Source organism: Dromiciops gliroides, chromosome 2, assembly GCF_019393635.1.
Source record: "Dromiciops gliroides isolate mDroGli1 chromosome 2, mDroGli1.pri, whole genome shotgun sequence".
Taxonomy (NCBI): domain Eukaryota; kingdom Metazoa; phylum Chordata; class Mammalia; order Microbiotheria; family Microbiotheriidae; genus Dromiciops; species Dromiciops gliroides.
In genome coordinates, this window is record NC_057862.1 from 415901649 (window position 1) to 415973737 (window position 72089).

At 37.7% G+C, this 72089-nt stretch overlaps 1 protein-coding gene across 3 annotated transcripts; it reads left to right on the plus strand.

The window, feature by feature from the left end:
• The first annotated feature begins 12812 nt into the window (after positions 1–12812).
• On the plus strand, positions 12813–41627 carry ZNF507 (zinc finger protein 507). Of its 3 annotated transcripts, none has more exons than XM_043987349.1 (8): positions 12813–13017; positions 13747–13831; positions 17734–17850; positions 20574–22711; positions 24663–24780; positions 29880–29994; positions 37417–37551; positions 37678–41627. In XM_043987349.1, the coding sequence occupies exons 4-8, from the start codon at positions 20579–20581 to the stop codon at positions 38045–38047; spliced, it is 2871 nt and encodes a 956-aa protein (XP_043843284.1). In that variant the 5' UTR covers positions 12813–13017; positions 13747–13831; positions 17734–17850; positions 20574–20578; the 3' UTR covers positions 38048–41627. The 3 variants fall into 3 exon arrangements, with proteins under 3 accessions (XP_043843284.1, XP_043843287.1, XP_043843286.1); XM_043987352.1 differs by having other exon boundaries at positions 13747–13792; XM_043987351.1 differs by lacking the exon at positions 13747–13831.
• Positions 41628–72089: the final 30462 nt, after the last annotated feature.

A 72089-nucleotide genomic window follows, 5' to 3' on the forward strand; every position in this document is an offset into this window, starting at 1 on the left:
GGCAGGGCAGTAAGGCTTAAGTGACTTGCCCAGGGTCACACAGCTAGTAAGTGTCAAGTGTTTGAGGCTGGATTTGAACTCAGGTCCTCCTGAATCCAGGGCCAGTGCTTTTATCCACTGTGCCACCTAGCTTCCCCCCCAATTACATTTTAATCTATTTGGGGCTATACTCAAGAGTGTTACAGATTCTGTGGTCCATGGGCCCCATGTTTGATTCTTCTGTTCTAAAGTACCTTCCAATTTGGAGGTTCTGTTATTTTAAGGCAGGTTTTCAATTTCCATTAGTTTCTATACAATCTTCTTCTTCTTCTTCTTCTTTTTTTTTGGTGAGGCAATTGGGGTTAAGTGACTTGCCCAGGGTCACACAACTAGTAAATGTCAAGTGTCTGAGGCCAGATTTGGACTCAGATCCTCCTGAATCCAGGGCTGGTGTTTTATCCACTAATTTTTTTTATTTTTTACAGGGCAATGAGGGTTAAGTGACTTGCCCAGGGTCACACAACTAGTAAATGTCAAGTGTCTGAAGTCAAATTTGAACTCAGGTCCTCCTGAATCCAGGGTCAGTGCTTTACCCACTGTGCCACCTAGCTGCCCTCTTTTCCTCATTATTAAAGGATAAATAACATTGGACTTAAAATCAGAAGAAGACCTGGGTTCAAGTCCCAGTTCCAATATTTAGTAATTGGTACAACTCTGAGGATGTCACTAGATCCTTCTGCATGTCAGTTTCCTTATGTGTTAGTGGGAATAATACTTGCACTATCTACTTCAAAGGATTGTTGCAAGGAAAATGCACTGTAAGGCTTAAAACATTAGAGAAATGTGAATTATTTTTGATAAGAGACTAACCCAGCTTTTCTTCTTCCAAAACACGTAATGTTACCTGTCACCCAATGGTTACTAATATAGCATATAGCTATTGTCTACATAGGCTGAACCGCACCACTCTCATGTCTCCATGACTTCTCAGTAGATGAAGTGGCAAAAGGCTGTCAGACTTAGCTAGGGAATGTTGGAGGGCTTTAAATCATATTTTCATCTCTCTGGTAGAGAAGAGACTGATTTTATTGACAAAGACGACTGAAAATTGCTCAGAGTATTCAAATAATAAGTCTGCCTCAAAGCAGAGAGACAGTCTGGCTGAGGCAAACTCATTGCTCCACTGAATAACTCCACTGGGTCATGCTTAGCCTCTACAATCACTCTGTGGTATTTCCAAACCCAGACTCAATGGAGCCTTCTGTCATCCTCAAAAACCAGCCCCTCTCTACGTAGCCTCTATCCTACTTGTATATTTCCTGGATCCAAATCATAAATCAAAATAAATTCTGAGAATCTCTGGCAGAAATAAGTTTCTTAGATAATTCAGTGCCAAAGGGGTCTAATCTAGGATAGTGTCTCAATTCAAATTTCCAACCTGCCTGTTCTATTGTCAGGGTGGGGTAGGACTGCAGATTTCATACAAACCACTAGATGTCACCAATACTTACTACTGTACATACTTAATGACAGCAGAAGTCCACTGTATGGAATAAGCCCTCAGAAAGAATTCTGGACAATTTTTTTATCCAGCCCACCATAATACAACCTTAAGTTTGACTTCATGGGAAATTCTGTGCCTCAAGGACTATGCTCATCAAATCACTTTTTTAAACACACAATGGTTCCTGCAACTATTGGGGAAAATGGCCACAAAACCAGTAGATACAACTAGTTAAGGAAAACCCTACCCTCAAAAAAACACAAGCTGTTAACCTTGAGCTTCACCTGGTTCTCCATTTTGTCCCAACACTCAACTGGTCATTGTGTGTAGCTTCATAGTTCCTAGCTCACTTTAGTCCTTGCTAAAAATAAATTAATTAAGGGGAGATGACAGTAACACTAGGGATTTTCAATAGCAGTATGCTGCTGAAATAATGTAGGTCTTATGGCTTTTAGCATTGACTGAATGACAGACAGCTAATTTATGGTGATTCTGGAGACCCACACTATAATTATGAGGTATTTCTAGGTGAATATTCAGGATTCAAAGCCTAAGAAACCCACAGCCAAGGTTAATTTATTACTGACAGCTGTATATATAATAATATATCATGTCTGTTAATCTTACATTTCTTGACTACTTACATCAAGCAATCTCTTCATTCATTAATAAAATCAAGGCTTGCCATTCATCTTAATGACTGAAACATGTTTTGAACCTGGAGGACACCTATAATTATATTTCACACTTCCATAATACCACACAGTGAAGATGTAAAAAGAGATGACTTGAGCTTCCAATATCATAAGCAGGGCACAAATGTCAAAGAGAGCAAGCAGCAAACAAAGTCACAGGACTAGTAAGGTCAAGGGGGAAAAATCTGAGCTTCTCTTGTAACCTCCACACTTAACATTTTCTTCCTTTTCACCACCTTCCCTTTTGAAAGTGCTATTATTTTTTTAAATTACTTTTAAAATTCCTTGATTTCTAAAAGCTGTGGTTTTTAGCAGTTTCTAACAATCATAATTTTTTCATTACCATCTCTGAAGAATTAAAATTACTAATAACCCAAAGAGCAATGAAAAGATACACAATGAACATTCACATCCTATAGCTTATTACCAACCATGACTTTCCTGTGACGAGGGACATAATACATGCTTTATGGAAGATATAAAAGACTGAAAAAAAGAAATGGGAAGGTTACCTAGCAAGAATAACACAGCATACTAAGCAGTATATTAGTAACCTAGAGAAAGTTTTTTTTTTTTAAAGGGAGAGGGGGGAGGGCAGGGAGGACAATTCTGACTGAAACTTTTCTCTCTCCAAGGTCACCAATGATCTTAAATGCCAAGCCCAATAACATCTAACAGTGTTGATCACTCTCTCCTCCTAGATGCTCTCACTTCTTTGTGTTTTCATGACTCTGCCCTTTCTTGGTTCTCCTCATAGCTATCTTTCTCTTTCTCAATCCCCTTTGCTCATCTTCCATCTCATGCCCCCTAACTGTGAGTATGCCCCCAAGACTCTGTCCTGGGCCCTCTTCTATTATCTTTTTTTTTTTTTTGCAGGGCAATGGGGGTTAAGTGACTTGCCCAGGGTCACACAGCTAGTAAGTGTCAAGTGTCTGAGGCCGGATTTGAACTCAGGTACTTCTGAATCCAGGGCCGGTGCTTTATCCACTGCGCCACCTAGCCGCCCCCCTATTATCTCTTTATGTTCTTTCATTGGGTGACTTCATCAGGTCTTATGGGTTTAATTACCATCTCCACACAAATAACCATAAGATCTAAATATCCAGCCTTAGTTTCTCTCCTGAGCTCCAACTGGAGATCTCTAATTGCCTATTAAATAGATAACCCATAAGCCTCTCACTCTCAAACAGAACTAAACTTGTCTTTTCCCCAAAACCAAACTCCTTTACGATCTTCCCTCTTAATGTTAAGGACACCACTATCTTTCCAATTTGCAATCTTGGCAGCATCCTTAACTTCTTAATCTCTCTCACCTCACATATCCAATCAGTTGCCAAATCTTATTGCTTCTATATCCGCAATTTCTCTTGCATTCCATACAAGGTCATCTCCTTTCTAGGATTAGGAACCACAAAAGATTCCTAATTGGTCTTTCTGCATCTCTAATCTATCTTGCATGTAGCTATCAAAGGGACATTGTTAAAGTACATGTCTGACCATGAAAATCCTCTACTCAATAAAGTCCAGATGCTCCCTATTACCTCTAAGAACAAATATAAAACAATAACTCAAAGGAAAGTCAAAGACAAATTACAAAATAAGAGGAAAATAAAATAATAACTAGAGTTATGTAATGCTTTATGATTTACAAAGCTCTTTACAAATATTATCTTATTTTTATGCTCACAAGAACCCTGGAAGATAAGTGCTATTATTATCTCAATTTTATACATGAGGAAATTGAAGCAGATGAAGGTCAGGTGACTTTCCCAGAATCTCACAACTAGTAAATATCTGAAGCCATATTTGAGCTCAAGGCTTTCTGCTTCCAGGTCTACTCTGCCACATAGCTGCTTCTATAAATAGAATTGAAAATGAAAGCACAATTGAATTGGTAAATAAAATTAGTTTTTTTCCAAAGGCCAATAAAATTGGGGAACCATTAGAACTTTAATTTTTAAAAGGAGAGAAAAAATACACATCACTAAAATTGGAAATGGAAGAAGAAAGATTGCAGCAAACACCAAAGAAATAATATTAAGGAATAATAGTAATAATAACTTTCATTTATATTGTGCTTTAAGGTTTTCAAACATCATTATATGCATTTTCTCATTTGAATATTACATACAACTGTTTTTGAAAATCAAAAAATTTAAAATTATTGATAATTATCTACAAAAGATATAAATTTTGAAAGTGATATAATGGGAAATTCAAACAAATAAATCACTCTGAAAAAATCTGTCCCCAACAAAGTCATAAAATAATTCTCTAAAAATTAAAAAAAATCTTCATACTACATAAATTATCCATAAATAAAGAAAAATTTTAAATTACCCAATATCCTTTATGAGTCAAATATTATGATTTTTAACATAGGTAAGGATAGCACTAAAAAGAAAAGTATAAAACAATTTCCCTAACATCATGCAATAATATTAAATAAAATAGCAGTAAATAGAATGCAGAAAAACTTTTCATCAAAACTAGGCAGAGTTTTATGAGGCATGCAAGGCTAGTTCAATATTAAGAAAAACCATTATCTTTGACTCCTCTCTCTTGAGTGCTGTAATTCCAATTAAGCGCCAATTCTTGTAGATTCTATCTCCATAATATCTGTAGCATGTGTCCCATGTCTACCACCCCACTTCAGGTTCTCATTACCTCTTGCCTGAACTATTGCATTAGCCCCCTAATTGTTTTCTCTGCCTTAAGTCTATCCCTTCTCTAATTCATCCTCCATATAACCTGCCACAGTGATTTTTCTAAAGTCTGAGTATGTCACTTCCCTACTCAATAAACTCCAATGGCTCCCTATTGCCTTTAGTTTTGGGGGTTTTGTTTGTTTGTTTGTTTTTAGTGAGGCAATTGGGGTTAAGTGACTTGCCCAGGGTCACACAGCTAGTAAGTGTTAAGTGTCTGAGGCCGTATTTGAACTCAGGTACTCCTAACTCCAGGGCCGGTGCTCTATCCACTGTGCCACCTAGCTGCCCCTATTGCCTTTAGTTTTAAAGCTGTTTAGAACCTGGCCCCAGCCTACTTTTCCAATTGTATTACATTATTCCCTTGTATACACTCTGTAGTTCAGCCAAATTGTCCTTCTTGCTGATCCTTACATTGGATAAACTCTCCACTTTAATACTCCATCTCCCTTCCTGAGCACCTTTGCACTAACTGTCCTTCAAGCTCTTCCACACTTTAGAATCCCTTTCCTTTAAAACTCTGTTCCTTCCACCAACTTCCAATTCCCTACCCTCTCAAAAAAGTTAACTTGTATTTATTTTGCATATAATTATATGTACATTATCTTTCCCAATAAAATGTAAGATCCTTGAGTGGAGGAGCTATTTCATTTTTATATTTGAACCCCTATTGCCTAGAACAGTGCCTGACACAGTAAGCATAATAACACATAGTAAGCATAGTAAATGCTTGTTGATTGATCACAACATATCAGTGGATGAAAAAAATTTTTGAGAAAACATGGAAAAGAATCAAACAGAATTTAAAAAGTGAAAAGCAGTTGTGATTGGTATTAATGGGGAAAATACTCACAGGGTTGACATCACATCCATTAAAAAAATATGAAACATTCAATTACTAGTTTAAAAACAACACTTGTATTCCCACCTGGAGAAGGTGCTCATTATTTATCCCTTAAAATAATTCTAATTTAATGTCAAGATAAAGTATTTGTCTTTATCATATGCATGGCAGCTAAGTAATTTACTTCCATACATTTTACCTATTTAAATGCCTCACTCCTATGTAAATAAGTATCACCTAGATTGTTTCTTTCCAACTTTATTGGTAAAATTTTTGCTTGCAAAAGTGTAAAAAAAAAAAAACTAATTTAAACTGTAAAATACTGTCACTTGTCAGACTCCCTCATTCCCATATAAGATGTATAGCCAGGATATTTGCAAGCCAAGTGAAACTTTTTCCTTCGTCAACTTATTAATTACTCCAAAAAAAGAATAATATGTTAAGATAGAGATTTGGTAATCTACAATATCTTTCATCTAGACAGAGTATCAGATTCTGCTGTACACAGGTTCGATAACAGAATAAGCAAGTTTCATATCTTTAAAACAAATCCCTTGAGATGATGGGTTAATTAAATAATGATAAATATAGTTCCAAGGTAGGTGAAAGGTGATTAAAGGAGGTTAAGTGAGAAACCCATAAGCTACTGGAACTGAATTTCAAGGTTTGCATGTACTCTCCAACTTAAAATTCTTGTTTCCTAGTTTATTGAAAAGAGCAAAAGACCTGCACTCAAATTCAACCTCTACTATTTACTACTTGTATAAGCTTAGGCAAATCACTTGACTTTGCTGAACCTTAAACATCTATTTCCCAGAAGATCTTTCTGTTCACATTCATCTCCATTGTTTCTCTACCCCATAAGAAAACGAACAGATTCAGCAAATAAAAAACTTGATCATCTTGTGCTGACATTCCCATTTCTGAAGGAGAAAAAATAAAACTGGGATTTGAATCCATTGGGCCTTTGAAATTGTTGACCTGGATTGTCAAGCAAGTTAGTGCCTGTTCAATAAATGTTTGTTAAATGAATGAATCCCTATCCTACCTTCTCTGTCTTTGGAAATTATTCTTGTTAATAGTGTCCCATTTTATAGTGTTTTAAGCAAACAACCTAATAAATAAAAGTATTGCTTCATCTTTCATTACTGCTTCCCTCTATTTGCAAGTTTTTTCCTATTCATTTTATCTCTTGCTTTGACATTGGAAATGTCCGCCCCTCCTTTAAAGTTCCAGTTAACTTTAAAGATTGATCTTTCAATACTAGTTACATAATTGCAATATTCTTTGTTTTTAATGTATTCCTTTAATTCAGCATTCAAATTAACATAGCTTTAGAGGCAGCTAGGTGGTACAGTATATTTGTTTAGAATTTTATTTTCCAAATTACATGTAAAAACAAATTTTGACATCAATTTTTTTTTTTGGTGAGGCAATTGGGGTTAAGTGACTTGCCCAGGGTCATGCAGCTTGTAAGTGTAAAGTGTCTGAGGCCCAATTTGAACTCAGGTCCTCCTGCCTCCAGGGCCGGTGCTCTATCCACTTCGCCACCTAGCTGCCCCGACATCAGTTTTTTAAAACTTTGTATTCCAACTTCTCTTCCTCCCTCCCTTCCCACCCCCCACCCCCAAGAACTCAAGCAATTCAATATAAGTTATACATGAGTAATCATGGAAAACATCTCCACATTAGCCAGGTTGAGAGAATAAACAGACAAAAACAAAACTTCAGATTGAGGATCAAAAATAATTATGCTTCAATCTGTTTTCAGATACCATCAGTTCTTTCTCTGTAGATGGATTGCAATTTTCATAAGTCCTTCAGAGTTATTTTAGATCATTGCATTGCTGAAAATAATCACGTCCTTCCCAGCAGATCATCTTACACTATTGCTGTTCTTTTGTATACAGTACATTTCACTCTGCTTCATTTCATGTAGATCTTTACAGGTTTTTCTGATAGCATCCTGTTCATCATAACCTTTATATAGTACCTCAAACTTGACAAAGAATTTTCTTCACAATAGCCCAAAGTGGGTACCATACATTTTGCCATTATAATAAATCATCATAACTATTTTCCTCTATCCTATTCCCTTCCCATGGTATTTACTCTATTTTCTATCTTCTTTTACCCTATTCCTCCTCAAAAGTGGTTTGCTTCTGACTGCCCCCTCTCCCACTCTTCCCTCCCTTCTTTTACCCTTATCATCGTGGGTTAGGTAGGTGGCACAGTGGACAAAGAACCAGCCCTGGACTCAGGAGGCTCTAAGCCCAAATCCAGCCCCAGACATAAACCACCCCACCCTGCCTGCCCCACAAAAAACAAAGAAAAACAAAAAATAAATGCTTTACAGTGTAAGGGCCAAAATTTGATATACAGAGTGTTAATTGGGTTACTCGCCAGAATATTGGGGTCTTAGAAATATGAGGGAACTTTAGATTCACCCTCCCTTCTGAACTGCCCTTTTTAGATATTTCTCCCAGGCCAATAAGAAAGGAGCCTTACAGCTTTAATTCATAGAAGAATCAGATTTTATTACTTGGGAATTAATTAAACAACAAAGGTGAACTAGTAAAAATCAAAGATAAGGAAATAGGAAAAAAGAAATACAGATAAATACTCTTAACTCTAAACTTAGCCTATGCAATCCCCAGATCGTTTCCAATTAAGCTAATTCAAAGGAATTTAGGGTTCTCTGTGTTCACTCACCAAAACCTGGAAAGTCTACAGTTGCTCATGCCACTGGAAAGGCAGAAGCCAGAGAGAGAGAGAAAAACAGAAGCCAGAGAGAGAGAGAAAGGCCTAGATTCATCTATCTATCAAAGGGAAAGCGCACCTTTTGCTCCGCTTTCCACCAGAGTCTTCACAAAAGAGAGCGAGAGCACCAGCCTCACCCCCTCTTCCTCCCACAAGTCAACGTCACTTCCTGAAGCCAAAGAAAAGCCACATGTCTTGCCCTCAGGCACCTTCTACTCATGGCAGAGCTTTCCTACAGTAAGTCTCTAGCAGGGGGCATCATTCCAATCATTACAACAGATATCCCTTCATATTCAGTTCAAACCTGTTTCCTCTAAGTATATTCCTTTCAGCTGCCCTAATACTGAGAAAGTTTTTATGAGTTAGAAGTATTATCTTCCAATGGAGGAATGTAAACAGTTTAATCTTTTAATATCTCTCATGATTTCTTTTTCTTGTTTACCTTTTTATGCTTCTCTAGGGTCTTGCATTTGAAAGTCAAATTTTCTATTCAGTTCAGGTCTTTACATCACAAATGCCTGAAAATCCTCTTTTTCATTGGAGTCCCATTTTTCCCCCTGAAAGATTAGAGTTTTGCTGGGTAGGTGATTTTTGGCTGTAGTCTCAATTTCTTTGCCCTCTGGAATATCATAGTCCATGACCTCTGCTCCTTTAATGTAGATGCTGCTAGAACTTATTTTATCCTTACCATAGCTCCACAGTATTTGAATTCCTTTTTTCTAGCTGCTTGCAATATTTTCTCCTTGACCTGGGAGCTCTGGAATTTGGCTATAATTTTCCTGGAGGTTTTCCTTTTGGAATTTCTTTCAGAAGGTGATCAGTGGATTCTTTCAATTTCTATTTTACATTCTGCTTCTAGAATATAAGGGCAATTTTTCCTGACAATTTATTGGAAGATGATGTCTAAACTCTGGTGGTACAGTATATAGAGTAGTGGCCCTGGAGTTAGAAGGACCCAAGTTCAAAATGGATCTTAGATACTTAGTAACTGTTTAATACTGGAAAAGTTAAGAGAGACAAAGAGAGAGACAGAGACAGAGAGACAGAGACAGAAATCCCATATAGAATGACAGCCATTATTTTAAAAAAAATTTTTTTTCAAAGCCTCAACTAAGTCTGCTACAAATCAGTAATGAACATAATATCAGAGGAGGGAAAGAAACCTGGACATGCACAGTATTATTTTTTTTTAACAATTAAAAATTTTTTATTTACTTTTTTTTTTGTGGGTCAGTGAGGGTTAAGTGACTTGCCCAGGGTCACACAGCTAGTAAGTGTCAAGTGTCTGAGGTTGGATTTGAACTCAGGTCCTCCTGAATCCAGGGCCAGTGCTTTATCTACTTACTGTACCACGTAGCTGCCCCCATGTACAGTATTATTATGCTTTGTATATTTTTTATTTGACTAAACTCACGGCTCTTCAGGAACTTCCTTCACTTTAAAAAAGGTGCTTTCCTCCCCAAGATGCCATCCTTTCTCCTTTTCTCAGTTTACCTTGACTTCTTTTTCTTTCTACCTTGGTTCTTCTTTTCTTTTTTTGCTCAGGTAACTTACTCTTTCACTGACAATTCCTCCACTTGTTCTCTGGTTCTGTGATTTTCTTCTTTTGTTTTTCTGGTTGTTTTAAAAATTATATAAAGCCTGCTCTAAGAACAGCCTTATTTAGCTTCATGGTGTTGCTTATTCTGATTACAAGTTCAATCCAGTTGTTGAAGGTTTTACATCAACTTAAGCACCTCCCCAAATTCATCAGACTTGATTTGTTATGAAAGAAATGCTTAAAGAGGCCTCCCAGTATGACCAGAAAAGGGTCAGAAATACTTATAGCATCCTTACAGATCTCTGTGTCCTGATTTCAGAGAAAGACCCCTGGTAGTTATAAGCACACAATGAGGGCCCTTGGAAGCCACAGGAAGCAGCAGTGACCACAATTTGAGTAATTGGAAGGGACTAAATGATGATCTAGTGCTAACTCTAATAGAAGGGGGGAAAAGTGTCCCTTCAGAATCTTGATGTCTTCAAAGGACATTAAAGGAGTCAAATAAAAGGGAGAGGGAGAGGAAAAGGGAAAGGGAAAGGAAGAGGGACAGGGAGAGGGAATTAAACACTTCTTTGTCTATTTTTGATGAGAGAGGTTCAATTGTTGCCTACTCCCTCCACCTGTTCCTCCATTTTTATCTACTGCTTTCACACAGTCCAGTTACAAGAAAAAGCAAAGTCAAACTTCCTTCTCTTTCTCCTCTTAATAGCCAATACCTACCTCATTTGCTCAGTTTTTCTTATTTGACTCATTTAGTGTCCTGGGAATACACTCCCACCTCAACCTCCTACATGGCCGTGCTCCTCGACTAAAAAGTTTTGGACCAATGCTGTCAGGAGCTATTCAAATCATAACCAACTGAAAAGAAACAATGTCCAGTTGTGACCCAAAGGCATATGATGAAAAGATCATATTTTTCCAGTGGGAAGGAAACTCAGAGGCCATCTAGTCCAAGCCCTTCACTTTACAGATGAGAAAACTGAAGCTCAGGGAGGCTAAATGACTTGCCCAAGGTTATACCAGTAAGTAATCATCCTAGGCAGGATTTGAATGGAATAATGGCAGCTCCCCAATTATACTACTCCATAGACTCATAAACAGTTTAAATTCTGGCCCTGGAGAGAACACCCAGTACTTAACCATAGACCCCCAGGTGAAGTAGTCCCTGAACTAAGGCCTCCTTCCTCTATATCCAGAGCATGGCCACTTTTCATGTTATTATCAAGTTATTAATCATTTGAACCTCAGTTGTTCCATAAGGAAGGTGGGCATAGTACCATCTCTCTTTTACAGATTACAAAAAAACAAAAACCAATAATTGAGAATCAAAAACTATCCAGTAACTAGTTTAAGGTGACATGTATAGCAATTGAATGCACCAGCATGGTCAGGAGGAATCTTAGGGGATGATATTCTAATCCTGCGTAGCCTTGAAACATCAGCTCTTTAAAAAAGCATTTATTGAGACTTTGCTGGATGATAAGAGGAAGTGCCCAATTAATCATAGAGTGTAAAAGCAAAAGGACCGGGGACTGTTTTCTTTTTGTGTTGTATCCCCAGTGACCCCTGCACTGCCTGGTCCATAGAAGAATGTTTAATACATGTTTGTTGACTGACTGACTATAGTTATAAGCAATAAAAAGAACATTGAATTTGGAATTAAAGGATATTAATTTGGATTTGGATTCCACTACTACCTGCGTGAATTTGGATGTCATTGAACATCTGTGAGACTATGTGATCTCTAAAGTACCTTCGAGTTTTTTTGTTTTTTGTTTTTAGTGGGGCAATTGGGGTTAAGTGACTTGCCCAGGGTCACACAGCTAGTAAGTGTTAAGTGTCTGAGGCCGGATTTGAACTCTGGTACTCCTGACTCCAGGGCCAGTGCTCTATCCACCGTGCCAACTAGCGGCCCCCCCCCCCCCCCCGTTCCTCTTCTTTTAAAAAGTAAATTGAGGGGCAACTAGGTGGCGCAGTGGATAAAGCATCGGCCCTGGATTCAGGAAGGACCTGAGTTCAAATCCAATCTCGGATACTTGTCACTTACTAGCTGTGTGACCCTGGGCAAGTCACTTAACCCTCATTCCCCCCCCCAAAAAAAAAAAGAAAAGGAAAGGAAATTGAGACTTTGAAAGTTAATGTGACCAGTCTTTCCCAAAGCCACAGCGCCAGAATTTGTGAAACCAGGTTCTGGAAGCAGTCCTCCTTGTACTTTGTACCCAAAGACTCCTCTCAACTCTAAATTCTATGCTCCAAGGAGATGAGGGGAAACACAAGGGAAACAACAGAAGATGCTCTCCTCTCTCGGGAAGAACATGAACGGAACACATAAAGTGCAGCCGTATGTAAATCATGACACCCCGGGCCGAGGTCGCTACACGCTACCACGGGGTCCTTCAGTAGGTTCTGAGCAGGGCATCCCGGGGTTGCCAAAGGAGGTTGTGTTGTGATGGCCGGGATGTGGGCCCGCCTGGAGACCTCACAGGGAGAGTCAAGATTGCCTCCTTACTGGATTTGGGAAACGGGAGAGAGATGAGAGAAGATGGCAGTTACCAGCAGCGCGAACCTGAGCCTGGGCTCCCAGCTCGGCTCCCCCACCTCCCCAAGAGGAGGAGGAGCAGAAGAAATCGCGCTCCGGATCCCCGCCCCGACCTCCTGCAGGCCCCGCCCAGCCCTTTCCTCAACATCCCTCCTTCACCGCTCCCCCGCCCGAACCGCGAAGAGCACACCCTCAGGTCACCTGATTCGGCCCGCTGATCACGTGATCTCATCTCCATCACCGCCATTTTGAAGCTCGAGTTGGGGAGGGGGAGAAAGTAGTAGGGGGGAGGTTAAAAAATTTAAAAAAAATTTTTTTTTATTAAGAAAAGGGAGGGAGCGACGTGGAAGGAGGGGAGCGTGTGTTTGGGGAGAAAGCTCTCGAGCGGCCGGGACGGAAGGACCCGCTGGGGAAGGGGCAACTGCCACTGCCGAAGCCGCCGGACTTGCAGGTATCACGACCCACTTACCGCACCACCACCCCCTGGCCCCATTCAGTCCAGTCCTCCGCTGCTGACCGCCCAGGCCCCCAGACCCGCCCTGGCTCGTCCGCGCCCGCCCGGGGCTGCCCGGCATCCTCCCCTCCTCCAACGCCTCAGGCCTCCGGATGTGCCTCCGGCGCGCACCCCGCGGGGACCCCGGGCCTCGCGCCAGACGCCTCCGGGATCCCGCCGCACGAGCCGGCGACCGTGCCGCGCCCCCCGCCCCCGTCCGCGTGCTCCCTACAGTGTGCCGCCTCCCCCACTACACACGCAGACACCGCGTGCCGTCCCCAGGGTGCCGCCATCCCCCACCCCCGCGTGCCGCCCCCTCTCCCCGTCTCTTCCTCAGCTCCGCAGATGCAGCGGCGCGGTCTGCGAGAGGAGAGGCGGACGCTCCGCCCCTCTTCCAGGCAGCTGCGGAAAACTCTTGAGCCTCGGCCCGTAAAGGGTAACTAACGGTAATCTTTTTGGCCCGTGAGTTTGGGAAGGCTGAGGTGATTGGGTGTCGCCTCCCGTTGTGGAAAACTCCTCCACAAATGCAGATCGGCACCGCATAGGCTTGGGTCCCGGCGCGCTGGAAAAGGTTTTGGAGACCTGCCCGCGGTCTCCAGCCAGTGTGTGTTGGAGGCAGGAGTTGAACCCGGGTCTCCCTGACCCCAGAGCAGTGTCTTAAGCTCTCCTGTTCTACTCCCATTACAGGTGGAGGAAACTGAGGCCGAGAGGGGTGAAGACAGTTATTACTCAGGTTCGTGCTACTTTCTAGCCGAAGTTTGACCTAAGGCAGGTGGGTTTTGGTTTTTGTGGTGTTTTTTTGGTGAGGCAATTGGGGTTAAGTGACTTGCCCAGGGTCACACAACTAGTAAGTGTCAAGTGTCTGAGGCTGGATTTGAACTCAGGTCCTCCTGACTCCAGGGCCGCGCTCTATCCACTGTGCCACCTAGCTGACCCGTAAGGCAGGTGTTTTTAACCGTTTTGTGTCATGGACCCCTTGGACAATCTCTTGAAGCCTGTGGAGGATTACAGCGTAGTACAGTTATTACATCACTTGCACCGTGCCTATAGCATGGCCACTTTTTATATTCAGTTACTAACCATTTGACCTTCACAGTTAAACTGTAAGGGGGACCCATGTCACCCCCATTTTACTGATGACAGAATCAAGGACCTCAAAACGTTCAGTAGCTGTTCCAAAGAGACATGAACCGAAACTGAGCAACATTATCTAATGCCACGAAATCTGCTGTTCTACCCACCTTAAAAAGGGAAATTACCTTTCCCATACTGTTTTACCTACTCTTGTGACTTCTTGAGCTCAGTTCTTTTCTTTTTACACCATTTCCCTCAGAGACATTCCAGCCACTAACTAGCTCTTTTTTGTTTGTTTGTTTTGTGAGGCAATGAGGGTTAAGTGACTTGCCCAGGATCACACAGCTAGTAAGTGTCAAGTGTCTGAGGTTGGAATTGAACTCAGGTCCTCCTGAATCCAGGGTGGGTGTTTTATCCATTGTGGCACCTAGCTGCCCCCACTAATTAACTCTTAATAAATGCCTGTTGAATTGCCTAGTTGCTCATTCTATAATCCTTTATTAAACTATTGTGAAGAACAAAGTTTGGTTTCTTATTACTGAATCTGTGTTTGTTGTTTGAAAAACTATGACTAAAATCAAGGGGTCTGCTTCTAGGTTTTATAGCTTCGTTGAGTACTAGAGCTAGAAGGTACTTGAGAAATGGACTAGACCAATTCCCTTATTTTGTAGATTGGGGAAAGTGCCTAGATCCGTTTTACACCTTAGATGAAATGAGTTTCCCCAAGTCTCTAGGCCTCTTCTAGTCACTTTGGTTTGGGGCCCTTCCCAGCCCTGAAGCGAGTCTGAATGTATAAAAGGGAGGTGTGGATGACTCATACTGATTGAGTTCTTTTTCACCCTTCTGGGCCGTCTTTTTCATCTGTGTTTTGGAGGATATCAAGCTGTTGATCTGTCCACCAATTAATAGATATGTCTCTATCCTTATTTTGGGCTTTGGTGCCTATCTATCTCTTTTACAGGATGCTCCCACTAATTTAGAACAGAAAATCTATCCAGAAGGCTTACTTCCTCAGTTCACCTGAAGGTTAATGTTAACCTTCAAAGAGTTCAGAAAATTCACTTTCCTCTCCGCCTGTGAACTGTTTACTTAACAGGAAGGGAGGGGGTAGTTGCTAACTAGGTAAAACATTCAAGTGTTCTATTCTAATTTTTTTCTCTCTAGTTACAATTAAAGAGAAGGGTTTCTTCTTTTTCTTTTTTAAAACATGTAAGAGGCCAGGACAGAATCTATAGCATTGAAGAACAGATATTATTTCACAAATATATACGGCAGACCACTTGTATCACATTTCTTTTAGTTGTTTTTGACTTGTAGGTAAAGAACAGTTGTGAGGTTCATGGTATCACCTTTGGATTTAGATAGATTTTTTTCTTTGAAATTCACAGAGAAACTCATGAGTTTTTCCATTTTTAAATCTTTTAGAAAGTATGTTCAACCAGTCAGATTAAAAAATAGTAGATAACATTTTACAAACAAAAAAAGCTATGAAATAAGGTACAAAGTGCATATTTACTTCAGCATGTAAATGGAGAGGTTTATAGCGGTTTGGGGGCTTTTTTGCTTTGTTTTTTACTGATTTACTTTTTTTAAAATCTTGGCATATTTATATTTATGGTAAAAGTTTATATCATATAATTTGATTATGTGTTCCATATAGTGTCCTGAACTCTAAATAGTTTGGAGATAAGTGCCATATGCATATTTTTGTTGAGGCTTAATATTTGATTCATCTTGGAAAAGAAATGTTTATTTTCAGTCATGGCCATGACTTTGAAGGTTCATACTTGAAAATATTAGTTTCAACATGTATTTGCTTTGAAAGATCAAACTTCTTACTTTTCTTTTCAGTTAAAGAATCTGTATTACTATGTGGATTTCAAGGTTGTTCACTTTAAATGTTTATTATTCTGACAGCAAAACAGGAGATAACATCCATGGAGGTTTTGTTGTAAAGGATCTCATTGTCTCATTGGTTAGTTAAGTTAGAACTGGACTTTGATTACAGAAGTCTTATGAAACTGAATTTGGGACCTCCCTTGAAAGTTAAAAGTGCATGAACTTACTCTAATTCAAACAAGCTTGATTATAGTTGATAATAGAAATATTAGTGTGATTGACATACAAATAGATCTGGCTTTTTAATAACATCCTGTTATGTGATTGTCACCTTTGACAGTAAGCAAACACAATGTGCTAGCCACTGTACTAGGCACTAGAGATACAAAGACAAAATGTCTCTCTATTCAAGATGCTTACTTTTTTATCCATTAAGGTAGATAATGTGTAAATAAATTCAAGGTAAATTTTTTTTGGTGGGGAGGGCACTTAGCAGCTCTGGGACCAGAAAAGGCTTCATAGGGAAGTTTGTTGCTTGTGAAGTTTTGAAGAAATCAGAGGCATATCTTTTAGTATATTAAACTGTATCTCCATGCATCTACACAGAAAAGTATGCCCTTTTTTCAAGTCATTCAATAACATAAGTTGTTTGCCATTATTTTTTGGTGGATGCTATAACACTGTAAGAAAATTAAGTGCTAATATAAACTAGAGAGTAAATTGTAAGAAAATTATGATAATTGGAATAGATTGGTTTTCACTTAGCTTGAGAAAGACTTTAATTATAAGCCCATGACCTTTATGGAAAATTAAGAATTTTGGTTAGGAAAATTGTATAACACGCATGGTTACTTTGAGATTCACATTTTTAGTAACTTTATATGTTTTGAGTAAAGATTTTGTTTATATTTTCATAGTTCAATATATATTCATTGAGTACCTATTATAAATTGCTAAGAACTGTTAGGTACCTTGCTATGTGCTACAATATAAAGAATTTTACTTCTTAGCCTGATATTTAAATCCCTCTTCAGTCTGGCCCCAACCTACATTTACAGCCTTATCTACCATACCTCCCAAATATCCACCCAATTCTCCACCTAAACTATATGGACCCTTTGCTGTTCTCCAAACACATTATATTTATCATCACCTTTGTAGGATTACCTATATGGTATCACTACTAGCCAACATCTTTATTCTACCTATTCAGGTCCCATCTCTGTGTAACTTAAATCTGACCTTTCAGAAGGTATCAGCCCAGACCAAAGTGATCTCCTTCCTCTGAACTCCAATATTTGTGAACTGCCTTGTGCCTCTTGTATTATTGTCTTATGTTGGTTGTTTAACCCTTCCTGTAGACTAATTACTAGCTCTTTTGAGGGCAAGGACTGTATCATATACTACTTTTTGTATCCCTTGCAAGTCCTAACGCAGTGTGTTACACAAATCAGGTACTCGATAAATATTGGATGACTGGTTGACTTTTTGCATTCCTTTTTATCAAATTCTACTCATCCTTCAGAGGTCAGCCTGTAACTTACCTTCTCTCAGAGGCATTTTGTTGTGTCTTCTAAGAGTAAGCTTATCTACCTTTGAAATTGTTTGGCATTTATAGTCTGTATAATTTGTCTGATATTTTCATATACCACCTTGTCTATGTAGAGAGATTTTCATGTATAAATAAATGTATGTACTATTTCTTGCCATAACTCAGAATTGAGTGTCTAAACCTGCTTATTCTATCCCCTTATTTTTCAGGTCTATTATTGTCCTTCCCTCGACTTGTAAAGATCCACAGATCCAGTGCCTGAGGTATACCCACGTTAGCCAAGTGAAGTGACATAACTTGGAAAATTCAAAAGAGTGGGCCTTAAGGTACTGTCACTCCTTTTTTCCTTCCTCTCCTCTTCCCCTCCCCTCTCCCTTCTTTTATATGAGCTGCTGGTCCAGCATACTTTAATTATAAAAATATTTTTATTTATGTGTTTTTACTTAACAAGTTGTAGTACCCAGAATTACTCTCATCATCACCCTACAAAGTTCAGACTCCAAAAACAGTTAAACAAAACTGCGTATTAGAGTAATTACCATGGAGAGTACATTTCCACTATTGTAGTTTACTGATTGTTAAAAAAAAGTATCCAGCCTTTTGCTTTTTTCCCCAGTGACTTTTGTTTTAATGGGATTTGACTTTTTAAAAACTTTGTGTGAATCCAAACTGGTTATTCTGGTGTTTCTTGTTATACTTTACATTGTCATGCCCATTTTATGTCTGTCATTCCTGTACCCAAATCATATATAGACTTAAAGTTGATATTCACATCTGAACACAACTGCTCTAAAATTCCATTAACTCTTAATTCCCATTTCTACTTATACTACACCAGATTTAATAACCCAGTTGTTTTGTAATGTTTTTCTCTATATATCTTTTTCTTGACATAAGATGAATTTCCACATCTTTGCCCTTTTACTTCCCTAAGAACATACAAAGAAACTGGGAACAATTTACTTTGCTCTGTCTCCCTTCTATTATATCATTAAGTAGAGGAAGGATAATATGAGTCACCTTTGTAACCTTGTGGGCGGGTAGTGTGCATTAAGCTAATTCTTAGTCGTTTGCCTGCATGTTGTAAATCAACTTGGAGAGATATAACTTTTCATGGTATCTACTCTGCTGTGATCATTAAAATCTATTAGAATCTCAAGGGTTAGGGGCAGCTAGGTGGCGCAGTGGATAAAGCACCGGCCCTGGATTCAGGAGGACCTGAGTTCAAATCCGGCCTCAGACACTTGACAGTTACTAGCTGTGTGACCCTGGGCAAGCCACTTAACCCCAATTGCCTCACCAAAAAAAAAAAAAAAGTTAGAATCTCAAGGGCTTCAAAGTTCCAAAGAGTTAAACTCATTTTCTGATTAATTTTTTGATTTTGTTTTTGTGGGGCAATGGGAGTTAAGTGACTTGCCCAGGGTCACACAGCTAGTAAGTGTCAAGTGTCTGAGGCCAGATTTGAACTCAGGTACTCCTGAATCCAGGGCCAGTGCTTTATCCACTGTGCCACCTAGCTCGCCCCCCCTTAATTTTTTATTTATAACTGGATTCATAGAAATAAGGGTAAAACATGAGCATGGCAAAAGAAATGAAGAACATGATTTCTGCCTTAGAGAAGGTTTAAAATATAGTGGGAGAAATAAGATGGTAAACTCAACTTAGCAAACATTAATTACCTACTATGTGCAAGGCACTATACTAGACATTGGGGATATGTAGACAAAAACTGCCTCTGTAAGGAGCTTAACGGTCTTCTGAAATTGTATACAGACTACTATAACATGAAGTAGGATGTGATCATGTATGAGAGATGTATGAGAAAAGTATGAATAATGTGCTGTCACATGGGAAACTAGCTCTCTACCAATCTATAGAACTGTCTAGACTTGAATGGCTTGGAAAAGCAATAAACAGTTTCCAGTTTGAGGGAGATTTGGGTTGTTTTTTTGGTTTTGCTTTTTTTCATTCCTGACTTTGGACCTGTAGGCTTGGGGCAAGGCTCAAGTAAAGGTATAACCATTTGAGGAAATAGAGTCTATACTGTTTTTAATAATCAAGTCCATAAGAATTTCTGAACTGGTGAGGTGACTACTTTGTCCACAGTACGTTGTAAAGTGCAGGTTATAGACCACGGTTAATTACTACTTAGTCCCATATACATGTGTAGACCTGTAGTGCGAGTAGGAAATGATGCTTTTTTCCCCTCACCTCTTTCAGAGGAAGCAAAACCCATGTGTATTCACACAAACCCATTCAACAGTTCACCATTAAACTGACCTCTGAAAAAAACCGCAGCAATGTTTGTGGTTTATCCTTGGGTTATTTCAAAGGAAGTAAAAGAAGGAACTAGACCCATTGGTTTTTCATTAGTTTCATTTGTATAGTAAAAATACAGTGGTTTATAATAGAGTATATTGCTGTGCTTTTTGATTCCAAAAATAATTTTATATGAGGAAACTAACAAAAATTTGTGCTAAAAGTTTCTGTATTTTTCTTAGAAAGCCGGATCGACATGTCTATAATAAGTAGTTTGAGAACTATCTGTTGTCAGTCCTATTTATAGTGCTTTTTCAAAGTGTTCTCAGGTGGACTGATAATACAGGGATTCCACATGCTTATCTTTATAGCAGTGTTTCATTTTTTTGATCCAGGTCAGGGCTTCTTCTTTTGGGAGCTATGAAAATGGGGCAAACTGTGAGTGAAAAATGAGCAGAAATTAGTGGTCCATTGAGGAGTAGGGGGATAAAGACAGCAGGAAACCTATGGAATCACATTATTGAGAAGGTAAGGTGTAGAGGTTAAAGCTAATTTAGAATAAAGAGCTAGAAGGCCTTATTTTTGAGTGTACCTATAAAATTGAGAACTATATAAAGTAGCTAGGGCAGTAGCCAGATACATGGTGTGATAGTTAAAGTGTGGGCACCATAACTTTAAATAGTTTAACAGTTCTGGTCTCTTGTTCTTGTTAAATATTTTTAATAAAAATGTAAAACATAATTTTTTTGGTAACCTGGCATTTTATTCTATTGTACATTGTTACCCTTAGATATCATGGAAGATACAAGCAGTGTTGCAGTATTGGTACCAGGTCTGGGTGAACAAGAAGCTGTGTTGATTTCTGAAACTGTCATCAGTCCGTCATTGGAAATAAGTGATGAACAGAGAAAATACAAAACAGATCCACTTATTGATGTTATCCAGAAATTGAGCAAGATTGTAGAAAGTGAAAAGTCACAAAGATGCCTTTTAATTGGGAAAAAACGCTCTCATCCAAATGCTTCAGTGCTCTCTCTTGAAACACAGGACCTTTGTGAAATTCCAGCCAAAACAATTGAACTACCTGCTACTGGCACCAAAAGGACCGAGGAGTTGCAAGCAGATTATTATATTACTGACTATTTTCCACAGAATAATAGAAAGACTATGTGTTACCAGTGCAGTCTTTGTAAGTTCCTGTCTTCTTCTTTATCTGTGTTAAAAGAGCATATCAAACAACATGGTCAGCAGAATGAAGTGATATTAATGTGCTCTGAGTGCCATTTTCTATCTAAGAGCCAAGAAGAACTTGAAGCTCACATTTTAAATTACCATGGAAATGATGCCAAAACTCCTATTGAATCTAAAGTTCAGCAGTGCACTGGGCTCTCCAACCCCTCACTTCAGGGAACAATAGAAGGGAATCTCAAAACAGTTGCAGACCTCACTGTGAACTTGGACAATAATGATATGCAGGCTATCCGAGCTGCTTCTGTGGCAGAAATGGGAAGGAGAAAATGGTACACATGTGAGCAGTATGGCATGTACCGATGCTTGATTTGTAGTTATACTTGTGGTCAGCAGAGAATGTTGAAAACACATGCTTGGAAGCATGCAGGGGAAGTGGATTGTTCCTATCCAATTTTTGAAGAGGAAAATGAGACTCTGGGCTTGTCAGACTCCTCAGCTGCCACAGCTCAAGGGGTTGAAACAGTAGTTCTTGCTCTGGAGGATGATGATCTGGGTATTCATAGTGGGCAGTCTGTTCAGGTGCAAATCTGTAGTTCAGAACAGCTGTCATGCAGATCTATTGAACAAAACAGAGAAGTAAGTGAAAGTCTAAGACAGTCTGCTACCCTTGACTCTAATGGAGAAGAAATGTTGGAGGTGATGTCTGATACAGAGGACAGTCTGATGGCTGATAGCCTACTTTCATCAGCACAGAAAATCATTAACTGCAGCCCAAATAAAAAAGGTCATGTTAATGTAATAGTGGAACGTTTGCCTAGTGCTGAAGAAACAGTACTACAAAAATCTTTCCTGATGAATACCGACATGGAAGAGGAAAAAAACCTGATCTCCACAAAAACCCAGATTGTGCGTGAAGAAGCAGATGAAGTTTATCATACTGATAAAAGCACTGTTGAGATTGAAGAGGTGATCATAGGATGGGGCAGTCCTGAGAAGAAAGACAATGAGATTATCTCAAATCAAGTTCTGGCTGCTGATGAGAATGCCCCTCCAGGCCGGAGAAGGACAAATTCTGAGTCCCTAAGGCTGCACTCTTTAGCAGCAGAAGCTCTGGTCACAATGCCTATAAGGGCTGCAGAATTAACACGAGCCAGTCTTGGGCACTATGGGGATGTAAACCTTTTAGATCCAGATACTGGGCAAAGACAAGTTGAAAGTACTATAGCAGCATATTCTAAATTGATGTCTCCACTTAACTCTTCAGAAGTGTTAACTAGCTTTAACCAAAGTGACTCTACATTGGTAGAACTTACAGAGGACAAACAGGAATTATCAGAAGTTCCTGTTAAAATGGGTATCAGCATGTCCCTACTCACTGTAATTGAAAAATTGAGGGAAAGGACAGACCAGAATGCTTCAGATGATGACATTTTGAAAGAACTACAGGACAATGCTCAGTGTCAGCCTACTGGTGATGCAAGTTTGCCGGGAAGCAGCTTGGTAGAATTTATCCCCAATGCTGATCGACCATACCGTTGCCGGTTATGTCACTATACTAGTGGTAACAAGGGCTACATTAAACAGCACTTGCGAGTTCACCGGCAGAGACAGCCTTACCAGTGTCCTATTTGTGAGCACATAGCGGACAACAGCAAGGATCTAGAGAGCCACATGATCAACCACTGTAAAAGCAGGATGTACCAATGCAAACAGTGTGAAGAATCTTTTCATTATAAGGTAAACCTTTCTCCATGTGAAGTCACTTCATAAAATCAGAATGTCAGCACTAGAAAGGACCATAGAACTCATATAGCCCAGCCCCTTAATTTTATAGATAGAAAAAGAAACAGCCTGTACAGATTAAGGAGCTTTTTGTCCAAGGTCACATCACTGTTTAGTAGCAAGACTGAGACTAGAACCCAGGGTTTCTGACTACCAGTACAGCATTCTTTCCAGAAGCTTCTTTCTTGACAGCTTCGGCATGTTACTTATTTTGATAGGGGCAAATCTTAAAATGTCCAACTGCACATCATACAGCAAGGATGACAATAAATAGCTTGATGATAAGCTAACATTGGATCCCATGGGACCATCCATCGATATTCAAGACTAGGAACTAGTAATGCATTAACTGTTACTGCAAATGCAATAGAATGTGAGCAGGATACATAAACTCTCTGCTCTCTAGTTTTTCCATCCCTAAAATTGGATTGTTTCCCCCTAGTTTGAGCAAACATTTGTTTTCTGTCTGCAACGTATTTCACCTAAGAATGTGATTTCCAAAAGCACTTGCAATTTCTCCTGTTAGGCTTCACTTCTTTTTAGGAACAGGATTTGGGGAGAGGAGGGAAGAACATTATAAAATCTATTACATTATAAGCTAGTATTGAAGTAGAATTATTGTCAATTTACCAATGAATATGAACTTTAGTTCCTACGTGGTCAAAATGTACTTACTGTCAAGTTAGATCTCAGAGGTCTAATGGCTGTTTCTCAGCTTCTTCCTTGAGTTTTAACTTACTTGGCCATTACAGAGTGAAAGAAAGGTGTAGGTTAGAAAACTTCTAGAGGGTTAGATTTGGAGCCAAGGACCTACATTTGAATTTCAAGTCTGATATCATCCCTGTGATCTGGGACCAATCATTTCATGGTTTGGAACTAGAAATAGACCACTCTGAAAATTCAGTATAACTTCTGAAGGGATAGTTACAATACAAACTTCCTAGCCCATTTGCCTTAGAATGGACCTGTAACCCACACTGGTGAGAAGGCAAATGATGATATTTAAAATAAAAGCTAGGTCAAGGGTAAAATTTTTAAGGCAATGATTTTCCTCAAGTTTGTGAAGGACCTTTGGACAGGCAACTCATTCAAATAATTAGATTCTTAGAACAGGTCTGTATTTCATTTCTTTTGTTTGTTCCGTTTAGTCATTATGTCGGTTTTGTTCCACATCTTATGGGACAGCAAAATAAAAGATTCAAATTTATACTTTTTTCAAAAAAAATTTGAGGGGGAAAAAATCTATCTTCTTAAATCTTCCTTGGATGTCTCTTGAGGACATGAAAGCTTGTGCCAGCAGGGAAGAAGGATTCAAGACTGGGCTGGTGACAGACTGCATGTCTGTCAGCCTAGGACCAACCAAGCTAACTTTAGAGAGATTCATCACCAGAAGGTTGGCTCTTGGGATGAATATTTCAGCCAGGGCAGCTCATTTAAAATATGGAGGGGTTGTGATCTGTCTTGATAGAGAAAGGTACTTGTACCAGGGATCTCTAAAAATACCAAGAAAAAAGTTAGGTACAGTCAAAAATGTCTAGCTAATTTTCATTGTGAGAGCATTATTCTTATTCAGAAAGTTATAACATGGAAGGAAACTAGAGGGGTTTCTTCCTTGTGAAAATCTAGTGATTTCATATCTGATTACATGTGTATATGTGTATTTATAATTCACTATATACATATACAAGAGATAGTGGTAGTGTTCTTTAAAGACATCAAAAAAAGAAAATAACTTTTTTTCTTGTGGTTTCTTCAGTTATTTTTCCCTGAATCTCATTTCCTGACTGATATAAGAATTGTATTTTATAAGGATATTTGATTGAAAAGTGTTTAAGTGTTTTGTTTCTCAAATGTGTCTGTATGGTGGTTGTTTTTTTAAAGTAACATGCTTATCTCAACTTTCCAGAGCCAGCTGAGGAACCATGAGAGAGAACGACATAGTGTTCCAGATAACTTGTCAAAAGCAAATCCAAATGAACCAATAGTTTCAAATGAGGCAGCTGAAGGAAAATGTGTTCGGGAAGGTACTCAATTTTTTTTTTCCATGTGTTGCATATAAAATTACATCTTTTACTGGTGTGTGGAAGAAAATGGCCTATTAGGTAGATTTCTCCAAAGGAAAACCATGGGCCTCTGGCCTTTGGCCATGAGGAAGTGCTAGTAGAGTCTTATGTGTAGGTAGGTTGTATAATATAAGTGTGACTGCTAGAACAATCAGTGCTTTGGCATTGAGTATGCTTCTTCTCAATTTAGATCCTGTGCACAAAGCAAACTCAGAAAGGTGACTGGCTTCAAAATGCCTCCTTTCCATAAGACACACTTTCCTTATGCATCACATTCCGCACTGTAAATTCAGTAATAGGAAGCCTGAATTTTTTTCTGTACCTTTTTTTTTTAATGTCAGCATGATGCCAAGTACCCCTGTTGGGAAGATTACATTGCAGATGGTGGTCCCACACCTCAAGCTTTAGCAGCATCTTCCTGCTGTGCTCTTACTCAAACTATAAACCCTAGTATAACTGCCAGGTTTCATATGTATTGTTTGTAGAAAATCAAGTTAGAAATTTCTAGCTGTATTGTAATAGTTACTAATGGGCTGTGTTTTTGTTAATATCCTATGTTAGAAGTAAAAAACCTAATTAGGATTCCATAAAAAGGCAGGCACCATACCATACCCAAGAACATTAGAATAAACTCTAATAAGCAGGGCTGCTTCTCATCAGATCATTTTAATTGATATACTCTAAATGTGTCTAGCAGCATGGTAGATAGGGTTTATGTGAGATAAAACATATTAGGGCAAACTCCTTTTTTTTAACTTCCTAAGAATTGAAGTTAAAAAACACTACTTCCAAGTAAAATGTGCTACAATAATGTTCCATTAAATTATACCCTAGAATGCATAATAGTTGTTTCAAAAACATTTTAGAATCAAATTGTGACACCACTGTAGCACCAAAATCCTCTTGTCAAACAGATGTCATCCCTATAAAACCCAACCAAAACAAAAGAGTTTATGATAGAGCATCTGTTTCTGCGATAGATGTCTGAGATAAAACAGTTCTGTTTCTTGTTTATGAAATAGCCCTAAATGCCTCGTCTTGTTTTAATTCATCATGTTTGCACATCCCCTTTCAAGCAAACATTATGCCGTTGGATATTACTGGGCTCTAAATGCCTAATGAAAGAATAAAGTAGGCTACCACACTACCGCACCGCCTGTTGTCAAAACTAAACTTAGGATGTTATAGTTTCCAAAACTGTATTGAAAAGGTAAAACACAAATGCAAGCTCAATGTCTAATTAATTGTTTCTAGACTTCTATTTTGTTATTTTGAAAACTTCTCCAGTGTCCCATTTCTCTGTATCTTCCTTGTTGAACATGCCATTATGTTTTGTTTTGCCTAACAGTAGTTTTATATTTCACTGCACTCTCCATTTTCCTACTCAGCTAATTCAGTTTGCTTTTTTTTAAAACTTGCTTGTTTTGTAGTTACTGAGTTGACAGACATTCTCGTGTGTGTGTGTGTGTGTGTGTGTGTGTGTGTGTGTGTGTGTTGGTAATTAAGTTGTCCGTGAATTTTTGTCACATTTTAATGAAATTTAGGGAGGAAAAAATATGTACATTTCTCTGTACATGAACTTCTTGCTGCCTAATATGACAAGATAAAAATATAATTGATAGCCTTCTGCCGAAAAAAGCACAGAGGGCTGCAGATAGCAAATGTTGCCTGTATTTATGTGTTTAAATAATCCTAAAGTAACCATATAAGTAAAGGAAACAGCTTTTTTTTTTTTTTGCAAATGTAACATCTTTTTGTTCAAAGAACAAATACTGGGCAGAGATTATTTTTCTAAAACTAGTCTGGGTATACTACTACTACTGGGCAAGCATTTAACTAATTAATGCTCTAGGCACTTCTATAACTCTTAAGTTGATTTGCTGAGAAGGTATCAACCTAGATTAGTAGAAGGAGTTTTCTCACGTGGCAGTTCCCCAATATTAATAAAATCCCAGGTCCAGGCCCTATCCATGCATGCTGGATATTACCCAGCCAGTACAAATATACATCATGCCCTCATTCTTTTTGGTTTTTGCAGGGCAATGAGAGTTAAGTGACTTGCCCAGGGTCACACAGCTAGTGTCAAGCTTCTTAGGTCAAATTTGAACTCAGGTCCTCCGGGGCCGGTGCTTTATCCACTGCACCACCTAACTGCCCCCATGCCCTCATTCTGAAAGTGAAGACCGTGTGGCAGAGGAACCAGAAAATGACAGGGTTTCGCTCAGTTATTTTCATTGGAAATAATTATTTGAATGGCGTGGGATTTCTTATTCTTTGCTATGGTGGCTTTTTTTTCCTTCTGGGGTGTCATTTTATTGTTATAACTCGGCAGCATTTTATGTAGGAAAATCATCAGTCACATTTTTTCCCCTTGACTGTGTTTAGAACAGTGCCGTTCTTAACCATGTCCAAGTTTGTAACCTACCAATTAATAGCACATCTAGATAGAGTATAATTATGATTAGTGTATATATTAATGTTACAGGATTTTATCAGGACATTCTGCTCAGCTTGGTAGTAATTATTAGTAAAAGAAAACTTCAGATTTTGAAAGCTTAATTTTAACTTGTATTTGTTCCTTTGAAATTTCAGCGTGGGTTTTCTTTTGTGTTATTTTATTTTTATAAGTCATGCAGTAGTCTTTTCCCTAAGCCTTTTCTCTTTAAAATGTTGCACAGTAACGTACCTTTCTCTGCTTTGCCACTGTGCTTCAGGACTCAGATTGGTTCTGGAATCAAAACACTCAGTCCTCTGTATAGGCTGTTCTCTACATTGTAGTTGCCAACAGAAATGCTAATTGTGTTGGGAAAGCTTTATCCTATGTGTAGGGAACTAAAATGAGACCAAGTTATTCAGTTGGGCCCTGGCATGCTTTCTTTTGGTAAAGAACTTTTACTGCCATTGGCTAAACCTGATTTTAAGTAGCTAGGCACTAAGCTATCTGCTTTAGTGTATGAGTTTTATTCATGACACATTTTTTCTTGACCTGTTTACTGAATTTCACAGGGCTGTACATTTTCATTAAATGTGATTTTTTTTAACCCATGTAATCAATTCTATTTATAAAGTTCATAACTAAATTGTACAGTTTATAAAGTTCCTTTAATCCATTAATTAATAAGTATATAGAATAAGACCTTGTATTAAATTAGACTTGATCGCTTTTTTTTAAATTTTTTTGTGGGGCAATGAGGGTCAAGTGACTTGCCCAGGGTCACACAGCTAGTAAGTGTCAAGTGTCTGAGGCCGGATTTGAACTCAGGTCCTCCTGACTCCAGGGTCGGTGCTCTAACCACTGCACCACCTAGCTGCCGCCCCCCCCCCCCCCCTTTGTATTAAATTAGGAAAATATGTTCTGTACAAAGGAAATCCACCGGGCTTACACCCATGTACATAATTTCACTAAAGAGGTCTTTTAAGCCTTTTACATAGAGTTTGTCACAAATCCTTTGTAGCCACATTTCATGAAACTACAAGTCTTGGGTTTTATCCTGCCTATGTAAGCCAGTCGTTTCCTTCAGGCTCTTACTTTGAGTTTCCTCTGTAAAATTTTAGAAAGTGCCCCATGATCATTATGACAGCTTGAGTTAAGCACATAGGCATAGAGAAATCTGTCTAACATTTCTGAGGTTCAGAGAATTATATTTCAGCCTTTGTTCACTGGTTGTTTTTAGTACAAGAGGATAGGTAACCTGACTTTGGAATTTGTTTGAATATTCATTCTAAAATTGAAGCTAAGAAAGAGTATAGAGCTAAAGGTATGAATTTTCATTTAATATATTCGTAAAGGATAGCAGGACATAATGGGCAAGTTATGTGACTGTTGATAAGTCCTTTCATCTCTCAACACTACCAGGCATATAAGACTATATCAGAGACAAGCTGCTTATCTATATTGATGGAACCACACCAAGGGTTTCCTACACTGTTGAAATCACAGACTCAGTTCAGTCAGTCAACAAATATTTATTAGATGCCAGGCACTACAAAGGGCTACATATATACAGAAAGGCAAAAGCCTGGTCCCTGTCATCAAGGAGCTCACAGTCTATGGGGGGAGACAACATGCAAGTAACTATGGACATTCAAGATATGTGATGGGCAGATGGGAGGCAGTTTAAGAGAGAAAGCATTGGCAGTGGTGAAGATCAAGAAAGATTTCCTGCAGAAGGCTAAATTTGATCTAAATCTTGAAGGAAACCTGAGAAACAGGAGTCATCAGTGAAAGCTAGTTCTGGGCAGTCCCTGCAAAGACAGGGAAACAAGATTGGGTGATGTGCTCAAGAAGCTTCAAGCAGGCCAATGTAGCTGGCTCATGGAAAGCAAGAAATTGGGTGATGTGCAGGAAGGCTGGAAGGGTAGAAAGGAGCCAGGTTGTAAAGGATTTTAAATGCTAAATGTGGAATCACTAGAGCCTGTTGAATGAAGGTTGAGGGGAGTGACATGGTCAGACTCCCACTTTAGGAAAATCATATTGGCAGCTGAGTGGAGAACGGTGTGGAGGAGGAGGACCAATTGGAAAGCAATTCAGTAGTCCAGGCTTGAGGTAATGAGGCCTGGTGCTAAAGAGGCAGCAGTGTTAGTGAACAGAAGACAGCATGTATAAGAGATGTAGTGAAGGAAAAAACTACAAGACTTAACAATGGATTGATTGTGTGGGGTAGGTGAGGAATCAAAGATGACATCAAGGTTTCAAGTTCGAATGACTGGCAAAGATGGTGTTTCACATGACATTAACAGGAAAATTAGGAAGAAAGGATTTGAGGGGAAAGATAATTATATTGACTTTGCAATGCTTGTGGGACATCCAGTTCAAGATATCCAAAAGGCAATTGTTGTTAGGAGACTGGAGCTCAGGGAGAGATTAGGGCTGCAATCTGGGAATCATCCGCGTAGAGGTGATGATTGAGCCCATGGAAGATTATGAGATTACCAAGCAAGATAGTAAGTACAGAGGGAGAAGAGGGGAAAATCCATTTATACCGTCATAGTAGAAATGAAATGTTGTAACTTGTTTTTTTCAAAGAAATGGTTATAAATGTCTGAAATACTCCATCTAGGTAATAGATCTTCAATCCAGAGATTATATAAATGTGATGTGTGTGATTACACAAGTACAACTTATGTTGGTGTCCGGAATCACAGGCGAATCCATAGCTCTGATAAGCCGTACAGGTAAGTGTGAATAATCCTAGAGTTTTAGTGCATATGACATATTTTATGTGATAACAGTAAAGAAAGAATCAGTTGTGAGAATAAGCAGAAATTCACAAGTGCACACCACACTGCAGGGTTCTATACTTTCATCTTTAGCCTCCTTCTTCTGACTTTTTTCACCTTTTCATTAAAGATCTCAAATCCATTTGGGAAAATTAATAACCAAAAGGAGACTCCCAAAGATGTTTAGTAGTCTTACTTGGGGAATATAAACTTTAAGCTTGGATCTTAAAGCTATATATATTTTGTGTGATTTAATTATAATTTACCTCATTTGTTGGGCTCTTGTATATTGTAATTTACATAAAATTTATCAGCAATTTTCATTTGAGGGAATAATTATTTCACTTATTCTAATTCACCCTAATCACCCAAATTCTAGTCAATATAGAAAATATGCCTAAATCAGAAAACCTTTGACCTCCTTTTGAAAGAATAGACTGTATACCTAATTAAAGCAAGTCATTTAGTGTAAGCAAAGTCATCCAATTTGTAATATCACATATAAAGGCACTTTATTAGTTCCAAAAAGCTGAAACTTTAGAGATCATAATTTGTTGCTTTATAAAGCCTTGAAGTTTAGAGGGTTTTTTTTTTAATTATGTATTGTTTAATAGCAAAGGTGCTGGAATTTGATAGAGAATGATTTAAAGGCCCTCCAGTATATCCAGATGTGACAGAGCCATGATAACAAGAGCAACAAGGGTCTCATTGAAATCTCTTTTCTTTCAGTACAGGGTTGTATGTAGTATATATTTCTTTAACCCTGGTTTTGGTTTTGGTTTTGTAAATTCTTACTATCTATACTCACAGGTTCTATATTTGTGCCACTTTCCAAGAATATACATCCTATGAGTGTGGAGAAATTACTTCTAAGAATATGTAATCCTAAAAGCTCTTGATATATTGTCATGTCTTCAGTTGCCTTTATTTAGTTTTTTAATATATTTTGTTTTAAAGATTTGTTTGATTCGCCCAAGCAAATTTAATTGTAGTTACTATGCAATTGAATAATCATTAAGAGTATTGAGATATTTTGAAGATGTTCTTTCAGGTCACAGAATCCCTTTTGAATATGTGAATTAGTTTCAAAAGTAGTGGCATCTCCACTTGCAGAACATAAACTCCCCGAGAGCAGAGATTGTTTGATTTTTGTCTTTGTATCCCTTCTCTTAGTACGGTGTTGGATCTTTTAATGTTCTGTAGATTGCATGCAATTTTTCATTTCCATGGGCAGCATAAATGCTTCCTTGAGCAATCTACCAAAGGAAAATGCTTTTTTCAGACATATATATATTTTTTTAATTCTTGGAATTATAATAGGACTGAAAGAAATTCTTCTGTTTCTTATTATATCTTCCTTTCAAGCAAGGTCAACAGAACATCACAGCCTTCAAAAAGTAGCCTTCTCCAATATCCTGTGTCATTCCCTTCCATTCTTTAATCAGTTAATATCATAAAGTTCCCAAATATAACTTTTAAAAGTTAGTCTTCAGTGTTATAACCTTGAATAAGCTTTACAATTATACTTTTTTAGCTTCCTTATCTTCATACTAAGTAATATCAGTTTTTTTCAAACTCTTCACATGGATCTTCTTTTCCCAGCCTTTTACTATGTGAGTTTCCTCTTAGCACTGCCCCCTCTATACATTCTTCATTTGCGGAGCTCAAGACTAGACACAGCTCACAGGATAGTTTTATCAGTTTCCAAAATAGCAAAAGTTTTAAAGGATTGCGACATGACTTCCTCTTTAGCCTTTAACTGATGTCAGGATTTTGAATTGTAGTCTCAAAGGTGACTTTGGAAGTCTCAGACTGATACAGAACTTTTGGACTTACTGAACAGTAATGCCAGCCCAGGGTGTGGTAGCATCGGAACTAGCCTTTTCCCCTGGGTCCCGGACCTATCTGGCTACCTGTTTGTTGTTTACTAAAACTAACTTTGTGCTTTTTCATCTATTTGTTGATTTTTAGTTGATGCAGTCCGACATCAACACATAAATCTTAGAATAAAAATTAGGACACATCAGGAATCCAGCTTTTAAGCAGTTAAGATTGCTTACGTGGTTCTTTTTTTTTCAGTGAAATAAGTGATCTTTATCAGAACAAAGCCATATGAGGCTTCAACCTCAGAAGCACCACACTGAATTACTAGTGGAATAAGTGCATAATGGTAAAAATCCTGGCAGTGCTCTTTCAAGTGGTATCTTAGTGGAGGTTTTGTGAAGAAGCAGGCAGACATTAAGGACAAATCAATCAGGACAATATTTATTTAGCACCTGCTCTGTGCCAGACTGTATGATGCTCTGCAGATATTAGTACAAAGAATGAAACAATCCCTATTCACAGTGACTTTACAGAGAAATTGAGATTGCTAAAGCCTGTTGTTACTTAAAGTGAAAGTAGGAAATAACCTGACAGACATAGACTTGCTTGTTCTAGAAGTCCCCATTGTCTTCCTTTCATTCTCCATACCTTCTCTCTCCTGTTAGGTTTGTATTCAGTTTGATACTTTGACTAAAGGTAACTTGCCCCAAAGGGTAAAAGAGGGAATAGTGAATGGATTTAAGACAGATTTACATGTAAACTTTTCACTTTAAAGCAAAGTATCTACAAGTTATCACGTTTTATCTAAAAATTAAAAGCCATATTGGTAAATTATTAACTTTATCAGTTTGTATCTATGATTGGACTTTAGGTGTAGTGTGCCTTCGTATCTTGGTATCTTAAAGGTGCAGCATACCTTCAAAATTGCCTTTTTCTCTAAAAGGTATGATACTAGGAGTTTTATAGAACAGTTCCAATAATATTTATCTCTGTTTCTACTACACTTAAAGGAAGTAAGGAACTTCTGTGTATTAAAGGAAGTTTATTATAAAAAGTATCCCTATCCATAAAGATAAGTCATTTCCTAGTGAGGAGGGTGAGTGGAATGTGAGGATATAAAAGCCTTTATCTTCACAGGTTGTTTACATGGGAGAGTAATAGATGCTAGGTCAACTTCCTATCCCCCAGTTATCTCCCTTTGAATTGCTTAGAATCAGAATATCTTTGAGAACAAATTCATTTAAAGTAAATTTTAGCTTTCAGAATTCTTTAAAGTGATAAGTGGTCTCATCTGACTAATGTAAAACTTTTAAGTAAAAAGTATGGACCTGGAACACAATTTATTGATCTTGTAGATAATCATTTTGGTTAGAATTTGTCTACTTATTTCACTTAAACTCAAACCCTGATAAGCTTCTTGGAGGTAGGGACTGTGTTTCATTTTCTTCAAATTTGTATCCCTCGCAATTAGTGCAGTGTCTGGCCCATAGGAAGCACTTACTACATATATGATCTCTCCTTATCTGATCCTGGTTTTGTATTCACAAGTCTATGTGGCACAGAGTGATGATGAGATCTGTGAACTGCCAGTATAACTCCTGTAAAAGGTACAATCCAAGAGTGCCCCGGTTGTTGTAGGACCTTATGTGGCGGGAACAATAAAGTCCATAGAGTGGATGTTGAATCCAAGAAGCATTTAAGGGCTTACTATGTGAAGGCCTGGTTGGTGGTGCTGGATGCTAGAAGAGGTAGAAGGATAAAAAATGATACAGCCTGCCTCCAAGGAATTTATAATCTGGTTAGAGAGTAAACAAGTTCATACTGAATTTGAGAATACAGGAGCTAGAGAACTAAGGAAATTAAGTTCTCTGGGCATAAGGATTAAGCTTAGTATATCAGCTTTAAAATAAGATTGATGACCAAATTTAAATAGAAAAAAAATTAAGATCGGCTTTTAAGGCTTATGTTGGTATTTAATTTTTTTCCCCACTTTATACTATTTGCATCTTATAAGGAATTAGGCATGCTATACACAGTACAAAACTTTTAGTTTTATAGCTAGGATTCTCACTTCCCAAGCAAAAAAAAAGCCTTTAATTATAGTTGTATTTTTTAAATGTTATGTTAATAATACAAATGTGGTAGTGTCTCAATAGATTTCTCAGCTTATAGGGTAATTCCTAAAATGTGGGTATTGTTAGATTTCAAAGGCTCACGGATTTAAAGATAGAAAGGGACTTTTGTGTGATCACCTTGTCCAACCTTCTTATTTTACACTGGAGGTAATAGACCCTCAGAGGTTAAATGATTTGAACTCAAGTTCTCTGAGTAGAAATCCAGTACTTTTTCCACTGTAACAGCTTCAAGGTAGTTAAATAAATGAATATTGGGAGAGAGTATTATGAGTGATGAAGTATTTTAAATGAGTACCTTAAACTTTTCCTTTTAAAAATATGTTGTGGGGGGCAGCTAGGTGGCGTAGTGGCTAGAGCACCGGCCCTGGAGTCAGGAGGACCTGAGTTCAAATCTGGCCTCAGACACTTACTTACTAGCTGTGTGACCCTGGGCAAGTCACTTAACCCCAATTACCTCACTTAAAAAAAAAATATGTTGTGGTTTCTAAAATGTGACCTCCTTTATTAGTACATAAGACCTAAAGCAATACAAAGTTAAAAAGTTGGCTTCTTTCTCCAAAAGGCAACTCATGAGTCTGTTGTGGATACACTCCTGGGTGTATCCACCATTTTCTCCACACCTACCTATACCCCTTACTGATTTGTCACCTTCCAGAAGAGTGGTTTAGGGGGCAGCTAGGTGACACAGTCCTAGATTCAGGAGGACCTGAGTTCAAATATGGCGTCAGACACTTGACCTTTAACTAGCTGTGTGACCCTGGGCAAGTCACTTAACCCTCATTGCCCTCCCCCCAAAAAAAAAAATTAAAAGAGTGGTTTGTCCTTTTTAGGATAAACCCTTTGCTCCATTTTAATAGTTCAGTGGGCATGTTGGGGTATTTGTATGTATGTGTGTATGTACACACACAAACTTCTGTTACACTCTAAAGAAAGGTTTTGTAAATGAATGGACATTATTGAATGCACATAAAGAATATTTCTTAAATACATTTACATTACATACTAATTTTATACCTCTTATAACTCTAACATTTTGTTTTGAAAAATAGAAGGTTTCTTAACATGTAATTCCTCTAAGAATATAACCCATGGTCACAGAATGTCAAAGATTGGAAGTAACTTTAGAGATAGATAATCAATAGCCCAACACCCTCAATTTACTTAGAAGGAAACTGAGGCCCAGAGAGAGATTGTGATGTGCCTGAAATGACAGAGAATTATTAAGAGAAATGAAGCTAGAATCCCAGTTTCTAGATAGGGATGTTTATACCACATTACCATAGAGCTAGTCCATGGTGCTAAGACCTAGGCCTCCTAACTCCACTACAGTGCTCTGCTGTCCAGCTTCTATAGGAACAGTTCTCCATGGAATGGAATTTCTCAGATAGGAACAGAAGACTGTCAGTATCTGGTGATTCGTCCTGTTATTCATCCTTTTATTAATGATGTCCTGCTGCCGTCACCAGTTGGCCTCTAGGGGCATGCCGGCTAACTCTTCTCTCAAGCCTGCTTTCTGTATGCTCTTAGATAGAAGTTTATCTGGAATAGGCATTTAATAAATAACAGTTGTATGAAGCAATGAATAAAGAAATAATTTTAATTTTAATTCTGAACTTAAAGTAAAAATTTCAGAAAGAGTTCCTTCACCTAATAATTACAAAATAGTTTTTGGTGGTAAAGGGGCATTTTACAATGTACCTTTTATCTTATTTGAGCAGTATATACTACTGTGATCCTACCATAATGCAATGAAATGCACTTTATGCAACAACATAGTGGCCTGCAGATTTATTGACTATGATGTCTCTCTGTAGATTACTGTATCTAAAAGTAAAATGGTCTGCAACTAACAGAAATAAAAGATGATTACAGGTTCATGAGCCAAAGATAATTTTGGTGGCCAAGAATTCAGAATATTAGTTTTACGCATTTTACTTTATTATTAAGGCTTATGAGAACTTAAGGTAAGTCTTTTAGAAAAAAAAAACAAACTATGAAATTTTCTTTCACTGATACTACAAGCATTTAGCTTTGAACCTAGAACTATAGTTCACATAAACTTTCCAGAAAAATGTATCTACTACTGGATGTTATTGTAGAAACCACCTATATAGAACCATGCCATCTTTTGGGGGGGGGGGGGACTGAGGGTTAAGTGACTTGCCCAAGGTCACATACCTAGTAAGTGTCAAGTGTCTGCAGCCAGATTTGAACTGAGGTCCTCCTGAATCCAGGGCTGGTGCTTTATCCACTGAGCTACCTATCTGTCCCCCATGCCATCTTATTTTTTATTTTAACATGCAGTAGTAAATACTGAAAAGCAAACAAGTTCTGTCCCTGACTCATTTTCTTGTTTTGTATACATTTCTCTCTGCATCAGTGTCACTGACAGTTTGTGCTGTTTTACTTAGGGATGAGTACCAATTAGTAAACAGATTTGTCTGTTAAGTACTGAACAGAAATGTATTATTAAAGTAGCTTTCTCAAATATTTAGCTGTAAATTGGAGGTTTATTGATTTGTGCAACAACAAAAGAGAGAATAGATGATTTTTAAAAAAAAAAGGCTTTACAACAGTTCTTGAGATCATGGGGGATCACCAAGACTGTTTCAGGGAGTCCACAAGTTTAAAATCATTTTCATAATACTGAGACATTATTTACTAACTTTAAATACTCCTCTCTTTTCCAGCTACATGCTGGAAATCCATGCTGGATTTTCTTCACATACTTCAACAAAAATTGATGCAGAAGCAGATAAAAGACTCCTGCTTTCTTCAATTAAGCCATACATTAAAGGGATTTGCATAAATTTATAAAACAGTGTCACTCTTCTCACTGAAGTTTTTCAGTAGTTATTTTTAATTTTTGTGTTAACATGTAATGGATTTGTTGTTCTAAATGAACATTTTAACATTTTTATCAGCTTTATTTTGTAATGCAATAGATGTAGCTATAACCTTATAAACAAAAGCTCTTCGGAGTGCTTCATAATTTTTAAGAGTATAAAGAACTGCTACTTTAGAGTTGGGAACTGCTACTTTAGAGGTTTAGATTGTTAAATTAAAATGCCAAATTTTATAAAATAAAAATTCTCAAAACTTCTATGGGCCAAGCTGCTGTTTTAGTTGTATTTGGCTATTTTAAATATAACTGAAAGCCAGTCTGAGGAGTATTTCCTTCCTTTGTTTAGGGGCAAAGGGATGTTTTCGTCTTATTAATGACTCAGTCAAGATTGTGAATAGGTAACTTTTTAGAAATGTTAAACCTAGTTATGTTCCGCTAGAGTAATAGGAAATTGTTAGCTTTATTCTTCAAAGTTATACCTAAGTCTGACTCTAAGAGGTACTCTAAGTTCTGTATTATTTCTCTAAATTGCACTGAAAAAGCATTTTGATTTTTCCTCAACTTATCTTTCAGATGTTCTCTGTGTGGATATGTATGTAGCCATCCTCCTTCTCTGAAATCCCATATGTGGAAACATGCAAGTGACCAAAATTATAACTACGAACAAGTAAATAAGGCTATCAATGATGCAATTTCCCAAAGTGGCAGGTACGTGATCCTTAACCACCCTTCCCTCCTCCTCTCATTCATCTCATATGTTTGAATCAAAAGATTCATTCCCAACCAATTATTTTAAACTTTAAATTTTGTGTATTTCTTGCTTTTGTTTTTTAGGGTTCAAGGACAGTCCCCTGGAAAGATTTTATCAGACAGCACTGATGAGAAAGCTAATTCTGTTGTGGGAATTTCAGAGAATTTGTTGTCATTTTCAGAAACAGTTAACCAGGCTTCCAGTGAAGTTACAGGTCCCAATGAAAATAAAAAACTTAGCCCAACAAAGAATAATACCTCACAAACTTCAGAAAAGAACCCCAAACAAGCCCCTCCCAATATGGAATACTGTGTTTTGCTCTTCTGTTGCTGTATTTGTGGTTTTGAATCTGCTAGCAAGGAAAACCTCTTAGATCATATGAAAGAGCATGAGGGTGAAATTATAAACATCATTCTAAATAAGGACCACAACTCAACTCCAAGCACAAATTAGTTGGAATAATTTTCCTAGCAGCAGCTCTACCTTCATTAATGTCAACTGAGGTACTAGATAAAGAGGAAATTACTTGTGTGATATTTGTGTAAATGGCAAATGTGACTTTGGTGAACTAAATCCCTATTGCAGTAAGAGAAGGAACTCAAAATGCACAGTACTTAACAAAGAATAAATACTCCTAGTTATGGGGAGCAAATGGGAAAGAAACAAAGAAGTTTGTATCCACCCTGTGTTCCTCCATCTTGTGCCAAATATTTGCATTTCCAGATGCCTATTCTAAACCTGAACAAAGGAGTTAATATAAAGTGTTTTCAGGAACCATTATAGTAAAACTATCTCCTTTATTTTAGGTAAAGGTTATTTGTCCTTCTTTCCAACTGTTGGCATAACAACTCTTGGGATAGAGCAGAATTAACCTAAGAAAACTAGGTCTGTTCAGTGTTACTGAGGAGGACAGGATCAGAAGGGAAAGAAAGGATGACAAGTGGACTTTGGGACAAGAGAGTTTTCAGAGAGTCTTATTGACTATCTTTGAAGTATGAATTTGGAATCCCATACTGAACTTAAAGGAAATAGTCATCCAGTCAAGCTTGGCATAAATAGGATTTGACCCTATTTTTACAAACACAGACCAGCCACCTCTGTATTCAAGTATGGTTTGCAAGTAGACATTTTAAAAATATCTTTTCATTTATATGTATGGGATCATTTTTAAGGGGGATATGGGAGAAATAATCAGGAAATCATCCAAAAAAATTAGAAATCCAGTTTCATGGAAATGGTAACTATAAAAATACAGGCCTCATGTTGCCACTAAAAAGCTGTTTGAGTGATACCTAGTGCACTGTAGTTTTCTAAGTAAATGAAGACATTCAACCCCATCTCCCAAGTAAAAGCAAGCATGCCACCAGATAAAGGCTTACTAAAACTTTAAATATGAAGAAATTCATTTGTTGATCGCAAAACCATTTTTCTGATAGTTTGTCACCATCTTTAATTGAGTGAGAAAGTATGTGATAGTTTTTCCTTGATAAATGGTTTCTCTTTAAATCATTTCAGAAAGAATGAGAAATCTGATGGCACTTAAAATGAAGATTTGTGTTGTGGGGATATTTTTTATCTGTAAAGTTTATGAACCTGATGTTTTAATATTCACCTGCAAAAGTAGGATAATAAGCATAAGTGCTATATCCTGAAAAATTCAGATCACCTATAAAAGTTTAAGTAACAAACAGGGTTTAATAGTCTTCAAGAATATATCTTACCTAAGAAAAATCTAGAAAGTTCTGTGAGGGAATAATGAAGAGCAGATTTTTTTTTAAAGGCAGTTGCCTCAAAACCTGCTATCACATAGGTGCAATTCTCCCTTCTGGTTTTTCACAAGTTACAAGTTTTGTGTAAGACACTTTATTGTAATGTATTTCAAAGAGTAATAGTAAGAGCGATTTTTCTTTTGTATTTATTATCACGTATTTATGTGTAATTTCTGTTACAGAAATAAGCTGTAACTCCCGATCTGAAAGGCTGGTGTACACCCAGTGCACCATGTTCACGGTGCTATTTCTGCATTTCCTTTCTAATATCCTCCTGATCAAAGACTGTGATGTTGGGCAACGTAGAGTTTGTCAGGGGTGTTGTCTATACACTTCTTACTTGAGGTAGCAGAATAAGCTCCAAAATCTATAGAATGGAACTAAAATTTTAAGATATCCTTATGGAATACTTTAAGTTATAGCACAACCTAATTCGTGTTTCTTACATTATAATTTGACAATGACTTAGGTTCCACATGCATTAGCGTGTTAAATAAAATTAAGATTTTGCAGCAATGTCATAGAGCTCATTAATTAGAATTGCCTTTTACCCTTTTATTGAATTTAAGTACACTTATGAGATTTTTTTTTTAAACCATTTGTATTTACTAATTATATCACTGAACCCAATGGAGTAACAAAAGAATTTTGCATTTTCATATTCTCATCTTTCAGAATCAAAACGCAGCATAATAAATTTTGAATCAGAGTTAAATATTTTCAATGGTACCATTGTCAGCACTGATATTGTGGGCCACATTTTCATTTCCAGTCATTTCTTTAAAATTAGAGGATATGAAACTTGGTTTTTTTCAGGTGTAGAAAGTAGGATTGCTGAAAATGGACAACCTTAAGGAATTCCTGTGTTAAATATGCGGCATAGAAATACATTTTCATGGTTCCCATTTTATATAATTATTTTGGAGGGAAATGCCCTGGTAATCCCTCCTTCCCCATCTATGAAAAAATATGTGTGTTTGTGTGTATATATATATATTTTTTTAATTTGCCTATTTTTGGTGCCCTCAAACCAATTCTATTGATTGTTCCTTACATTTTTCACATGGGATCATGAATTTCAAAATTGTCACAGGTAATAGAAAGTGAAGGCCACAAAAATAGTCATCAATCAAGGCCCATGATTTGATTCCGCAGTTTTACTTTCCCATTATTTTGTGATATGCCTGAGGTTAATACTGTGTCAACCCAAATAATAGAATACTTTAAAAATGAAAAAGTATTCTAAATATTCAAATGTCACGACTAATTTCAACATAATTAAACATCAAAATAATGAATAAGTAGGAAACCCCTTTCTAAGAAAGGAAGAGATTAGTGATTTCATTAGTACAAGATCTTTCTTCATATAAAATTTAAGAACGCTTTACACGTGTAAGATTTCCATAATTGATCCTGAAAGCAATTTTTTAAAGACATTTCTTGGGTGAAACATGTAATAATAATATAAACAATAGTGTTATATTATTTCTCTGATGGTCCAGAGTCCTTTTTGTGTCAGCGCATCAACAACCAGAAAATTACTAATACTACACTATACTTGAGCCTTACATTTTCAGTTCTCTGGCCAGCCAATTTAATTTAGTGACACTCACTGTAACCTTTGTTCTAAATACATTAATCCTGTTTGAGATAGAAAAAAAAATCATTCCAAAACCACTTAAGAGTTGTCTGTACTAGTGAAGCAAAGTAGTGGGTCCCTATGTTTATGTTTCATCCTACAATGTACTTGGATTGACAAGTAAGAGCAAACTCCTGTCTGAAGATTCATAGATTTTTTTTCAATTTTCACAAGCACTTATTTAATCATTAATCCTTAAAAATGTACAGCAGGTGCTCAAAGTAATGTTATGTAAAATATATTTAATAGAAATTTGGGTTTAATATTCATGGACATGGATATATGTATTTTTTTAAGAAATAAGCATTGTATAACACTATGGCACTGCTTTTATAGCCAAAGCATTACAATCTTTAGAAAACTGACATGCAAAGACTACAGTTAACTTTAACACTGTATCTTATTAAAATAGGATGATCTGCATTTTATAAAATTATCCAGCACATTAAGCTGCATGCCTTAAAGCCTAAAATTCTAGGATTGTGTTCATGATGGAACAGAACAATGAAGCAAATTCAACAATGCTTCCTTAACTACCTTCTGAAATACTGTATGATGTTAGAATAATTTATTTTGCTTTACAGTTTGTCTTGTATTGACTTTAATATTGTATTTTGGTAATAAACTTTTTGTTAAAAATATTGTCTTTATTGAATTAATCTTCCCTTGGAAATGTTAATTTGGGACCAATATTTACACAATTGTGAAACACCTTCCAAAGGTTAAATGGCCAGAGAGTCATCAGTGTTCATTAAGTTTAACTACATTAAATTCTATTAAACAGAAAAATGAACTCACCTGACAAAAAGCATATGAGCTTTTCAAGGCAAATAATTTTAGAATTTTTCTTCAAAAAATACTTGACTGGGGGCAGCTAGGTGGCAGAGTGGATAGAGCACCGGCCCTGGAGTCAGGAGTACCTGAGTTCAAATCCGGCCTCAGACACTTAACACTTACTAGCTGTGTGACCCTGGGCAAGTCACTTAACCCCAATTGCCTCACAAAAAAAAAAAAACAACTTGACTTCCTATATGGTACCTTCATTTCTATAGTTCTTTTTAACTTTGCAAAAGCTTTCATACCTGTTGCCTTATAAATAGTATTCTTTACACTTAGACTTTCCCAATACAAACATCATTTAGTAACTTCTCATTTAAAGTTTACAGTCCAAATAGGTCACAATCCAGTACCTGGTGGCAGTTACCTATTAGAGCTCAGGTCATTCTCCATATAGTAAACTAACTTTGCCCTAGGGTTATGTTTCCTCAAACATTTTAGTTTCCTAGTTACCCAAACTCAGTTCCTGTACCTCAACCATACACAAGAAAAGATTAAACCCTTGCTATCACTGTCATAAGTGTTCCACTTCCATGATTAAGAACTCAGAAATATCTTTATCCAGTCAGAACCTAGCATTCAAACATCTGATGCCTCAATCCCAAAACTTTATCCTTACCATGACCTCTAGTTATATCCCTCAGTACTGCCTGAGCCTAGGATTTATCAAACTTTTTGATGTCAGGACCTCATTTCCTCTTTTTTTTTTTTTTTTTTTTGGTTAGGCAACTGGGGTTAAGTGACTTGACTTGCTCAGGGTCACACAGCTAGTAAGTGTCAAGTGTCTGAGGCCAGATTTGAACTCAGGTCCTCCTGAATCCAGGGTCGGTAGTCTATCCACTGCGTCACCTAGCTGCCCCCCTCATTTACTCTTAAAAAAAATTATTGATCTCCCATAGAGCTTTTTAAATACAGATTCTATTCTATTATTATTCACTATATTTGAAATTAAAATCTCTCTATTATAGTGAAAATAGTTTTGACTTCCCAGATACCCTGAAAGTGTCAGGTACCTCAGGAGTCCCTAGACCATACTTTGAGAACCATGGCCCTAGGCAGACACACTCCTGCTTTGACGTCAATTTTCTCCTTTCCCAATCTCAACCCTATGACAAATCAGTTGTGTTAAGACTTTATTCAACTCAATATCCCTTGCCCAAATCTAACTGGATTACTGTCACCATCTGCCTTCTCCATGACTACAAGCTTCTGAACAGAGTGGAAGTCACACAGCTATGTTGACCTAGTTCATTACACATGATTTATTCACATCTGTTGCAAGAACACAGTTCTTGCAACCATCCCTAATTAATGCTCTATCCTAGGGATCTCCAAAGTGGGAAGAGTCCACATACAGTAACTAATAATGGACTTTTTCTCCAACATAAGCACATCCATCCATCACTAATTATTACTCAACTCCCCTACTTCTGAGCTATCTCCAAACCTTTCTGAGTCAAGCTAAAGTCCCTCCAGGCAGTCATAACCTGAGATCAACACCCACAGAAGTAGCTACATACAAGCAGTTGCAACCATACCCCAGCTTCAGAATATCCTCCCTTTGTTCTCCAGACCACCTTGTGGTTGTGAGTGTAGGGGAAGAGGAATGCCCTTCAGAAAACGGACTTTGCATTCCTGGGCAGTGATGAGTGAAAATAAACCACAGCCTTTTTTTCCATTTTGGATAGAAAACAGTCACACAGGATTAGCAAGCACAGATCAGTTATGATTTTCATTAGAGATGTTACTTTATGTTTCTACCCCAACCTTCTCATCTTCCACTTCCTTATTTCTATCAAAGGTACTGCCATCCTTCCAGTCACCCAGATTCCCAACCTTTGTGTCATCCTTGATTCCTTATTCTCCTTCACCTCAATACCCAAGCAGTTGTCAATTTGTATTTTCTATATTCACAAAATCTCTGGCACCCATCCTCTCCAGATCATCACAATCTAGTTCAGGCCTTCATCACCTCTAACCTATATTATTCAAATGACCTCCTAGTTTGGTACCCTTTCACTCAAGTCTCTCCTCACTTGAATCCATCCTCCAGAAACTTGCCAAAGTTATTTTCCTAAAGCATAGGTCTAATCAATTCCATTGCCTTAACTCGGGCAATGGCTTTTTTTTGTGTGTATGGGGCAGTGAGGGTTAAGTGACTTGCCCAGGGTCACACAGGTAGTGTCAAGTGTCTGAGGCTGGATTTGAACTCAGGTTCTCCTGAATCCAGGGCTGGCACTTTATCCACTGTGCCACCTAGCTGCCCCTCATTTCCTTAACTCAATAAACTCCAGTGACTCCCTATTTACCCTCAGATCAAAGATAAATTCCTGTTTAGCATTTATAGCACTTTATAACCCGGCCCCAACCTACCTGTCTAGCTTTATTATGTAACTCTCCTTGCACTATAAGATCTGACCAAACTGGCCTTCTGATCATTTCTCAGCAATCATAAAGATATATGTAAAATACGTGGTGTAGGCTAATATATAAATATAACTCATGTGTCATAAATCTGTTCTTGGCCCACCTCTTTCCAAGGGAGATTTTGATTTAAACTTTTGTGGAGAGCAAGAGGAGAGCCCTGGTTTGGTGCTTGGTCCTTCCTTCCTCCACTTACCTCCAAGAGGGGCATTGGGCTATAATTATATTTATCTACTACACCTCAAATATTGAAGGACTACTGGAGCAATATATTTGGGACCAAGATAAACACTACTTTCCCTGACTGGTCTCAAGGGAAAGATAACAACTATTACCAGTTTACATAGACAGGGGGCACAGGTGTGAGTTAACAATGATGGGAGGATATCTACAAAAATAAAATTAAGGAGTGAGAAAGAGACACAGAAGAGCCTTTACAATAGAGGTGAAAGATGGATGGGTGGTGGCAGACAACACTTGAATCTTATTCTTATCAGAATTGGCTCAGACAGAGTAACAACATACATACTCAGTTGGGTATGGGAATCTATCTTACCCTACAGGGAAGTAGGAGGGGAAGGGGAGAAAAGAAGGAAGGGTGGATTGAGAGGAGGTGGTGATAAGAGACTGAGAGAAGGGAGGTGGATTGGGGGAGGTGATGGTCAGAAGCAAAATATATTTGAGGATGGACATGGTGAAAGGAGGGGGAGGAGAGAGAGATTGAGAGAGAGAGAGACAGAGAGAGAGACACAGAGAGAGAGAGGCCAAATAGGGAAGGAAATACACAGTAATCATAAGTATGAATAAAAGTTTATAGCAAGTTTCTCTGATAAGGACCTCATTTCTCAAATATATAAAGAATTAAGTCAAATTTATAAAAATAAGAGACATTCCCCTTATTGTTGGATAATCAAAAGATATGAACAGGAAGTTTTCAGAGGAAGTAATCAAAGCTATAGTAATATGGAAAAATGCTCTATATTAGAGAAATGCAAATTAAAACAACTCTGAGATACCACCTCACACCGATCAGATTGGCTAATATTACAGAAAAGGAAAATGACAAATGTTGGAGGGGATGTGGGAAAATTGGGACACTAAAGCACTGTTGGTGGAGTTTTTAAAAGAATCCCAAGACTACATATTAATGATTTGTAAAAAACACTTTACTGTATCTGTCTTGCACAGTTTCTACCTAATAGAGGTTAATATGACTAAAACTAAGCACGCATTCATAGGATTCGTAACCTTTTTCAAAACTCCCTTCAAAAGACACCCAATGATCTCACTTATTTTTCAAAAACCAAATCTCAGCATTGTCTTATGGTTTTAATTCCATGTTGGGATCAAACTGTATTCCTTTTTCTTCTGCTTTGCTACCTCTGAAAGCAAATATTGTCCAGACCCAGATTATAGTTCTCTTACACCCAATCCATTGACCTCTGTTTTTAGTCTCTGCCCAAAGCACAATCCAAAAAATAATTAAAATGAAAAAAAACGTCTTCAAGGACTAATATTTCTTCTACAAGATGCCAAGTTTACCCTATTCTTGTATCCTAAGGGAAAAGATCTGCCTCTATAGTCTTTAATATAGAGTAAAAAATGAATGGCATTAAATGTTCTTCAAAGTGTTATAATTGCTAACTAATGTTTTCACCATGATATAAAACAAGATAGGATTTAAGGAGAGGACCTTTAAATGTGGGGAATACTTAGGACTTTGTGTAAGTAACAGAATGAAGGTAATTGTAAAGCCGATTGGGAGGAAAAGATAGAATATGTAGTCTCCTGCTTGCCTCCAGACTGGCTTCTGAATAGAGTTCCTCATTACATTTAGAGAGCTGAAATTCTTGCACATTTCCTTTCTATTTTGGTAATAGAATGATCATTACAAAGAGATCATTTATTTTTGCCCTGAAAAAAAAACTTAGGAAAGTTTTACCATCATAAGATTGGGACCACTTGATATGATAAAAGTGGTTTGATTTTGTTTGCCTTTAAAAATCAGAGTGTAAGATGCTCGGGTTGTTCCTCAAACATTGTTTGCCAACCAAATTTGCTGTCACGGAGTGATCTATGGACCTCTTAATTCAACTCAATATGCATTAAGCACTTACTGTCTCTATGGTATTATACCAGATGGTGAGGATACAAATACGAAAAAGAAAAAAAAGCTCTTGCCTTCAAGAAGCTTAAATTCTTTTGGGTGTCCAACATATAAACAGCGATATAAGATAGTTTGAGGAAGGAGAGAACACTAACAACAAAAGGGATCAGGAAAAGGCTTCCGGTGGGTGGTCATACCTAAGCTCAGGTTTGAAGGAAGGTAAGAGATGGAGGTGATGTGGAGTGTGTGACAGCAGCCTGTGTGAACTCATAGAAATAGGAGATAGAATACTGAGTTCATGCAACAACCAGGAGACCAGTTTGTCTGGAACATAGAATGAGTGAATAGGAATAATGTGAAATTAGTTTAAAAAGGGTAGGCTGAAGCAGAATGTGGAGGGCTAAATTAATCGTATTTTGACCCAGAGAAAATGGGACCCCATTAACCACATAGAATTTATTTATTAAGTATCTACTATGAACCAGTCATTATCCAAGGGGTTGGAGATACAGAAACAAAAGCAAAATCGAATCTTGAATTTACATTCTGGCCAAGGAGAGAATATGTGCATATAAAGGTATATGGAAAACACATTTAAAAAAAACAACTGATGAAAGGTAACCTTGAAGAGGAGGGTTTTAAAAGGTTTTGATCAAGAAAGCAGAGTGGTCATGCCTGTACTTTTTTTTTTTTTTTTTTGGTAAGGCAATTGGGATTGTGACTTGCCCAGGGGCACACAGCTAGTAAGTGTTAAGTGTCTGAGGCCAGATTTGAACTCAGGTCCTCCTGACTCCAGGGCCAGTGCTCTATCCACTGCGCCACCTAGCTTCCCCATGCCTGTACTTTAAGAATATCAATTTTTGTCATATGTGATTATGATGGAACACTATTGTGCTATAAGAAATGATGAGCAGGATGTTCTCAGAAAAACCTGGAAACTTACATGAACTGATGCAAAGTGAAACGTACTATGTGCAAAGTAACACCAATATTGTAAGATGATCAGCTATGACTGACTTAGCTATTCTCATCAATCCAATGATAAAAGGCTTCTGAAGGACTTATGAAAAATGAGATCCATGAGGGCAGCTAGGTGGTGCAGTGGATAAAGCACCGGCCCTGGATTCAGGAGGACCTGAGTTCAAATCTGGCCTCAGACACTTGACACTTACTAGTTGTGTGACCTTGGGCAAGTCATTTAACCCTCATTGCTCTGCCAAAAAAAAAAAAAAAAGGAAAGAAAGAAAAATTAGATCCATCTCCAGAGAAAGAACTGATGGTGTCTGAGTACAGATTGAAGTATACTTGTTTTTAACTTTATTTTTCTTGAGTTTTATTTGTCTATTGTAACGATTGGAATAACGCCACCTGCTGGATACTTACTGTAGAAGAGTTCTGCCCATGAAGGGAAGGTCTTTGAGGGCAAGACCAGGAGTCAGGAAGTGACGCGGGCTAGTGGGAGGAGGAAGGAAGAGACTGGGGCTGACTCTGGCTCTCTTTCCTGAGGACGCTGGTGGAGAGTGGAGCTAGAAATTCGCTCTCCCTTTAATAGATAGAAATCTAGGCCTTTCTCTCTCTCTTTACCAAATTCTTATTCTCCTTAATAAATGCTTAAAAGTCTAACTCTTGCTAAAGCTTATAATTTATTGGTGACCACTCATTAGATATTTTAGACAGTTTAGCTAGAATTTTAGCCCTTAACACTATGTCTTCTTTTACAACATGACATATAAAAATGTTCTGCATGTCTACACATGTATAACCTATATCAATTGCTTGCCTTCTCAATGTGGGGAGGAGAGCGGAAGGGAAAGAATCTGTAGCTCAAAGTTTTTAAAATGAATGTTAAAATTGTTTTTACATGTAATTGGGAGAAAATATACTAAATTAATTAATATTGTTTTTTAAAAAGAATATCAATTTGGCAGATTTAGGGTCCTCTTAGCCTATTAGAATGAGCTCTTTGAGGTTTCCTTTCTTTTTATCCTTTATGCTTGGCAAAGTGCCTGGCACATGGTAAATGCCTTTTGTTGTTTGTCCTTCATTCTCCAAGAGGATCATGAGGGTGATGTTAGGACTGGCAGTAAATTGGATTTAAGTGAGGGAGGACTGTGCAAGATCACCAACCTCACTCTCTTTTCCAGAGCCTTCTGGGTCCAGTGGCAATTGGGGTTAAGTGACTTGCCCAGGGTCACACAGCTAGTCTGAAGTGAGATTTTAACTAAAGTCCTCCCAACTTCAGGGCCAGTGACCTATCTACTGTGACACTTAGCTAGCCCAAATGCTGTTGACTTGCCCTTGACTAACTATCCTATGATTCTAATCCACAGTTTAGTTCTGAATCATCTGGCTTAAATAGTCCTCCCTTTACATTTAGTGGACCCTTTCCTGTGAAATAAAAAATATAAATTCATGTTAACCTAATTCAAATAAGGCTATATGTCATAGCTTTCAAAAGTTAGATTCCTTTTACCTAACAAATTAAGCAAAAATGTATCACATTTATTCTTCAAAAAAAATGTACAGTAGATGGGATATATTTGGCACAGTAATTCAGGAAATAATTTTAATCAATTGATGATCTCAGACCAGATGTTTTATTGTACTAATTCTGAGATTTCTTCTTTATTATAAAAAGAAAATAACACTAAGATAGTTATCCTACTTCGGTATCATAGCTTAATCTATTGACTAGTAATTAAGTCAAATATGTGATTAATAAAGTTTACCAGTTACTCGACTATCTTAAATATCTTGAATAAGCAGTAACAATTGTGAACTGGTTGATTAGCCTCTTAAAATAAAACACTAAAGATATTTTTTCTTTAGCATCTGATATAAGCTATTTAAATACTCCCTGTTGTTACACTGAATATTACACCTACAATCCTCTTGCTCTTGATTTTAATGATTCTTTTCTACTTGTCATTTTTATTAATTTTAGTTATACACATTTCCAAAATGATGTAGCTGTATTTTTCTGAAAATAACTTTGTCAATCCACATCTTGCTTTCTTTATTTATGTCAGCACCCTCATTCTTTATTTGAAGCAACATTTCCAACTAAAAAGGTGTTGGAAAATTCTATTTCAAGTCTATGGAGAAAAAAAAAACTGAGTATGCTCCTGAAAAAAACAACAAAACGAAGTTTCAAATTTTAAGCTGCTTCTTTTCCCTCTGATTTTTTCTGGTGCCAACTTTCTAGAATAGAGTTGGAGAGCGATGGACATTTTACCAAGAAATTTCAGTTGTGGGACAAACCATACTTATCACACTTATGAAAGATTTATTTATGAGTTGCACCATATTACATTTTCTGTAGTTTCTGGAGCATCCTATAAGAATTTCATCAGTTATTGAAGAAAGTATTGGAAAGGGGATTAGCTTGGAATAAGAGGTACAATACCATGCCCATGCAACACACTCCCTGAAAATCAGAAGCCAATGACATCTTGAGGTAACAAGAGATATTAAAAACAAAATCAGACTGAAAAAAAATGTGTCATAGCACAAACAACTAACATGTAAAAACAAAGATAAAAATTTTTTAAAATTTAAGAATCTTTGCACTATCTGAATACCATAACCCACAATTCCAAAAGAGCCCATTTATCTATTTTAAGAAATAGTAAAAGAAAACTGCCTAGATTTATTATAACCAGAAGGCAAAGTGGACATAGAAAGTATCTATTGGTAACCTCCTGAAATAAACCCCAAGTGAAAAGTCTCAGGAACTTCATAGCCAAAATCCAGAGCTGCTAGGTCAAAGAAAAGATGCTGACTGCAAGCAGCCAGAAATAAAGAATTCAAATACCAAGGAGTAATAGTGAGGATCACACATGTTTTAGAAACCTCCACTATAAAGGATTGGAATACTTGGAATATAATATTCCAGAAGGCAAAGAATATGAGCTTATAGCCAAGAATTGGTCACCTAAAAAAACTGAGTATAATTGTGTGGACAGGGGATTGATCTTTAATGAAATAGAGGACTTCCAAGTATTCCTGATGAAAAGACTGGAGCTTCATAGAAACTTTGAAATGCAAACACAGGAGTTAAAAGAAACATAGAACAAAAAACATGAATGAAGGACTAAACAAAGATAAACTGCTTACATTCAAATATGGAGAGATGATACATGAGTCCCCTCTGAACTCTCTGATTATCATCATCATGGTTCATAGAAGGAATCCAATTAGACAAGGCCTGTGAGTGGTTCTGTTATGTCCTGATGACCTTAAGAATGGAAAGAAAGGGAAGGCAGGGGAGTGAATGAAAGGGAAGTTAGGGAAAATTATCTCATTTAATCAAGTTGCACAGATAAACATCTAGACAAACAAGGAGGAGGGAGTGAGGAAAGGGAAGCAGTTGACACTTGAATCTCACTGTCATATGAACTGGTCAAAAGGAAAAAGAATATACACACAGTTGGGTACAGAGATATAATTCACTCAACAATGAAGCAAGAGGGAAAGGGGAGAAGTGTGTGTCAGGTGGGGAGGGGAATTAATAGTTTAAGGAAGGGAATATTCCTAACCAAAACAAATTCTAAGAATGTAGGAAAAATATTTATAACTTTTAGAGGGAGCAGAGAATAGGAATATCATCAAGGTGCCCATAAATTGGGGAATGGATTAAGAAGTTATAGTACATAAAAGTAATGAAATACTTTTTTGTTTATAGTACTTATAATATATGGAGTACTTAAATGTGCCAGAAATCTATCAGTGTAAAAGACCAACTAGGATTCTAGAGAACTAATGATAAAACATATTACTTGTGTCCAGATAGAGAGGTGAAGTACTCAGAATGCAGAATTAGATAAATATTTTTAAAGACGACTAATATGGAAAATGATTTTGACCAACTATATGTTTGTAATAGGTTTGGGGTTTGTTGTGTTCTCACTGCATGGGATACAGGGGAAGGCATTAAGGCAGACAGGTGAGAAGGGAGATCTTGGCTGATTAAAACAAAATATTAAAAAAGAGAGAAGGAAAGGAAAGAAAGAAGAGAAAGAAAAGGAAGAGAAGGAAGAAAGAAAAGAAGGAAGGAAAAAAAGGAAGGAAGGGAAGAAAGGAGCGAGGAAGGAAGGGAAAGAAGAAGGAGGAAACTTGGGGATTCTGATCAACATGATGACCAACCACAAATCCTAAAGATTTATGACGAAACATGTTACTCACCTCCTGCCTTAGAAATAATAGATTCAGAGTGCAGATTGAGACAATTTTTTTAGATATGCTCAATGAAAAATTTTGTTTTGCTTCACTATATATGCTTGTAACAAGTTTTGTTTTTCTTGTTTGTTTGTTTGTTTAGAATTTCCCCCCACCTTACATAAAAAACCAATTGTAACATCTATTTTTAAAACTTTATGTTCCAAATTCTCATCATTTCTCCCTATTCCCCCCTTAAGAACTCAAGCAATTCAATATAAGTTATGCATGTACAGTTGTGTAAAACATAGCAGAAAAAAAACTTTAGAAAAGGGAACTAACAACAACAACAAAATATACTTCCATCTGTATTCAGGTATCATCAGTTCTTTCTCTGTAGATAGATTGCATTTTTCATAAGTCCTTCAGAGTTGTCTTGGATCATTGCATTGCTGGAAATGACTCATTTGCAGCAGATCATCTTACAATATTGCTGTTATTTTGTATACAGTACATTTAAGTTTGCATCAGCTCAGGTAAGTCTTTGCAGATTTTTCTGAAAGCATCCTGCTCATCTTTCTTTCTTTCTTTTTTTTTTTTTTTTTTGCGGGGGCAATGGGGGTTAAATGACTTGCCCAGGGTCACACAGCTGGTAAGTGTCAAGTGTCTGAAGTCAGATTTGAACTCAGGTCCTCCTGAATCCAGGGCTGGTGCTTTATCCACTGTGCCACCTAGCCGCCCCCGCATATATATTTTTTTTAATAGTAAACTACATTTATATAGTACTTTGAAGGGAGATTTCCTCACAAAGCACCCATGAGGTTGATTATTGCAACAATAATAGCTAACATTTATATAGTACCTTATACCTGACCAAGAATTTTCTTCACAATAGCCCAGCAAAGTAAGTACCATTATCATCATCACGGTCTTACATTGCTCTTGACTCTGCTCCAAATTTTTCCCCAGTTACTATTGCTAACTCCCTCCATTCTATTTGCTCACCATATTTACTCTATTTTCTATCTTCTTTTACCCTTTCCCTCCTCAAAAGTGTTTTGCTTCTGACTGCCCCTCCCTCAATCTGCCCTCCCCCTTTATCCCCTTCCCCTCCCACTTCCCTGCAAGGTAAGATATATTACTATACCCACTTGAGTGTGTGTGTTATTCCCTCTTTGAGTCAATTCTGATGAGAGTGAGAATCATTCACTCCCCCACTCCTTGCCCTTCTTCCCCTCCACTCCATAAGCTTTTTCTTGCTTCTTTTTTTTTTTTTGGTTGGGCAATGAAGGTTAAGTGACTTGCCCAAGGTCACACAGCTAGTAAGTGTCAAGCGTCTGAAGTCAGATTTGAACTCAGGTCCTCCTGACTCCAGGACCGGTTCTCTATCTACTGTGCCACCTAGCTGCCCCTCTTTCTTGCTTCTTTTATGTGAAATACTTTGCCCCATTCCACCTCTCCCTTTCTCTTTCTCCCAGTGCGATCATCTCACCCCTTAATTTTATTTTAAAGATGTCATCGTGGGGCAGCTAGGTGACACAGTGGACAAAGCACCCACCCTGGACCCAGGAGGACCTGAGCCCTAATCCAGCCTAAGACATGAGACACTCCCCAACTGTGTGATCCTGGACATGCCCCCCAACCCTGACTGCCCCACAAAAAAAATAATAAACAATAAATGCTTTATAGATTTCATCCCTTCAAAATCAATTTCCATCTGTGCCCTCTGTCCAAATTTATTCCTTTCAGCTGCCCTAATACTGAGAAAGTTCAGACCAATTCATATTTTTCTTGGAAACTTTGGATGTAGGAGCTTTGACTTTGTTATCTTCTTGTGAGGGTATATTTTGATCTTCCTTGTCACCAAAGAAACTTTCTAGGGTCAGCATCTTTTTCCGTATGATCATTTTGCTAGTATCTATCTTGACTTTTAATTCCTTCTTAAAGTGGGGCCCTGCCTCCAGGACATACTGTTCCAAGCTTCAGGGGGTTCCAGGTGGATCAATTTAAGGAGAGGCAGGTTCTTTACTCCCCTGGCCTGTGCTCTGGTATGTAAATAGCCCCAGGCTTGCTTACTCTTTAACCTGGAAACAGAATTCTATTTCACTATGGTTGCTACCATTCAGGTGTGCCTTCATCCTTCCCCCACCTGGGCTGCCACCACCACTCAAGACTGCTTCCTGATTCCCAGAATGGCAAGACAACTCAGTTCCACCTCAGCATCAGCAGTGACTCCTATAATCTTACCCCCAGCCAGCCACTCTACCCCTTCACCAGACCTTGAGCTGTTTCAGAAGTAGCCGCAGCTTCAGCTGATTCAGCAACTCAAGAGGTCTTCTTTCTCTGGTGTGGCCTGCCTTGGGCTGGATCTGTGTTGGTGTGGCTGAGGGGCTGAGCTCCACTCTGGCACAGCAGACCTTTCCTGCAAACCTTCTAAAATGTCTTTGGCTGGAAAATGATATTACCCTGTCCTTTTGTGGGTTCTGTTGCTCCAGGAATTGTCTTATGGCATTATTTGGAGGATTTTGGGAGTGATAGTGTGGGGAGCTCTGAGAGGTTACTACCTTTCCTCTGCCATCTGTTTTTCTTGCTTTCTTAATAGGGGAGGGAGAGGGACAGGACAGAAATGGGAGGGAGAGAAAGCTGATCTTTGAAAATAAAGTAAAATTTAATTTTTCAAAAGGGATTGATGATTTTATTGTTAAATAATGGACTTTGTCAATAAATAGTGTTTGTATGCATTGATTAGTTTGGGTCTGATTTAATTTATCTGTTGAACTAGTCATCATATGTAATGGTAAATCAATTTGGCACATGCATCATGTGTTACATCTTTGTCCTCTCAGCCAGGATCTAGGACATATATGTAATTCAGTGGGAGATACCCTTTCTTTTTCTTTTTTTTTTTTTTAGTGAGGCAATTGGGGTTAAGTGACTTGCCCAGGGCCACACAGCTAGTAAGTGTTAAGTGTTAGAGGCCGGATTTGAACTCAGGTCCTCCTGAGTCCAGGGCCGGTGCTTTATCCACTGCGCCACCTAGCTGCCCCGGGATATACCCTTTCAACAAAAGCTCACTCCATGTAATTTCATCATGTTGATTGAGGGACTCATCAAACTGAACAGGAGCTCCCTTAATGATCCCTCTTGTTTTCCCTTCATTCTTCAAGAGGACCATGACATAAAAATTGGAACCCAAAACTATAAATAAAAATATTTATTACAAAAAAAAAGAAGAAGAAGACCATGACATCGGGAGGTGATGCCACGACTTATAGTGAATTGGATTTAAGTGAGGGAAGGCTGTGCAAAGTCACCAACCTCACTCTCTCCTCCAGAGCCCTCTGGGTCCAGTGGCAAGAGATATATCAGGACAACTGTAGATGGCCCCCAGTGAACCCTCTAAGTCAAAGATAAAGTATAAACACCCTTTGTTTGGCATTTAAAGCCCATTATAACTCATTCTCTAAGAACTCCCTCTACTCTTCTCACATTACTCAACCATCCTTTCCCCTTTCCTCCTTCCTCCCTATCTTACATGAAAAGGTGACCCTTCTCTTTGCCAATATGCATCATCCTTCAGCATGCATTCTTTATAATATCCCCTCCCATCTCCTCCAGCAAATTATGTTGGTACTTTTTCCCACTCTTTCGATAGTCATTTGTAGCATTCCATGCTACCTACAAACATACTCATGTCTCCACCTTCCTTAAGAAACCCTCATTTAATCCAACTATCCCCACTAGTTAATGTTCTACTTCTCTCCACTTTCCTGGCTAAACTCCTCTCTCTTGTTTCTAACTCTTTATAATGAAGACAACTGAAAATACCCTCTCCACAATTCTCCTAATTGCTAAATCTAATGGCCTTTTCTCAATCCTCAGCCTTCTTGTTTGATCTACTGCCTTTGATGCTACCAATTGCCCCCTCTTGCTGGATATTGTTCTTTTCTATAGGTTTGATGACATTGATCTCTCCTGAATCTCTTCCTATTTGTCTGATTGCTCCTTCTTTGCCTCCTTCAATAGTTCTTCATCCAAACCATGCCCACTAATTGTGTCTCCCAAGGGATTGTTCTGGGCAATAATCTTTTTTTCCTGTGTATAATCTCACTTGGTGATCTTATCAGTTCCTATGAGTTCAATTTTCTCTATGCTGATGATATCTGCTACTTTCCCTACCAAAACAAAAACAAAAAATCCTAAGGGCACCATTATCCTTCTAGTCACTCAGAGTCACAACCTAGGTGTCATCCTCAACTTCTCACTCTCTCTCACACCCAACATCTAATCTATTGCCAAGTCCTATCCATTTTACCGTTGCAGTTTCTCTCACATACTCCTCCTTCTCTCCTTTGACACTGACCCAGCCTGACACAGGAACTCATTACTTCACACCTGTACTATTATTGCAGTAGCCAGCGGTTGGGACTCTTTGGCACAAGTCTCTCCCCACTCCATTCTAGCTTCTATCACACACAACTCTGAATTCAATATATTTCAATGGTTCTCTATTAGATCTAGGAGCAAATATAAATCTTCTGTTTGGCATTAAAAGTCCTTCATAACCTGCTCCCTCCTACTTTTCCAGTCTTACACCTTGTACTTCCACCACTACTCCCACTCTCACCTCCATACTGTGATCCAATGACACTGGTTTCCTTGCTATTCCTTAAACAACACAGCCCATCTCCCTATTCCATGCCTTTTCACAGGCTGTCCACTATGCCTCAAGGGAGCTAGGTGGTGCAGTGGATAAAGCACTGGCTCTGGAGTCAAGAGATGAGTTCAAATCTCAGTGTGACCCTGGGCAAGTCACTTAACCCCAATTGCCTTAAATATCTGGGGTCATCTACAGTCATTCTGATATATATTTTGCCACTGGACCCAGATGGCTGTAGGGGTCGAGTGAAATTAGTGACTTCCAGTTCAGTACAAATCATGACATTAACCTAATGTCAAGGTCCTCTTTGAGAAATGAAGGACAAACAGCTATGCCTAGAATGTTCTCCCTCCTTATCTATGCCTCTTGGCTTCTCTAATTTCCTTCAAGTTTTAGCTAAAATCCCACCTTTTATGAAGTCTTTCCCACCCCTCCCCCCTTAATGCTACTACCTTCCCTATATCCAATTTATCCTGCATATATTTTGTTTGTAGTTGTTTTCATGTTTTCCCCCCTTAAACTATGAACTCACTGAGAGAAGGCATTATTTTTTAACCTTTCTTTTTACATAAAGGGGCTTACTGAATGTTCACTGGCTACTAACAGGGTTTAGCTATTTATTTAAAAGCCCCAGGGGGTGTAGATAATTTGTTTACTCAGTCAGTAGCATTGTTCCCTTCTTAATTCAATCAGACAGGTGTTTGGACCTCATAAATAGATCACTGGGTATTATACCTTGTTAGCACATTAAACATATTAAAACCTCAGGTGTGTGATTACATTCTATGACTACATCAACTGAGCTGGGGAATGGCAGGGTTGAGTTGGGAAATCACATCTCCTTGCTTTTATACCACATTTAGGGAAGCTACCTGGCAGCTAGGTGGTACAGTAAATAGAGCGCTTGACCTGAAGACAGGAAGATTCATCTTCCTGAGTTCAAATCTGGCCTCAGATGTTTACCAGCTGTGTGACCCTGGAAAAATCATTTTACTCAGTTTCCTCATCTGTAAAATGAGAAAAGAGCAAACTATTCCATTATCTTTCCCAAGAGAACTCCAAATGAGATTTATTGAGATTGTCCTAAAGTTTTAATAAAAAATGAGGGGGTGGGGGAGAGAGAGAGAGAGAGAGACAGAGACAGAGAATGAATATGGCCCCTTTAAATAAGTCCCAAAGATTTAGACCCATTCTGTGGAAGTTCAAAATCTGAGGCATAGGGAGCTGGGCCTAGGCCAGGGGATACAACTATATTATCTTACTTACTTGATTTATATGTGATTTCAACCCCTTGCTATGGCATGATTGCAAGTAGAGTTGAAAAAAATACAGTGTTTGTGATCATTTCTATTATAATTTGAGGAGCTATACAACTTATGACCTTTAGAGAAGAATTTAACTTCTCTATGATAATATTGTTTATAAGGGAAAAATCAGATTTTTCTCTCTATCTTTGTGCTTCATACACAGTATTTACCAAATTGAACTGAAATACAGTCAGTTGTGCTCTAACAAGTGTAAAACTCAAATTTGGTCCAATTCAGTTGATTATATTGGGGAATATTTTGAACATAACTCAAATTTTGAATTTGTCTCTGCCAATTTCTTTTTGAGAAACAGCAAGAATGCAGAAAACTGTACCAATTCACAATAACTTGAAAGTTGAATTTTTTTCTGATACCCAATTCCTCAAGAAAACTTCAGGTCTTTGGCAAGATAAATTACCATAATTTTTGTATATCTTCTGGAGCAATGGGAGCTAAAGGTGGAGGAAGGCTGGTCCCCTATTCTGCCCCCTAAAGCTCAGTGTTTCCATTTGCCCAGCTTGTTCAGATTTTGCCACCCCAATCTATGGGAATCAAGTTGCAGGTCAAACAGCACCCAAGGCCACAGACTGCCTAAGACTCCCACTATTCATTCTAGTGCTTATGTATTTCTTCTTTTGTTTTGTTTTGTTTTTTGCAGGACAATGGGGGTTAAATGACTTGCCCAGGGTCACACAGCTAGTAAGTGTTAAGTGTCTGAGGCTGGATTTGAACTCAGGTACTCCTGAATCCAGGGCCAGCGCTTTAACCACTGCTCCATCTAGCTGCCCCCTTACTTATGTATTTCTTAACTGTGTTGTTTAAAAATCTAAATGTGGGTTTTAATCTGTTCCCCCCAGTTTTGGGGGGAAACTGGCTGAAATCACTGATAAATTCACCAAGAATTTAGGCTTTTAAGGGTTTATTAAAAGATATAAGATAGTGGAGAGAAAGATTGAGAACAGATTCCTTATAGCATGGAAATACTAGCTTTTCTAACAGCCCACGTGAAGTCCTGCCACCAAGCTGATGTCTCCAACCAAAAATAAAAGAGCAAACTCCAGTCCTCCAGATCACCAGCCCCCTCCCTTCCTACTTCCTGTCCTCCTCCCTGAAATGGGAGGTTCTTCAAGTTGATTGGTTGAGAGAGGTCTCCTGTTGATATCTCAGTCCATTGCCTTTGAGAACACACTCTCCTCAGGGTTGGCCATGTGTGATCTCAATTTAATCAACCTTAACTAGGTTCAACTTCTGAGAACAACACCCTACTCAGGGCTGGCCAGGTGTGGTCCCGATTTAATCATCACAAGTAGATACCTAGTCTCTCAGTCTCACCCAATTCAATCAATTCCAAATCAAACTTCAGGTGGGGGCTCCTGGGCATCTGCCAAGTTCCATAATTTTATCACATAACCATTTAACATAAATGAAATTGTGATACCATTTTTATTAGGTAACTATTTTTTAATGTGTCATTGAGTTTTGCATCCCTAACCCTATTTTTCCCATAAGCCCTATGGTTTCCATTGCTCAATTTTGCATATGTCCAGTTAGAGCAGAACTGACTATTTAATTGACTTACATCACCATTTCTAAGAATATAGCCTGTAATTGGGACTGACTTTACAAAGTTTAATATCTTAATATCCTCTTCATTTTCTAAAATGTACCTTGGTAGGAAATAAATAAAAAACAAACCATCATAGAAAAATTAGTTTATGACTTTTACAACAGTAAAATTTCACAAATGTTTTGCTACTATAAAAAATCTTAAAATTTTGCAGGGACCAGAATGGAATATACAGGCCCCAAACAGAATAGTTGAAGAGAAACACAATTCACACAGACTCTATTTCAACTATGATAACATCACACAAAGTCATAATATCTCACTAAAATGTGCTTTTGCTCCTTCATGCCAGTGTTTTAGTTTTGCCTCCTTCCCTTTAAGTTGGGGATAAGATTGCAAAAACCTAGTTCCAGGCCTTGTCTTTTTGTGGAAAATGGCAGAAAGGGAAAGATGAAAATTAAAACACTGCTTGCATTAATTTTTTAAAATCTTCCTCTAACAGGAATAGCTCAAGTGAAAGGTAATAAATGGTTTTATAACTATAAGACAACTAGCTAGATTTTGCATATTACCAAAAAAAATTACAAAAATCACTGTGTAATGTAAGATCTGAATTATATAGTCTTTAGGAGCTAATCCTAGACTTATCACTTATATGTCTTAATGCCAAGAGGATTTGCATTTGTTTTTCAAAATTCAAGAAGACTCTAAGTCAGTGCCTACACAAATAATTTGCATTTACATAGCACCTTTCAGCTGATTTTCTCAAACACTTAACAAACATTCACTAATTGCATCTCTAAATACCCTTGAGAAAGAGAGCTCTGAGGTGGAGAATCCTCATTCAAGGAATTCCATTTCCAGTGGGGGGAAAAAATCACCAAATCCTTCCATTAAATAGAGATTTCTTTTTTTTAATTCAATTTTATTTTATTTTCAGGTCTTCATTCTCTCCTTACTACCTTCCCATTAATAAAGCAAGAAAAACAAAATGTAACGATTGGAATAACGCCACCTGCTGTATACTTACTGTAGAAGAGTTCTGCCCATGAAGGGAAGGTCTTTGAGGGCAAGACCAGGAGTCAGGAAGTGACGCGGACTAGTGGGAGGAGGAAGGAAGAGACTGGCGCTCAGTCTGGGGCTCTTTCCTCTGGACTCTGGCGGAGAAGGGAGCTAGAAATGTGCTCTCCCTTTAATAGATAGGAATCTAGGCCTTTTTCTCTCTCTTTACCAAATTCTTATTCTCCTTAATAAATGCTTAAAAGTCTAACTCTTGCTAAAGCTTATAATTTATTGGCGACCACTCATTAGATATTTTAGACAGTTTAGCTAGAATTTTAACCCTTAACAGATGGCTGACCACGAAGAGGAAAGCTAACCCTCAGTCTTCTTCTGATCTGCTGGTTGGGTAAGAAATTTCCCCTCCCTCTCCCTTTAACTGCTAAGTACTGGTGTACTGGCTGTGTTTTTCCTTTGAATTTTTTCGAATGGACCTTTTAAACTCCCTAATTATCCTATTTTTGATTTTGGTCTGTTTAACCAGACAAATGGGAGATAAGATCATGTTAATGCTTTGTTTTTGTGGATTTTCTATTTTTCTTTTTATTTTTGTTAAAAGAGCCAGCAACTTACTCACACAAGGAAATATCTCTCCCTCTCCCAACCATGCTTTTTCAGAGAAACCTGAAGAGATTCCTGCTGCTTTTCCCAGTTCCAACACTAATTGTTGCTCTAATTTTGCATGCCTGGAGGCAATGACCCACCCTCTAGAAGCTTTTAATCCCCTAGCACCTGGAGGCAAAGTGGGGGAAGAGGAATCCAGGCCTGAGTTCAAAATCAAGTCTGATTCAAATTGCTCTGGTCCCTCCCCTCCTCTCCAGACCCCACCCTCTACTCCTCCTATGGCCAAGCCCATAGCTTCCCCTGCCTGGGAAGTCCAGAGATCTGATGCGCATGCTCAACTTTCTCTAACTACATTTGCAGCTTCAGGCTCAGCCCTTCCCCAGCCTGGCTGTGCTTCTGAGACAACCTTAGAAAGCCCTTTAAATTCCAGATATACTCCTTTTGTTCATAATTTTGCTAACCTGCTTTTGTCTTTAATTAGTAATCTTATAAAGCATTTGTATGGTGAAAAGCCCGACAGACAATATAGAGGGGTTAAAGAAGAAAAACTTAAGCTGAATAAGAATGACAATCATCAACATAGTTCAAGACTCTGCTTTTGCCATGGAAGGGTATATATTTTACAGAAATGTAGAAGTAAGCAGCAAGGTATTGATATGAGTATTGGGGATTTTAGATATCGGAATCAAGAGTGTTCTGAATTCACTCAGATTATTAATGTCAGTTCAGAGGTTACATAGGATTTCTATGCTATTACATATACATTTTGGAATTAATGGTATAGGTTTATTTTCATAGAGATTTTAATGCTTTTGAGATTGGGTCTTATACTTAGTTTCTAAAACAAGGAGAATATTTGTAAAAGCTTTTTATAGTCATGCGATCAAGTTTATATTTTGTAATACTCTTATTAATATTAAGTTCATATTCATTTAGATTTCCCTAGTTTGAATTTCATTGTCTTTTATTATTCCACGTGTATTTTCTTCTATTCATTCATCTATCTAATTTTGAAACATGGTTTTGATTTCATAATACAATGTTAATTCTAGGAGTATTGTGCTCCCATGTTCTGAGTTGTTTGTTTTTGTTATTTTTTCTCAACTGATTATTTGATCAAACTCTTTAAAGCATTTCCCTGGCAAATTGGTTGCCATGGCAAGTGTAAATTGATTCTAGAAGTATTATTTTTGATAAGCATATTCCCAAAAAAAAAAAAAAAAGAGGGGAACATTTGTAAAAGTTTTCTTTTTTCAAAAAAAAAGTTTTCTTTGAGATTCTGTTGTGCTTTAACTTGTATTTAAATATGTTCTGATTTTTCACAAAGGTAATTGTATACTAAGTACAAAAAAGGGGTATTATTTGAAATTGTTGCATAATTATATATTGTGTTCTGAGTCAAGATGTATTCACATTTTTTGCAATCATTTATTATCCTCAATTTTTAAATCCATATGAGACTTGGATTATGGGAACTTATCATTTAAGACATTAATTGCCTTTATTCTGAGTTATCAGATGCCAGTTGGCCAAGATGCCATCCAATCACAAGAGGAATACATGCAAGAGCAGACACTGAACTGTCACATGAGGGGAGACATGCATGAAGTCAAGGTATGGCCGAGGGAACGGCTTTTGACAAATGTTGAGGTTGGATTCTCTTGGTTTAATATTTTATTTTATTTTTCCCCACAATATTGTACAGATGGCTGGAAGTATTCATCCCACCCATCTCACTTCTACACCTGGCTTCCATGCTCCCTCCTATATGCCTGATGCCATGGACATCTCAGTCCCATGCATCTGATTAAGTCTGACTCAGTTTCTTCCAATATGTTCGGTGGCATGGACATATATTCCATCCACCTATTTTAAGCCTGGCATACTGTATGGGCAGTACATATTGCTCAAGTGTGGGAATGCTCATATCCCATCATTTCTCTGTTCTTTTATGGTAACCCCCATAATTATCTCAGGTGTCATGATAAATACACTGTTGAATTTGGCCTTGACATCTGTTACCAATTATATAAGATTTTAAAATTTCTCATAATGGCATGAGGATAATTAGGCAGATGATGCAAAAAGTGATGAAACAAAGACAAAAATTATTTTTAAAAATTAATATCACAGCAATTGTCTTCTCAATTACTCTCCATAAGGGGGGACTATAGTAATATTATAATTTTAAAGAATGGTTCAATTTTTGTTTTATTATATGTTTCATGTGTAACAACTAAGATTCTGAATTCCCTTAGACATGTTTTTGAGAACTTTCATTGTTTGATTTGATTATTGACAAAGCTATTTTAAAGTTGTGTTAAGCTCAATTTTGTAGGAAATTTTCCTGGCTGATTACCAGCATCCACACATCAACCCCTGAAAAGACTTCCATTCCATGACTACACCTAGAGGACATCTGAGAAAAGACTTTCAGAGACTTTAAATGAACAGTTTTGATTTGTTGTTTTTGTTGTTTTTTTCTCTTTCTGTTATAATATACACCATCTGTAATATGTATTCTCTGCAGAGGCCCTCCCTTTGCAAGACCAATGTCAAAGCGTCGGTTCATGAGGACAAAAAATCACCCCTCTGGACAAAACTTTCCTCTCTTCCTTTTCTATATTGTTGTTCACATATTATTAGTTAGCAATAGTTATTATATTCTTTTTACTGTTCCGTCAAGGAAACATTTTGTTTCTTGAGGAACAACAGGGGGGACTGTAACGATTGGAATAACGCCACCTGCTGTATACTTACTGTAGAAGAGTTCTGCCCATGAAGGGAAGGTCTTTGAGGGCAAGACCAGGAGTCAGGAAGTGACGCGGACTAGTGGGAGGAGGAAGGAAGAGACTGGCGCTCAGTCTGGGGCTCTTTCCTCTGGACTCTGGCGGAGAAGGGAGCTAGAAATGTGCTCTCCCTTTAATAGATAGGAATCTAGGCCTTTTTCTCTCTCTTTACCAAATTCTTATTCTCCTTAATAAATGCTTAAAAGTCTAACTCTTGCTAAAGCTTATAATTTATTGGCGACCACTCATTAGATATTTTAGACAGTTTAGCTAGAATTTTAACCCTTAACAAAAACCAGTTAAAACATAATTAAACACAAAACAACCACATTGGCCATATCCAAAAAAAATATTTTGCAATTGAAACTCTAAGTCCATCACCTCTCTATTAGGAGGTGAGTAGCATATTTCATCATGAGTCCTCTAGAAATATGGTGGGCCATTGTGTTAATTAAGCCTTTCAGAGTTTTTACTATATTGATGTCATAGTATAATTTGTTATACTGTTTCTCTTCATTCTGCATCAGTTCATACAAATCTTCTCAGGCCTCTGAAATTTTTTTTCTTCTTTTTCTTAAAGCATGATATTATTCCATTTCATTCATATACCATAACTTGTTTAGCCATTCCCCAATTGATGGGCACCTTCTTATTCTCTAGTTCTTTGACCCACAAAAAAAAGCTGAGTTGCTATAGTTTTGATCTTTTTGGGGTATAGACCTAGTAGTGATATTTCTGAGTCAAAAGATACATACCATTTAATTTGCTTTGGTGACCATTTCCAAATTGCTTTTCAGAATGACTGGACAAGTTCACAGTTCACCAGCAGTTAATGTATGTGTGTGTCTTCCCACAGCTCTTCTAGCATTTGTCATTTTCCTTTCTTGTCTACCAATCTGATGGGTATGAGGTGGTACCGTAAAGTTGTTTTAATTTTAATTTCTTTAATTATTAGCTATTCAGAGCACTTTTTATGTGGTTATTGATAGCTTAGATTTATTTCTCTGAAAACTGCTTATTCACATCCTTTAACAACAATTGGGGAATATCTCTTATTCTTATAAATTGTAATCAGGTAACTTCTCCTATAGCTTCCCATTATAGATTGTTCAAAATCCTACAGTAAATCTCCAGGAGGTGGCGTCATTCCAATCGTTACACCTTCGTTGTCTAAACCAGGTACCCATTTGAATTTTTTGGTATACAGTATGAGCCATTGTTTTATATTTAATTTCTGCTGGCTTATTTTCCAGGTGTCCAATAGTTTTTGTCAAATAATAAATTCTTGTCCAAATACCTGGGATCTTTGGGTTTATCCAACCCTAGGCTATTGTACTATTTTGCTTTTGTCTATTGTGTAAATAATTCATTCCACTGTTAAATCACTCTATTTCTTACCCAATACCAAATTGTTTTGATGATTATGGCTTTTTCATGGAGTTTGAAATCTGGCATTGCTAGGCCCCCTTCCTTCCCTCTTTGTTTTCCAATTATTCCCTTGATATTGTTGGCCTTTTGTTTCTCCAGATGAATTTTGTTATTGTTTTTTCTAGTTCTAAAAGAAATCATTTGATAGTTCAATTGGTATGTCAATTAATAAAAAACTTAATTTAGGCCAGTAAAGTAATTTTTATTATTTTGGTTCAGCCTACCTATGAGCAGTTAGTATTTCTTCAATTATTTAGATCTTTCTTTGTGTTCATATCGTTAATTGTAATCATTTAGTTCTTGCATATGTATTGACAGAGAGACTCCCAGTTTCAATTTTATTAACCTCTCCTTTGATTTTTAGGATTTCTATTTTGGTATTTAATTGAAGGACTTTAATTTGTTGGATTTAAAAAATTTATTTAAATGCCCAATTTGTTGATCTGCCCTTTTTTCTCTCTTACTGATTGTCATGGGCTTAGGATAAATCAGAAGTTTCTCCTGTGAGAAGCAAAACCAAAGATGACCAAATAACAGGACAGACATATAGAAGAATCAAGGGGCTTTTAAAGTTTAGATTGACCAAGTAGATATCAAGACAGACACACCTAAGAAGTAAGAGGAGATAAAATTCTATAGCAGGAAAGTCATTTAGGTGTGGCTACCACCTGACCTGAGCTAGGAGATAAAGATAACCACAGAGGTCAGGATCATCATTCCAAAAAAAAAACAAATAAAAAATTAAAAAATAAAAAAAAACCCTGACTCTCAGGAATCTGACAGACATACAAGTTTTCCCTACTCCAAAAAGGAACTTTCCATTTTCAGGTGGACACCCCATCTATCCTCTATAAAAGCTTTTGCTCGGGACAGCTAGGTGGCACAGTGGATAAAGCACTGGCCTTGGATTCAGGAGGACCTGAGTTCAAATTTGGCCTCAGACACTTGACACTTACTAGCTGTGTGACCTTGGGCAAGTCACTTAACTCTCATAGCCCTACCAAAAAAAAAAAAAAAAGCTTTTGCCTTCCTTCTATTCTGGGAGGAGGATGTTTCAAATCTGCCTTCTCCCCAGGGGTGAAGTCTTTGACTTCCCACTTGGTCACTTTCTCTAGCACCAAATAAAAGACATTTAATATTTGTTTTTCTGAATTTGTGAAGCTTTTTGCCTAAATACTAGGCTAAATTTTGTGAATGTGCCTAGCACATTCCCTTACAATGTTCTCCACAGGTCCATCACATCTAACGTTTCTAAAATTCTATTCAGGTCATTCATAATTTTTTGTTTAGATTTATTTAGGTCTCAGATGAGTAGATTGAAGTCCTTCACTATTATAGTTTTATTATTTAGTTCTCCCTATAACTCATTTAATTTTTGCTTTTAGAATTTAGATGCTATGCCATCTGGTCCCTATATGTTTAGAATTTACATTAATTCATTGTCTATTATACGTTTCAGAAAAAATCAGTTTTCCTCTTGATCTTTAAAATTAGGTCTATTTTTGCTTTTCTTTTGTCTAAAATCATGATTGCGAGCTGTCCCTGTCTTTTCCACTTTGGCTGAAGCATAATGGATTCTGCTCCAGCTCTTTATTTTATTTCTGTTTGCATCTTTCTGGTTCAAGCTTGTTTCTTTCAAACAGCAGATTGTTAGATTCTTGTTTCTAATCTATGTTGCTCTCTTCTTCTATTTTATAGGTGAGATCATCCCATTCATATTCACAGTTATGAGGATTAATTGTGTGTTTCTGGCCATCCCATTCTCTTTGATGTTCCCTTCTCTTTGTTTCCTGTCCCCTCTTTAAGAATTTACTTTGCTTCTGACTAATCTCCACTTTCATCTACCCCTTCCTTAACTCCTTTCTCTCTTGATTATTTATTGATGAAATGTATTTCTGTACCCACCTCTGTGTGTATGTATGCGTGTATGCATGTATGTATATGTGTATGCATGCATACATGCATGTATGCATGTATGTATTCTTCCCTCCTTTGATCAGTTTAGAAGTGATTATCTCTCACTCCTCCCCACTCCCTCTTCCTTGTTATATAGTCTTCTACTTCTGCACCCCAATTATGTGAGATAATTTTTCCAGGCTTTCCTCTCCCTTCTACCCTCATCTTCCAGTATATTCCTAGTCCCCTTTCTTATCATTCTTCCTTTAATATCATCAAAACATAATAGATCAATTTCCAGGTCCTCTGTCTAATTAAACTCCCTCTATGACTCCTGATGATGATAGGGTTCTGAGGGGATACATGTATGTATCATCTCCCCATATTAGAATGTGAGCTGTTTATCTTTGTTTAGTCCTTTATTATTGTTTACTCATGTTCACCTTTTTATGCTTATATTTCACAGTTTCTATGTAGTGTTAGTCCTTTCATCAGAAATACTTAGAAGTCCCATACATCATTATAAATTCATTTTACCACCTGTAGGATTATACTCAATTTTTGCTGAGTAAATGATCCTTTGCTGTAAGGCCTCAATCTTTTGCTTAGGTCTCTCCATTAACACTTGATAGTGGTAGCTGCTAGATCATATGTGATTTTAAATCTGATTCCTCCATACTGGAATTCTGTCTTTCTAGTTGCTTACAGTACTTTCCATTTGACTTGGTAACTACAAATTTTGGCTACAACATTCCTAGGTTTTTCATTTTTAGAGTTTCTTTTAGGAGGCAACTGGCAGATTCTTTTTATTTCTACTTTGCCTTCTGGTTCTAAGAGATCTGGGAAATTTTCTTTTATGATTTCTTGAAGTATAATATGTAGGTGAATGCACATGTATAACCTATATCAGATTCCTTGCTGTTTTGTGGAGAGGCATGGGAGGGAGGAATAAAAATTTGGAATTAAAAATCTGATAAAAAATGAATGTTGATAACTATCTTTACATTTAAGTAGAAAAAATAAAAATGCTATTTATAAAAAAAAGAAATATGATATGTAGGCTCTTTTTTGGTCATGCTTTCAAGTAATAATAATAATTAGTATTTATATAGTGCTTACCATGTTTTAATCAATCAATAAACATTTATTAAGTGTCTACTATGTGCTAGGCACTGTGTTAACCACTGGGGTTAAAAAAGAGGCAAAAGGGGGCAGCTAGATGGCGCAGTGGATAGAGCACCGGCCCTGGATTCAGGAGTACCTGAGTTCAAATCCAGCCTCAAACACTTGACACTTACTAGCTGTGTGACCCTGGGCAAGTCAATGGGTTAACCCCATTGCCCCACAAAAAAAAAAAGAGGCAAAAGACAATGCCTGACCTGAAGGAGCTTACAATCTAATGAGAAAGACAACATACAAATAAATAAATATAAAGCAAGTTATATACAGGATAAACAGGAAATAATTAATAGAAGAATGGTGCTAGAATTAAGAGGGGCTTTGGAAGACTTCCATAAGAAGTGTGATTTTAGTCACAAATTAAAGGAAGCCAGGGAGGTCAGTAGTCAGAGTAGAGAAGGGAAAGAATTCCAAGTATTGGAAATAGCCAAAGAAAACATCCAGAGCCGATGGATGGAGTATCTTGTTTGTGAAACAGCCAGGAGGCCAGTGTCACTAGATCAGAGTGTGTGTGGAGGGGTAAAAGACTAGAAAGGTAGGAAAGGGTTAGATTATGTAACCCTTTGAATGCTAAACAAAGGCTTTTTATTGGATTCTGGAGGTAATAGGGAGCCACATGTGATTTAGAAAAATCACATTAGTGGCTGAATGTAGGATGTATTAGAGTGGAGAGAGACTTGAGACAGACAGACCCACCAACCAGTGATTACAATAGTCCAGGCATGAGATGATGAGAGCCTGCACCAGAGTGTTGGCAGTATCAGAGGAGAGAAGAGGGTCATATTTGAGAGAATTTGCAAAGTTGACAGGCCTTGGCAAACAGCTTGGATATGGAAAGTGAGTGATGAGGAGTTCAGGATGATTCCTACATTGTGAGCCTAAGGGACTAGGAAAATGGTGTTGTCCTCTACAATAATAAGGAAGGTAGGAGGAAGGAAGGGTTTATGGGATGAGATAATGAGTTCAGTTTTGGACATATTGAGTATAAGATATCTACTGAACTTCCAGTTCAAGATATCTGAAAGGCAGTTGGAGATGCAAGATTGGAAATTCGAAGTGAGTTTGGGGCAGGATAGGTGGATTTGAGAATCTTCAGCATAAAGATAGTAATTAAATTCATGGATATTGATGAGATCAGCAAATGAAGTAGTACAGAGGATGAAGAAAAGAGGGCCCAGGACTGAATCTTGAGTGACACCTTTGGTTAGAAAATGTGATTTGGAAGAGGATCCAGTAAGGGAGACAGAGATGGAGTGGTCAGATAGGTAAGAGGAGAAGCTTGGGAGAGTGATGTTTTGAAAACCTAACAAGAAGAGAGTCTAAAGGAGGAGTTGGGGATCAACAATATCAAAGGCTTCAGAGAAGTCAAGGAGAGTGAGGATTGAGAAAAGACCACTGGATTGGACAACAAAGAGATCATTAGTAACTTTGGAGAGAATAGTTTTGGTGGAATGATAAGATCAGAAACTAGATTATAAGGTGAAGAAGAAAGTAGAAGGAGATATCTCTTACAGACAGTCTTTTTGTTATTGTTTTTGTAAAAATCAAAATAAATATTTTGATTTAAAGTTTTGAGTTCCAAATTTTATCCCTTCTTCCCTTCCTCTCCTCCTCCCTCCCTGAGGTGGTAAACAATCAGATATAGGTTATACATATGCAATTATGTAAAACATTACCATATTAGTCATTTTGTATAAGAAAACTTGAATGAAAGAAAAAATGAAAGAAAGTGAAAAATAGCATGCTTCAGTCTGTTCAATTGTTGTATTGCTGAGAATAGTTAAGTTCTTCATCAAACAATATTGCTTTTACTGTGCACAACATTCTCTTGGTTCTGCTCACTTCACTATATATCAGTTAATATAAGTCTTTCCAGGCCTTTCTGAAATTGTCCTTTTTGTCATTTCTTATAGCACAATAATATTCCATTACAATCATATGCCACAACTTGTTTAGCCATTCCCCAATTGATGGGCATTCCTTTGATTTCCAATTCTTAGCCACCACAAAAAGAGTTGCAATAAATATTTTTGTATAAATACGTTTTTCCTCTATAGACAGTCTTTCTAAGGAATTTAGCTACAAAGGGCAAAAGAGATATAGGACAATCTGTGCTACAATTATTATCTCATTTTGTCATCATAATAATTCTGGGAGAGAAATGCTATTATTATTATCATCCTCATTTTACAGATGGAGAAACTGATACAGAGGTCATGATTTGCCCAGGGTTATACAACTAAGTCAGTTTCTGTGGCCAGATTTGAACTCAGCATTCTATTCATTGTACTACCTAGCTGGAGGGTAGTTCAATGATGTTTTATTTTTTTTATTTTTAGGGCAATGAGGGTTAAGTGACTTGCCCAGGGTCACACAGCTAGTAAGTGTCAAGTGTCTGAGGTGGGACTTAAACCCAGGTCCTCCTAAATCCAGGGCTGGGTGCTCTATCCACTGGGCCACCTAGCTGTCCCTCAATGATTCTTAAATTATCTCTTGGTCCATTTTCCCAGACCAGTTGTTTTTGCTTTAAGATACCTTACATTTCCTTCTATTTTTTTAGTCTTTTGACTTGACTTTGTTTTAATACATCTTGCTGTTTCATGTAGTTTTTAACTTCTATCTGGTCAATATTCATTTTCAGGGAGGTAAAGATTTTGCATTTCTTGTTCCAACTTGTTAATTCTGTTTCCATGTTCTTCTTCCATAGGTCTCACTTTCCCCCTATTTTTCCTCTACCACTCTTACGTAGTTTTTATCATTTTAATCAATGTTAATTACTTTTTAAAAATCATAATTTTAATAAATTATTACCAGGCTATAAATTAATTTTTTAATTATTAGTTTTATCATTTTTAGCTCTTTTTAAAAATTCTTGCTTCATTTATTCCATGAATTCTGGTTGGACTTATACAAAGCTGTGTATTTCTTTGAGGTTTTACTTGTAAATACTTTGGAATTATTTTCTTCTGAGTTTGTATCTTGAGCTTCCATGTCACCCCAAGAGCTCTTTGTGTTGGGATTCTTTTGTTTGTTTGTTTGTTTATTCTTCCAGTCTTCTTCCTGACTTTGGACTTTGTTAAGAACAGGCTCTGCACATTTCCAGTAGGAATGTCTGAACTGAGATTTTATCCCCTTAGGTCCTTCTGCTGCTATCTTGGAGTAGTGAGTGCTGTGTTATTCTAGTACCTTAGAAACAGCATGGGGTGAGGAACTGCAAGCTTTCAATGCTCTCAGAGTGGTGCCATCCAGGTCAAAGTCTACTAACTTCTTCCCTAATCTAAGCTCTTCAAGTTCCTGACCAAGGTATAGGTCTGAGCAATATGTCTATGTCCTTATCCCTGGTTGGAGTTTCAGTAGACTGGTGCTGGATTTAGCCACCATCAACCAGATGCAAAGCTCTACACTTTCAGAGTCAAAACTACATGTTCTCTTTTGCTCTAGAATTTCTGCTCTCATTATTTCATTGCAGGCTTCAGACATTCCTGGAGGCTTGAGCTGAGTCCATGCTCTGTTCCTGGACCACACAACTGGTATTGCCACTGAACTTTTTCCTCACTCAGTATACAGTCTAAGGTCCACAACCACTCCTATTTAATCCCTTGGTGAGGGTTCCCTCTACAGTTCACCCTGGATAGTAAGCACAGGTTTGCTTGCTCTTTAACCAGGAACAGATTTCTGTTTCACAGTGGTTGAAAGCTTAGTGTGCCTACACCCCTTCCCCACCTGAGCTGCCACTCAAGACTGCTTCCTAGTTCTGAGCATGAGCAAAATAACAGAGTCCTGCCTCAGTGCCAACAGAGACCCCTGCAATCTCCCCCTGGCGAACTGCTCAACCCCTTCACTGTCCCTTGAGCTGAATTCTAGAAGTAGCTCCTGCTGCAGCCAATTCAGAGGCCCCCTCTGGTGTGGTATGGCCTGGGACTTAATCTGTGTCAGCATGGCCAGGGTCTGAGCTCCACTCTCACCCCAGTACAACAGACCTTTCCTGCTGATCTTCTAAGCCATCTTTGGCTGGAAAATGATCTCACCCTGTCCTTTTGTGTGTCCTGCTGTTCCAGGAATTGTCTTATGGCATTATTTGGAGCTATTTGGAGGGGTCGTGTGGAGAGGTCC

Coding starts and splice junctions, on each gene's coding strand:
- ZNF507 (XM_043987349.1), top strand. CDS start 20,579: ATGGAAGATACAAGCAGTGTTGCAGTATTGGTACCAGGTCTGGGTGAA. Junction 22,712..24,662: donor AAGAATCTTTTCATTATAAG/GTAAACCTTTCT, acceptor TCAACTTTCCAG/AGCCAGCTGAGGAACCATGA. Junction 37,552..37,677: donor GCAATTTCCCAAAGTGGCAG/GTACGTGATCCT, acceptor TTTGTTTTTTAG/GGTTCAAGGACAGTCCCCTG.